Source organism: Amphiura filiformis, chromosome 15 (assembly GCF_039555335.1).
Source record: "Amphiura filiformis chromosome 15, Afil_fr2py, whole genome shotgun sequence".
In the NCBI taxonomy this organism is placed as follows: domain Eukaryota; kingdom Metazoa; phylum Echinodermata; class Ophiuroidea; order Amphilepidida; family Amphiuridae; genus Amphiura; species Amphiura filiformis.
In genome coordinates, this window is record NC_092642.1 from 57,649,224 (window position 1) to 57,721,312 (window position 72,089).

Genomic DNA, 72,089 nt, shown 5'->3' on the forward strand with positions numbered 1-72,089 from the left:
ATTCTTTTGTTTTATATTGTTTTCAGCGATTGATATATTGACGTAACTTTGCAAAGAAAGGTCGTATCAACATGGGGTTTTCAGTTTCTGGAAGCTCTAAATGTCCTCTTTAGAAACATATGTAAAACTCATTTTCGACCAGGGTCGACAGGTGTCTCATTCCCCTTGATCATGTCACATATGATATGCCTATTAAGCAGGTGTGAGCAATAAACCCTGATGGCTTCCCTCACTGTCCATTTGACCCTAGTAAATTATTACACATGCACAGCCATTCATAAATCATCAAATCAAGCCCCCCCCCTCCCCATGCAGGCACAGGTTAGGAAATAAAAGTTTGATGACATTTCATTCAAAGTCTGCTCTTTAGGAGGCTGACTCCTTTCTGAAATGTAAGTGTGAAATGTTGACATTTCCAACCTGTATTTGTAGGATATTGATCACATTTAGACTACAATATGTTAAAGGCTCTTGTACCCTATTTTACCAATTTCAGGAATTTCAAGGGTAGGGAAAAGTGAATTTTCAGGATTTTTCCATGTTTTTCAGGAAAGTTTGCCACCACCAAGTGGCATCACTGCATACTTACTGTACTTACGCTCCCCTTCTATTAAACACCCCCATCAATTTTCCAGCAAAAAGCTTTGACCCATACTTTTACAAACATTTTGAACTTTTTGACCCCTCCCCCCTAATGAACAGACTTTTGCTTATATGACATCATCAAACTTTCGGTTTGTTCCCTTAGGTTGAAGGGAGGATTGGCCCTACCAGGCGGTGGATGACATGATCGAACCGGCAACTCGTGAAACCGCCCGCCCGTATGGCATTTTCCATATACTCAGTTAGTTTTGTGGGGTTCATTATCGAACCCCAACGGTTTTAGCTTGTATTTATATTATTTATCAACATAGGCCTATTTGTTTGTGATATTTCAAGCGTTTTAAAATTTCAAAATAATCCCATTCAATTACACGGTTGTGATGAAAATTTACTGAATTTAGGGAATGCACGTCATACACCACCTGGGCCCTACATTGTAACTTATCACTGACCAGACTGTATAATTATACAAACAGGAATACAGAGTCAGAATGGGTTGTGGCACACAATTAAAAATCACATAAACAGACACAGTCAAGCTACAAACTTTCTAAACTACCACACAATTTTTCATACAATGTCCGCACTAATAATATACTTATAATGAAACAATATGAAGGCATACAGTTTTTGTATATTGGTATTCAGAAACTAATACTTAGTAAACTACAATCAAATTATTAGGCACTGTGACATCAAAATTTCAAACTGCATAAATCCGTCATACAGAGATGTCACTACACTGTCAATGATAGATTATAACCAGCACCCAGGCTAACCAATCAGCACTCGCAGGAATTATGTGGACTTGTCGGATTATTACTTTTTACCCTTTACAGAGTTGGAAAATGATCCATGAGAGTAGCATGTATACCATCAGTTGCTGGAAGAAACAATGCACTATTATAGAGATGAGAATAGAGGATACCATAAAACCTCGTCTGCAAGTATATATGTGATCAATCACATCAAAACCGACCACTTCGCGGCTGGCTTCAATATCAGATAACAATGAAAGAAGATGAGAAAATATTAAGAAAATAAAAAGAAATTTGAACTTGATTTGCCTCATAAAACATTTTTACTGTATGTGATTTCAACAAGGTGTCATTTTAATGCTAAAAAACAGCAGTTTATCCTAGTGTTTAAATCTCCATTTTCATTTCTGCCACGAAGTGATTGGTTTTGATGTGATGGGTCACATTCACATATTTAAGTGTTTTTGATGAAAGCTAATTATGCCACTACAATAGAATGTCTTATCTGCTTAAACTCACTAATGTTATACATCTGTCGATCGACTTATACAGCTAATCATTATACCGTATTTCGTCAAATAAACGCCCCCGGGGGGCGTTACATTTTCCCAACGGGGGGGGGGGCGTTTATTAGAGGTCATTTTTAGCACGACAATTCCCGTTAAGCTTAAGGTAAGCTTAAAAAACACGCTAAAATGACGAACTATGAACTTTTGACACTGACTTTTGGTTCACTTCCGGGTTTCTGATGCAGATTTTCGCCATTTATTGCTGCTATTACCGACCATGTGAGCAACTTGGTAAGCTTACTACACAAGATAGCATGGAAATATCGGAATTTTTGAAACATCTTGGTTGAAAAAAGTGGTGGGGGCGTTTATCTGAGGGGGGGGGCGACTATTTGACGAAATACGGTAGGCTATACAGCCATTGAAACAGCACCCATATTTTGTGGGAAAAGGTCATTGAAGAACTTTAACCCGCTGATCAAGTTCAAAAATGCTTGGACTTTGTTAAAAACAACAATAATGTGTTCCTCTAGTGACAAGGATTCACTGGGATTGCAGTGCACATGAAATGAAATCTCTTGAACTATTAAAGGGAAGAAATTGATGAATGTTTTCAGTCATCCAGTTGTAGTATATGAAGTTTGGAATTAAATCAAAATACTGGACTTACTATTTTTAGCAAAGCTACGTTGCGTGTGATACCATCACACTTCATCAGGCAACTGACCCGCTGGACTGGTCATGAGACAGACGGCTAAGGATCGGCTTGATGGCTCTGTCCCATGCTCTGTCCCATGCCATCACATGACCAGTCCAGCGGGTCAGTTGCCTGATGAAGTGTGATGGTATCACACGCAACGTAGCTTTGCTAAAAATAGTAAGTCCAGTATTTTGATTTAATTCCAAACTTCATATTAAAGGGAAGCTGTACAAATGCAAAAGGAGCATCATTTGATGAAATGAGGTGATGTATCATGTTGCAAAGGATTCTGGGAAGGGTAAGATATCTCTCAACTGGTGGGGTGATGTATCAAAGGGTATAATAAAGTACACTTTGCAGGCATTTTTAAACAAGACAGTTCCATACGGTATTCGTAATACTCAAATGTTCAAATGCTGAGCTTTAAAAATGTGTGTTGTGAAGCTGTATTTATCCTTGCATATCACCCCACAAGTATGACATTGGAATGGATGCTTCTCTCCATGCCATAACATATGAATCATATGCATGGTGGGCTCAAGAAAGATGATCCGCAATGCTCGCATTTGTTTTGATTAGGCTTCTGAGCCAAACAGCTAGTGCACATGTTATCTGCTTGCACATTTGCTCCGCTGCTTGGCATCGCTGCAAGTGGTTGCCAACCAGTCGATGGCGACGATCCCGACATCACGTTGAAGCCAGTATTTCCTTTTTCAGTAGCCGTGGAGTAATCTGACCCCACGCTTGCTGGCCTGTCATGGTCATCGTTGCCGTTGTACAACACTGTGGTGGAAGTAGTGGATTTGGAATCATCAAATCCATTGGTCAGCGGTTCCGTATTAGTAGTGGGTGTCATGGAAAACACATTAGAGATAACTGGCATGTTGGAAACCTCACTAGGGTCTAGCGGTTCTTGTTTGATTCTTACAGGTGGGGGGTTAGCTTTTAACTTAGCCTGCTTACAGGCTAAACAGTCATCATGCTCATCATGGTCTTCATCATGGTGCTGTGTAGTACTCTGTGCGGTGCCACTGCTTGCCACTGATGAGCCTGCAGAATTAGTTCAGAAACAAATGAAATCCAATGCAATTTTAGTCATGAACAATAAATTAGTAGTAGAGTATGTAGGCTTAAGTGAATTGGGAGTATTTCATACGGAACAGGTTGAGATCTTGTCTCGGTCCCAGCCGGTTTGTGTTCCTCCGTCACTAAACAAACCGTCTGGCGACAACCTCTTTGTACGACTTTTCTGATTGGCTGAACCTCACCTCGCAAAAAAGTTATGACCGTCACAATTGACCGTCAATCAGCGCTGGGCTTCAGTGCATCGTTGCGGTTACATAAATCCACACAATGTATGCGAGTATGCACTGCGAGCCGCTGACATGAAAGGCGATATCAGACGATTGGCGACTCAGTGTCTGCTCAGCTAGCGTACAATTTGCGTTTAGTATCACTTACACAAGTCACATCCTATAGCCAATTGAAAAGAGTTTTATTTGAAAATTCATTAACCAATCAGTGAACACTATTTCACAGGTTGTCGCCAGATGGTTTGTTTAGTGACGAAGGAGCACAAATCAGCTGGGATCAAGACTAGTTGAGATCCTGACATATAATGAACAGAAGAGGCACTAGTGACAGGAAATCACTCCTTTTTTGGTCAATTCAAAGTGTCTGGGTCAATATACAATGTAGCCTTGGGTGAAACAACTGGAAAGAGGTGTTAAATTAAATACTTGCTCCCGGTTTGAAATTAGTAACCTTGCACGTAACATGTAAAATTGCCCATTGCGTACATGCACACGTACAAGGGCATCTTGTCAGCAAGCTTGCGGGGGAACTGGTCAACATCACTACTGAACTTAAGGTGAACCTAAGTACAAGTATATGGCTGGGGCATTAATATAGTGAAAAATTGGTGCTCGTACTTTGTACTCACCCTGTGTGGCTTCGTTATTCATTCCCGAGGTGTCACTACCAGCTTCAGTCATGCTTCCACCAGATGCATTCCTCCCCTTAACCTTTCCTCCACTTGCATTGTCTCCATTAGCAGGCGGTTTCTTTGAAGCCCTTGTTACGCGAGAAGATCGTTTGGTGCGAGTGTTACTAGGTGCCCAATCACTGTCCTCGCTATCAGCGTCATCAGACGATGTGTCTGAATCATCATCTCGTCGTCGCTTCTTTGCTGGTTTACAAGAACTTACATACTTCTCTTTGTGGAATACAAGCATGTGATTGTTATAACTTGTTTGCGATTTGTGAGTTTTTTGCAAATCTTACAAGTAAGATCTGGATCTGGCTCCTCCTTGTTGACAGAGGGCGCTGCTGGAGGTGGACTAGGTGGATCAGGTGCTGTCCATGCACTGCTGGCTGCAGCGGTGCTATCACTCCCACTTCCACCACCTGGTAATGATACTCCGGTCATCGGGGTGCCCTTGATGTTATTCAGCAACTCAAATGGTTTGGTGACTTTATGGTTCTGCCTCAGATGGGCCTGCAGCATGCTTGCTGTGCTGAAGCAATTCTTGCAGTGAGAGAAACCACATCTAGCGATCTTCTGCGCCTGAGGATGATCCTGAAGGATGTGATTGTGCAACTCAAGACATTTCTCAAATCCGACGTTACATTTCATACACTCGTACTGCTTCTGTAAAGAAACTGTATTATGTGCCGTCTGAATATGACTCAAGCATTTGCACAACAGGAACACTTGGTAGGAGCAGACAATGCACTTAAACACCTTCACGTCTTTGTCGCCATCTTTCAGATCCACCTCTTCTACCAACTTGGATGAATCGTGGCGGCGCTTTCCCGTGCAGTGAGCGCACTGACAATTAAACCGGGGGCCATGCTCATCGTTGACGTGGGTTTCAACTTGGTTCTCTGACTTCAATTTCATTTTACAAATGAAACATTTTAGAGATGCTGCTTCATTTCCTGATGCACCACTGTCAGTCTTTTTCTTCTTTGGAGGCATGATGTCAATCTGTAATACAGAGGAACAATAAAACATATAATGCACAGTGTCAACACCCTGTATTATAAATATTTTTTTCCATACAGCGCCATACTCCGTTGAAATCAATATTCTATTATTGACACAGATAAAGAAAGTTTACATATGCATTGTGTTATAGGACATGCACCTGGAACTTAATTGAATGGGCTAAACGTGTTCCTTTATACCTAGATAAAGTATAATTGTAATTCTCAAAATTAAATATATCACAATTTTTACTTTCGATTTCAAAATCTTAACTTTTAAAATGCAGTAAAAGATATCCACAGCAAGCTGCAAAACCCCGCTAATTAGTGTATTGCTTTTCGAGTTAGTGTACTGGAAACAAAACCCTGGTTTTACCTGAAAACAAATCAATTTTTCTTGTAATGGAAACATCATATGGGGTACTAGAGCATGCACAGATCGTAATAATGTGTAGAATATAGAAACTCTTTGGTATCTCATATGATAGTCATGGTATGCTTAGCCTGAGTCGCTCGGCCTATCTCGAACAAAATCGCCATGCGTAGCTGTTGAAAAACGAGAGGATTCGCTGTACTATCATGGCAATTTTTGACACAAAGATATAGGGATGATGACAATGTGTAATGTTCATAATGAAACCAATTTCCCTGAGAGATCATACACTGGAAATTCAGCCCAAATACAGAATTGCAGATTAAATAAGCCAAAAGTTACCTAATTATTTTTCTCGGAACCACTGGTTTCTATGGGACAAGAAACTACTGGAAGTCACAGAAGCCAATGTTGAAAAGTAACCTATTTTTTCTTAACCATTGGATGGTTTCTATATATGGGAGAAATCAACTGGGCTACCAAGTCAAGGTGTGACAACCCTGATGCAAATTACAATGTGATGCCAGGGGTCAAAGGTTTCTACAGGAACTTTTGAAAATAAACCGAAAATTAAACTAAATTCACATTTCTTTCTACTCTGCTTTTTGTATTTCTTCATACTTGTCTCTCACTTCCTTCCCCTGGATCCCCATTGTTATACTCCAGGAACCACTTCCTTCCCCTGGATCTCCATTGTTATACTCCAGGAACCACTTCCTTCCCCTGGATCCCCATTGTTATACTCCAGGAACCACTTCCTTCCCCTGGATCTCCATTGTTATACTCCAGGAACCACTTCCTTCCCCTGGATCCCCATTGTTATACTCCAGGAACCACTTCCTTCCCCTGGATCCCCATTGTCATACTCCAGGAACCACTTCCTTCCCCTGGATCCCCATTGTTATACTCCAGGAACCACTTCCTTCCCCTGGATCCCCATTGTTATACTCCAGGAACCACTTCCTTCCCCTGGATCCCCATTGTTATACTCCAGGAACCATTTCCTTCCCCTGGATCCCCATTGTTTTACTCCAGGAACCACTTCCTTCCCCTGGATCCCCATTGTTATACTCCAGGAACCACTTCCTTCCCCTGGATCCCCATTGTTATACTCCAGGAACCACTTCCTTCCCTGGATCCCCATTGTTATACTCCAGGAACCACTTCCTTCCCCTGGATCTCCATTGTTATACTCCGGGAACCACTTCCTTCCCCTGGATCCCCATTGTTATACTCCAGGAACCACTTCCTTCCCCTCGATCCCCATTGTTATACTCCAGGAACCACTTCCTTCCCCTGGATCCCCATTGTTATACTCCAGGAACCACTTCCTTCCCCTGGATCCCCATTGTTATACTCCAGGAACCACTTCCTTTTCCGTCCTAATTTAGCCATCCATTTATATTCAACTAGAGCTGACTTTTCTTTTGCCTGCCACTATTTGGGCCCCCGCCACCCTAGTGCAAGGAAAAAAGAGAAAGGAGGGAGGAAAAAGAGGGGGGGGGGAGAAGGGAAAGAGAAAGAGGGAATCCATAGGCCTACGATCATGATGATATGTAGTGCCATACGATTATTAGGCCCTTCACAATTGATTCCGAGTTTACTGTTCAAGATTTTTAAAATAGGACGAGGTGACTTTTAATTATTATTAAAAACAGGAAAAATATGACACAACATCCAATCACACAAAACTTTATTTATATGTTTTGTGTGACTCCCCCACTTATTACAGGATCAACATGGTCCCTAATTCTATTCAGTAGGATCCTATGTTATGCTGTTTGTTTATTCATCATTATTGTTGATATGATTCATGTTAGAAAGTACATGTAGCAAGTAAAAGTCATTTATAAAAGTTATTTTAAAAGGAGAAAATGCAAAATAAAAACAAAATAATTAAATATTTTGCAATTTTCAATTTTGGACGCGGGCGGTGAACAGTAAACTAAGAATTTAGTGTGAAGGGCCTTATCAATATACTCGACAATATGCTTCACTGCTTGAAGACAAAGAAATAGAAATCTTTTGAAATGCTAATTGCACAAAAGCACCTACATGTATAGGAGCAGTATATTGACTAAAACAAATAAAACAATAAAATGGCCAAATCAAAAATAAAAGTCGCAAAAGGTGGTCAAAAAGGCTGTGTTCGACATGTTTCTTGTATTGCATGCCCCAACCGAAAATTTTCAGTATCAACACAAAATTGGCCAATTAAGTCACTTACCATTGAGCTATTTCAAACTTAGGGCCGGATTTACCATTAGAACAGATGGGTACGGATCCTGGCCCCTAAAATATCTTAAGGTATGTTCTCCAAAACACCATGTTTTGGACCGAAATATGGTAACATTGCAAAATTTTGTGCGCCTCGCGCGCACTGGCCTTTACGTAAAATTTACCTTAATTTTGGGCTAAAATTGTCTGAAATTGGAAATTTTTAGCACGCTTCGAAATTAGTAATAAAAAAGCAAATTTTTCTTGTGGAGCTCACAATTTCTTTCACGGTCAATAGTTGATTCCAAAATCAGAAATGTTCAGTATTAAAGTGAGCCATTATTATGCAATTGCAAGATATGTTGCATCCGGGCAAGAACCGGCTGACAATAGCAATGGAGTGAAAACAACATTCGCATTCACTGAACTCTGGAGTGTATCACAAGCTATCACACTATTGTGCCAGGTTCAACTCTCTGCAAATAGAAATATGCGATAAGTTGTTTTCACTCCAATGGCATGCATGAATGTAGGTATGCCAGGTGAATTCAAATTTGCCATCAAACTGCATCATTTTATATATCAAATTAAAGCCCTTGAGTAAAGAAAGCCAACACTGAAAACCTTTTTGTCATAGCACTTTCCGTATCAAAGTTACATCTAGTCAAAGATTGACTTTCATCAAAAAGATTCAGCTAGCAAAATTCCCAAAAAAAAGCATTTCGGGGGTGTTTCTAGATCTTAGTCTCATGACGATAGCAGCTTTTTTTTTTTTTTTTTCTATCAAAAACCCTCTAAAATTCCATGTGTGAGTCTCTCATCACCAAAAAAAATCATATATTTGGGTCAAGTGAAGTATAGACAACATATTTATGTAGGTTTCCTTGAGCAAGCGGTTCTTTTAAATTTCAATGTAAATTTGTATTGCCGGTTTAGGCCATTTTGGCTGACTAGCAAATGTGTTAACTGCATGACTGACATGTCGTTTCCCTCTTATACCTAATGGATGGATCATGTGACGTGCACAATCAAACTTTCACCATTGGCACTGTACAAATAATTAAGAGAACACACCAGGTATGGCGATCCTGACTTTTAGACCACCCGCGCTATATAGGGCTAAAATATTACTATTTCATCAAGGTTTAATATATTCTAACAAGCTTAAACTAAAAGTTTCATCTAAGGAGTCAAGCTTTAAACTATTTAGCAAAAATATCCAACAAGCTAAAACGATTTTTTACCCGGTTTTAACAAGCTAAAACCAATTTTTGAAAAGAAGCTTAAAAGCGTCAATTTTTCATCGTAAAATCATCTAAAAATCTTTAAAAATACAGTGACCTACCTAATATTACTAATCTATGTTTCCGATGATATCCAAGAAGCTAAAATATTGTGAAACGGGCAGGGCTTTGAGTAATGAGGGAAATTTCGGGTAAAATGTATCACGCCGAGAAATTCGCCATTTTGAATAAACAATGTCAATGCAGAATTGCGCCACGAGTAAAAGCGATGTCAAAGCGCGCTTGAAAATGCATGATACGCTAGCGTAAATTACCGTCAAAACGAGCGTACATCAAGCGCTTGTGCTACGCGAAAACTTCGGAGCTGGCATCACCGGTTTTGTTACCAGCTCTTTTACGTCAAAAATAGCTATAAAAACATGAATTTTGGAACAAAATAAAGCTTGTTCGATGGAATAAAAGGTATGTTTGTACAGTTGAGAACATGTTTAACCTTGTTGCAAAAGTTTAATATGATAAATTTGCAATTTGCACCTTATATAGCTCGGGTGGTCTAAAGGTCAGGATCGCCACTATGATGATCAATTGCACAGTTGGGAAACCACCAACCAATAGTACACACACAGCTGCTCACATTACAACCCCATGCACTGAACTGACCAATCAGGTGCATGGATTTTCAAGAAAATTTGTTCTGGACTATGAAAAATGCTCATGCATATTACTTTTGTCCATCAAGATTTGACTGTCTCCACTTGTACTTCCTACACGAGTAGCTTGAATAAACCTTAAACTAGAGTTGGGCGACTATCACTTTTTTTCCTAGTCGAGCAGCAAATAGTCGCGACTACGACTATAGTCGCGACTATCTGTGGTTAAAATTGGACTGAAAAATCGGGTGAAAGATTGGTGGCAATTTAGTATTTATAATGCATGATTACAGGACCCGTGATTGCCGGCATCGCATCACAGTTTGCTACACAAACCAGCACTGTTGCGATACAAATTGCTACACTGTCTCGCACGTTTGCGATGCAAATATTTGACTGTAAAATGCTGTAATATAGGCCTAACTTTTCTGTTCAATTAAATTCACTTGCCACTTTCCAGCAACAGCACAAGAAACTTCATATAATTTCTCAAACCTTCAATATTCCAATAGCGATCTTCATTCGTTTCCATGTTTTGCTGTGCATGAAAATATGTAAACATGCCGGTACGGCAGTGCATATTTTCCATGGTACGTATGCTCATGAACGTGTTGCATCGTGCATGTACGATTAACTTTCACCTCCGACCTACGTCACCTGACCTCATCTAGACTACTGCATTTGTCGCTACAGTGGTGGCATTGCAACATTACGACTGTTTGTCAGCTAACTTGTTTATTTTCCTGTTGCTTTCTAAATATTCTGTTACCACAATAATCATAGCTTTTTGAAATTATGTGAAAAGTACTTCTAATCGAATAATATTTTCCTAAATTGTCCCTTTTGGAAAACACTTCTCGGAAGTTCTTGCTGTTTCTTTCCAAAGTTAAAATAATCTCATACCTTCAGTAGTTGGTACAAACACCCAACCTGGGTCTGTACATGCACGCTATGACGCTGCTACACCTGTTATCGCTGCATAAATTATAATCATAATGAGATGTTCGACAGTTCTAAGTAATTTGAGTTTTTGACGGCTTTTATCTTGTGGGAAAGTAGTTCGACAACAAGTCAATAACACCAATTTAATGATGATTTATGGACTTTATGATTACTTGTTGGTTAGTGTTACTATTGGTAAGACAATGACTAACATTTTTCACATTTTTTTCAGTTTATATGTTAGTATTTGGTTGGTTTTGGTGCGAATAACTGGCACTTTTAAAGTAATTTTTTTACACAAAAATATACTTGCATTAGTCGACTTTTGGTTTTCAATAGTCATAGTCGCGACTATCAGTACCGTAACCACTCGGGTATAAGCTCACCCCCCTAGATGGCAGATTTCACTTCAAAAAATGGGGGTGGGCTTATAACCGGGGAAGGGCTAGTGCTTGAATTTAAAAATAAGAACAACCACAAATGTATATATGCCCAATGTACCAGTAATTTTCTATGTCAATTTTTTTAAATTATAAGTGTGGAATGTTAATTATCAACTGATATTTTTTATATTTGTTCTTAAATATGAGAGCAAAACATTGATTTGATTTAAGAACTTAGCCAAAATTTAGTGCTGGGCTTATACCTGAGTGCACCCTTGTTCCCAGAGTGTTTTGAAAAATAGGGGGTGGGCTTATAGCCGAAGGTGGGCTTATACCCGGGTGGTTACGGTAATAGTCGCGACTAACGACTATTGGCGACTTAGTCGCCCAACTCTACCTTAAACCTCCGTAGAAAAACTTTGAAAACCTCAGAAAAACTTTTAATTTTTTACAAAAGCCCTTGACATTTGAGTAATGTTGGTTCCACTTACATCAGTTACATGTATTTCAATGGGATGTAATTTGAGCTGGTGATGTCATTGGGTTATAATGAGCTGTGGTTGATTCATTTGCATAACTTAAAGCTGAATTTGTACAGAAGTTTGCTTGTGACGTGGCGAGAATACAAAATTGTACAAACTCTTCATGACCATTTTACTATTTACCGTAGAATACACATGATCAGTATAATTTTGAGTTCCAACAGGATGCATTCATCATATAAGTTTATATCAAAATTCGACTATGGCATAGTCTACCCCCCCCCCCAACAAGTGTTTGTGAACGGTCCCTGACTTCTCGTTCATACATACGCGTTATATAACAGCATGCGTGATTGGTCGATAGGCGGGCATAAACAACGTTTATGCCCTGCTTTCTGGTCGTAAACAAGCCGCGTCAGAACCGATGGACTTTCGCGAGTAGGATATACTCGCCTATATATGCTCGCGAGCTATTTACGCAAAGCGCGAATGATGAACGCGATGTTCGCGCGCGTCCAAACACGGTGGACTGAGCAAGTAAACGTTTTCTTACAATTAGCAATGGAAAAACTTTTCAAAAGGATAAGAAATTGGTAGTTTTTAGTCAAAAATGACGATATTTTTTAGTTATGGAGGAAAATAACAGCACGCAGAATGTTACGTATGTATGACGGGGTTCATTCATATATTTTCATGACTAAACGTTGTTTATGCCCTCGGGCTAAAGCCCTCGGGCATAAACAATCGTTTAGTCATGAAAATATATGAATGAACCCCTAAATCACGATCAAATTGTGCAAAGTGCCCGGCAAAAGTGTGCTAGTTTTTTTAGCATGAAAACAAAAGTAGAAGCGTACAAACCTTATTTTATCAGGCAGGATCGAACTGTGGACATGGATAAAATGAACCTTCGGTCCAAATCAAACTTTTAGCATGCTAAACTTCAAGCTGTAGCTGGTATGTATTTGGCTGTGTAGGGACTGAGCGGACACCAATTAGCAAATAGGGTAACAGGTGTCCCGAATATATACGTAGCAAACTACGTATTCAACGTATTGTACCACTGTGTCATCAAGTTCGTAATTTATGGACAATTAACAGGTCGATGAGTAGGCTGGTACCCGTTTATAACACATGTATGATTTCGTCCTGAGACTGAAGCGAAGCTCCATGATACACGGTACCAAATATCAGGGTCACTTTGGTTTAAATTGTTCCACATAGCAGGATAAATATAACATTATTTGACAATTTATTTTACATATAAAACAAATAAATATTTTGTTGCATTTTGTATTATTTTATTTTTGGTATCTATATATTTTTAGTAAAATAAGTAGCTTTTAATGATAAAGTAAGCATTATTTTAACTGGTCTATAAATATTGAACAATGTCTCCGTGCCTGTGGCGCGGTACCAAAGCCAATGCATGCAAAGCCAATGTCCCAATTACACCATGCAGTGCATGTCCGTGCAGCTGTGAAACTCAAAGTGCAATCAAGTACACGATGAACTTGAACTTCCAGGTGAATGGGTAGATCTGCTACATGCTGCTGACTTCCTGGTGGAAGTGTCTATATTTCTGCCTGCAAGCATCGATCTTATTCATGTATTCATCTATATCGTGCATTTTTCCAGGAAGGTAGGCCTAATTTATTATAATTATTTTAATGTAGGGCCTATTGATCCATTTTAATAACAATAATCATGCAGTGATATACAGATTTTTAAAGCCCTACCATGCACTATACCATGGGCATGCCTGCACATCCATGACATTCATGCATTTGCAAAAATAATGTTAACATAAATATGTACAGGTGACATGGGTGATGTGCACACAAAATTACATGAACAAGTTGCACAATCATGACAATAGCCATAGCACAGCCGGTGGGGGTAGTCAACCCGGGTAGTCAAGTTGTACTTGTACTAGAGAAACAAGATTATTTCAATAATTTCGAAACTTAAACTCAGAAACGGAGCTCAGACAAAAAAATCAGAACCGTTCGGATTCGAACCAGCGTGCACTAATGATTACATGTCGTATACATGTACATGATGTAGCTCACCACCACACGCCACAACAGCTCGTCATTGAACATGTAAATGATTTTATTCTCTCGAAAATGTCTCACAGCCAATGTAATTTTAATTATAATTAGAGAGGGCAGCCTATCTCTAGCTGTGTCCTGGCAGAACATCAGTCAATATGAGACATTTAAATATTAAATGCGAGGATCCAGAGGATGGTCCTCTCTAATTATAATTTTGAAACTTTAATAGTATTTATACCCGGTGGGTTCAGTTTGTATTTAAAGGTAGGACTTATGACCGTTCCAGGATTTGAAAATGACCCCTATTTCTTCTTCTTCTTCTTCTTCCTTATAAGTGCCTCCCTCATATGTATGAGTATTGTCGCACTGCGTACAGACAAGCTGTACTTATTTTTTTACTCTGGAACCTTGCGTAGCTGAGTGTATTTTGAAGTACAGTCAACATGACCGGGATGATCCCCTGCTCTTTTGAATAGCCTGTGGCGTTCTTAAGCGTGCACACTACATTAATGTGAGAAAATATGCATGTACACGGGACCGACAGCTTAAAGTGCCCTCCAAGCACTAAGCAAGTAGAGTGAAGTGTCTTGCTCAAGGACACAAAGAGCCGGACCTGGGATTCGAACCCTTAACCCTTGGGTTCACAGTCCTATGCCTTAACCGCTAGGCCACGCTCTTCTCTTTCACGGGGAATCAAGGACATTTGCAGCAATTTTACCCCCTATTTTGCGCGAAATCAAGGAAAATTTGCCCCCAAACACCTCCCCTATTTTTATCATTTTAAGGACGCATTTTCATTTCACCCCTTATCACCAGGAATCAAGGACATTTTTCCAAAATAAATACCCCTATTTTTACCATTTCAAGGACGCTTTTGAATTTTCCACCTATTGCACGGGGAAATGAGGACAATAACGAAAACTGTAGAAAGGCGGACGAAAGTCCAGGAAATGCACCCTATTTTTCATTTCAAGGACAATTTTGCTCCAAAACACCCCTAATTTGGACAATCGCGAACAATTTATTTTGTCCTTGAAAATTCCGTGGACATTTCTTGAAAAGTACCCCTACATGTAATTGAAACCATCATGTGTACACATTGTCAGTGAAGATTGAACCCACCGGGTATTTATACGGTACTCATCAAGAAAAACATCTCTTTTTTGGATCCACATGCGACATGTCATGCATGTGGCAACGTTTGATATAGAGCCGGTCCGTCGCCGGCCTGTAACTTTTTTAGCCAGCCGGTAACTTTCCTGACTAGCAGCTGTTATGTTGTACATGTAACCGGTAAATTAAAAAAAAAAAAGTCATGAAAGTATTGGTTTTTAAATACCGATATTCACATGATTCATGAATGCATTGCCATCATCAATTTGTCATTATATAATACGAAGCATGATTATTAGTAGTAAGAAATAAGTGGGTTTTTTTTAATTCATACTTGTGTGATTTCATGTGAATTATGGGAAAATAAAATATCTTGTACATGTATCTTGTAGACCTGGCATTTTCGGGTAATTTTGTACCGGGTACCCGCCCATAATTTTGGCGGGTAACGGTACCTAAATTGCACAAAAAAAAAGTTTTTTATTTTTTCGGTTTTGTAGTGTCTCTGGACCTAGACCTAAATGCCAGGATCATTCATATCATGGTTGACCTAAAAAAAAAATTTTAAAAAAAAAAAAAATTCAAGAAATTTTGTTATTTTTTATATGAAAATTGATAATTTGTATTCATGTCATAGTCTATTAATGATTTCAAAATGTATTGAATTTGAATGCATTTTGAAAATATCTTGAATTTTTTTTTTTTTTAGGTCAACCATGAATGATCCTAGCATTTAGGTTTTTTTTTTTAATTTGGTACCGGGGAGGTATTTCCTACCCGGTAATGTAATCTCGGCGGTACCCGTTTACCCGACCGAAAATGCCAGCCTTAGTATCTTGTATACAAAAATGTATATCTTGTATCTGAAAAAATCCCTGGTTTGCAAGAAACATTTCATTCAATGGTACAACCGCCGCTTCAAAAGTTCTATTTTGTGCATTATGAATTCATACATGTAGTACGGTACCAACATCTTTAATTTAGCATATAAATTATGATTTGTAGTACGGTACTGTGAGATTTTCAACAGCCTATATGCTTTGGTCAATGGTTCTCCATAATTCAGGCTTCAATTGTAGTTGACCAGCAGGGGACACTTTTCTCATAAAACTGGCCCCCTGGATAGTGAACAAAGAGTATCAAATTCAAAGCAACTACCGTATTCGTCCGAGTATAGTCCCACGTTCGAGTATAATCCCACCCCCATTTTTCGAAAAATTTCAGAAATTGTAAAAAAAAAAAAAAAAATTTTTTTTTTCATAAGTTTTTTTTTCGGTTTTGGAGTGTCCCTGGACCTAGACCTATATGCTAGGATCATTCCTGGTTGACCTAAAAAAAAAAATTCAAGATATTTTGTATTTTTAATATGAAAATTGATAATTTGTATTCATGTCATACTCTATTGGTAATGATTTCAAAATGCATTGAATTTGAATGCATTTTGAAATCATTAATAGAGTATGACATGAAAACAAAGTATCAATTTTCATATTAAAAATACAAAATATCTTGAATTTTTTTTTTTTTTTTTTTTTTTTAGGTCAACCATGAATGATCCTAGCATCTAGGTCTAGGTCCAGGACACTCAACACCGAAAAAATAAACAAAAAAAAAAAAAAACGTTTTTTTTGTTTGAAATTCGAGTATAATCCCACCCCCCAATTGTGAAAAATTTTCACATAAAAAACGGGTGGGACTATACTCGGACCAATACGGTAGTGCTTATTTACATTGTGTAACTCATCCAGCACATCTTTATTTTTATTGGCCCTTGGTAATTGGAAATGGCCCTGGTTCCTCCAAATTTTGGTGACCAAGTGGCCCCTGGTTCAAGCTCTCTTATTTTCACCCTTGGTTGGGAAGCTCTCGGCCCCACCATTTATTGCGAACTCCATTGTAAAAAAACATCACCATTGTGAACTTGTGTGATGGAAATATATGTTGTTGATATACATGTGTCCCAGCTCAATTTCCGAAAGCTCGTATTAAAATGTTTGGGCCAGTAACTTTTCACCCGGGCCTGTAACTTTACAGAGTTACGTACAGGCTCAGTTGAGCTATAACTTTTTGAGGAATATTTCTAACACTGACATGTACATGTATGTGGGGGGGGTATGCACTCTAGTTAAAACACTTTGAATCTTAAAGACCCATGTAGACAGGGTTGCCAAACCTGCGATTTGGTAGCCCAATTGGGCGACTTTTGAAGATTTTTCCTGCGACTTTTGACAATTTCCGGTCCCATAGAAACCAATGGTTAAGAAAAAAATTGGGCGACTTTTCAACATTGGCTCCCGCGACTTCCGCTAGTTTCCTGCCCCATAGAAACCAATGGTTAAGAGAAAAATTGGGCGACTTTTCGATTTTTTGACCCGCGATTCGGGCTGAAATCTTTTGGCAACCCTGCAAAGGCCTGCATGTAGACTTCACTTTGATTACTGCACACTTGAGTCAAGTACTTTGTTTCTATTGAGCCTTCCAGAAGACAGGAAATTGCCCTCTAGGTAATTGAAGTAGAATATTGTTTTAGAGGACTGTGAGTTTGGGGGCTCCAAATTTTGGCCTGGCCCAGGTAAATCCCGCCCTGGTTAAAAGGGCCTGTACTGCTCCTTGTCCATGGGCCCCTGATGCTCTTGCTTTGGCAAATTGATATTTATAAAGAATAACTGCACAGTGTGTACTTGCATATATGAATAAAGTAATTGGCAATATATTAAAAATACCATATTTCACCAAGTAGCTGGCTCATATAATTAAAGTTTGAAAATAAAATGATAAAAAAGTCGCCTTCTCAATCTTGGAAAAAAATGCAATTTAAACTGGGAATTGACTTTCAAAACAGTGAACATGTGAAGTTTTAACTTCACATGTTCATTTAAAAATGCTGTATTTCTGGACCATATTAAACTTCATTTGAGAAAATGGTGATTAAATTTTTATGTCACTTAAACATGTTATTGAAAGCATGCACTGCACATAGCAGGAATATTGCCGCATTTAATCATAAAGAGCCGAATAGAACTTGCTTGCTGGTCCCAATTTCATCACAGTGAAATTCCAGGCTACCCACAATTCCCAGGGGCTTGTGAATTAAATTTTGCAGTGATTGGGGGCTGTGCAATAATTATGAGCCCCCCTCCCGTTCGGGCGGGTAAAATTGCCCAACGACTCGGACTCGCCAAAATTGCTCTCCCCCCTCGGCCTGCAAAAAGTGTTTGGTCCCCTCTCGGCCTGTAAAAAACCCCTTCCCCCCCCCCCTTTGGACATTCCCAATTTGCAAACCTTGGCTTCAATGGTCTAGATAAATGTTGTGATCGCAGTGAGCAGGAAAATGTGCATATTCAAGCTTTCTGTACTGTTTTCGTACGCCTTTTAAGAGCATTTTATTTAAAAGGCCAAGTGGAGACAAGGGTGGGTTTTTTTTTTTGGCATGCTGGGAGAAAGAGCAAATTTTGCATAGCCCCAAATAGGGAGCTTAGAGATAGGAAGGAGATTCACATTGCTCCTTTGATGCCAATTTGATTTGTCGACAGGCTATTCATAAAAGTGGTACCATTGTTTCGAACAAAAAAGTTCTGCCATTAAATTGGTCACCGACCTGAAAGCATGTTAAAGTCTTTTCCAGGTGACTGTCAAAAAGAAAGCTATGCGTAAGCGTACCACTTGAGAAAGCGGTCCCATTGTTCTCACACAGCCGAAGCCCCAAGGGTGTGCTGACTTGTCCCAATTTTGATGCAAGCACACAAACCTTTAAAAAGCGGATAAAATGAAAATGGGGGAAATTTTCAAAAACTGGCGCGCAGCATTTTACTCTCAAAAATAGCGCATTTTCCCTATGCTTACCTAACTGGAAGAAAGTGTTAAAATGATAACCAAGAACTTCTAAACATCATAACATGTCTTTTCGTCACAACAATTTTGGAAATAAAGTAAGGAAGCAAGTTAATATCGAAAAATAACAAAAATATTTGAAAATCTCCAAAAATCGTGAGGGCGGGGACGATATACATGTTATTTATTTTACTTGGCCTTATACGACCTTTTCCATGCTCTACTAAACACTGTAAAAAGTATTGTCATGACTGTTCCATCTGGCACTTAAAACATCTTGAAAGATAATTTTGTTTTTTGAAAAATATGGAATGTCAAAATTTTATGATCCTTTACTTTGAGGAGTGTATGAATAAAAACGGCTAATAATAAAGTCGCCTAATTGTACAGCTGTGGGTGTTGATCGCACGATTTCATGAATATTGATTGGCAACATTTACCAATAAGTCAGGGCTCTAATCGGACACAATAGATTGAACAATAAACCCTGCAGTGCCTTGGCCCCAAAGACAAATGGGAGAGGAGGAGGATTTTCTGGCAATATATCAAAGCTAATCTCTAAATTGAGAAGTTGTCATACATGCATAGTGCCACCTCTGGTACAAAGTATATAGCTAAACACCTGCTCCTTCTACACAATACTGGGGAACCAAGGCGTTATGCTTGAATGCATGCAGGATGGGATTTAATAAAGAGTTGAAATTAAGATAAAACTGATAAAAAAATTATTGTTACAATAAAAGTAATCCAACTGAATGAACATACATACAGCTGTATACAATATATAGGCCTATTGGTTATCTGTACATGACCATGTAAAAGAGACCATACATTGAGGTTGATCGTTGACCTGTAACCTTTGGAATATATACAAACATGGAATTGTGAAATTTGTGATCAGGTAGCAATGTTTGCACCATTTTTTTTGTGGGACATGAGATTATGAGAACACATTATCCATCTGATATTAAATAATTTTAATTTTTTATTTTTTGTGGGACATGAGATTATGAGAACACATCAGACATGGAATTGCATTCTAAATATGAGGAATATCCTTCTGATATAAAATAATTTTGATTTTTTATTAAAAATTTGAAATTTGTGATAAATAATACAAATTTCACAGGAAATAATTAAAAAAATTTGTTTTTTGATATTCTGCACTGCAGTCCTCATTCAAAGTTTATCAATCTATTGATATGTACTTCTTTTAGTTCTAAAAGTGTATGTAGCTGGGAGGAAAAGCCATCCATCATTTGAAAATGTTGACCTTTCGTATTGAAGATAGGCCTACACTTTTTTTTTCCAGAAAGTTTATTTATATTAGGTCTTTTGGTGTGTATGTGTGTGTTGACTATTCTTTGAGGAAGCTTGTTCCAATCTTTGGAAGTTTTATAGGAAATATGAATATATATACCCAACAGTACTTCTTTCCTGTTGGTCTTTGGAAAGCTTTGTTGTGGAGATTTCTGGTGTGACGTTTGACAGGTTGCAGTTCTAACGTTTTCCCACATCTTTTTAGGCTGCAAAATATAGAATCGGTGCCCAAAACATCTGTGCAAAAAATCCCCCCCCCCTTCGACCTGCTACAAATTGCTTACCCTACCTTTCGACCTGCCAAAAATGATTGCCCCTTTTGGCTTTTCCCCAATAATTCTCCACCCCAGGGGTACACATGATTATTGCACCACCCCTAGCACATTGAGCATTTTATAATTTCAAAAGTAAATTTTAAGAAACTTGCATGATATGATGGCTTTTGATAAGGCCAAATAAAAAAATAAAACATGTTTCACGTCCCCTCCCGCTTCCTTTTTTGAGGTTTCTTCAATTTTATTTTTATTTTTGAAATTCAGTTATAACTTTTCAAAAAATATGTCTAGGAAGTAGAGGTGCTTTCTATAGCCTTGTTAATATACAAGAAACACTTTTATAAGGTTTTGTGATAGTTAGAGGGGGCCTATCTCTCAGAACAACAAATAAAAAGAGGCCTCCTCCTCTTTCCAGGCATTATTGCATACGCTAAAATAGCTCTACATGTAATTATGGGTATTACACCGATTTTGCGATAAAAAATAAAAAATAAAAAGCCCCCTCTTCCTCCTTTTTTTCAAAAACCCGGATGTGAAACATGTTTTTTATTTTATTTGGCCTAAGACCCTGTGGGCAGGATCTGTGATGTGGGTCAACATGAAGATTTTCTTTGTGCATACATGATTGATACCAGTAGTGTGTTTTATCACCAACATCTGTGGTTTTATAAATCCATCTGGTCACCATTTTCAAGAGATACAGTGTCAAGGTTTATTGTGCAGCTTGATGGTCACAGACCATTGAGGTCCAAGATATGCCTTTGTTCTAATCTAAGGCCCTTCACATTAAATTACTGTTTGAGATTTTAAAAAAGGGACAAGGTATTAACTTTTAATTATTAATTACCGTACTGACGCAAGTATAGTCCCACCTTCGAGTAAAGTCCCACCCCCAAATTTTCAAACTTTGGAGTGTCCCAGGACCTAGACCTAAATACTAGGATCATTCATGATTGACCTAAAAAAAAAAAAAAATTCAAGATGTTTTGTATTTTTTAATATGAAAATTGATAATTTGTATTCATGTCATACTCTATTTCAAAATGCATTCAAATTCAATGCATTTTGAAATCATTAATAGAGTATGACATGAAAACAAATTATCAATTTTCATATTAAAAATACAAAACATCTTGAAATTTTTTTAGGTCAACCATGATTGACCCTAGCATTTAGGTCTAGGTCCAGGGACACTACAAAACCGAAAAAAAAAAAAACTTTTAAAAAAAAAAAAAAATGTTCACCCAAAAGCGGGGTGGGACTATACTCAGGCGTCAGTACGGTACTTATGATTTTCTTTACTTTGAAACGAGTGGTCAGAGGTCGATTACCCCCAATATCATTTTTGGCACTGCGGATATTGCAATTATGGTTGATTTTATGCATTGACAGTAATGCAGCCTGTGTGTTCTATGTTTGATCAGCATCTCAGTTAGGATGATCATAGTAATTAAGAAAGTGTCATTTTAAAACAAAGAAAATGTCAAATAAAAATCACTAATAAAAATATTTTGCAGTTCTCAAGTTTGGATGCGGGAACAGCAAACTCAAAATCAATAGGCCTACATCAGGCGGCGATTGACATGATAGAGCCGGCAACTTGTAAAACCGCCCGGCCGTATGGCATTTTCCATATATCGTTAGTTTTGTGGGGTTCATTATCGAACCCCAACGGTTTTAGCTTGTATTTATATTATTTATTAACATAGGCCTATTTGTTTGTGATATTTCAAGCGTTTTAAATTTTCAAAATAATCCCATTCAATTACACGGTTGACGATGGAAATTTACTGAATTTAGAGAATGCACTGCGACCACCACCTAGCCTATAGGGCCTATGTATGTATTTTAATGATGTATTGAGCAGTGCCAAGGTGAAAATACACAATCCCAAGTACTAGTAGGCCCTATTTGCCTGTTGCAGAGCACCAAGATGCATCATGTACGTATGTATTTTGGATTTTCAAGATGAAATTGATATTTGATACCTTGAGCAATGAGCAAAAAAGGAGAGACATGTTCCTAGGGACATGTTCTACTTTCTATGATGTAGCATGCAATCCAATGCTAAAGCCATAATATACGATCTTATATTAGGCCAAGTAAAAAATAAAACATGTTTCACGTCCGGGTTTTTGAAAAAAAGGAGGAAGAGGGGACTTTTTATTTTCTATTTTTTATCGCAAAATTGGTGTAAATACCCATACTTAGAGCTGTTTTAGCGTATACAATAATCCCTAGAAAAAGGAGGAGGCCCTTTTTTTATTTGTTGTTCTGGGAGTTACACCCACTCTAATGATCACAAAACCTTCCTAAAGTGTTTCTTGTATCTTAACAAGGCTATAGAAAGCATCCCAACTTCCTAGACATATTTTTGAAAAGTTATAGCTGAATTTCAAAAATAAAAATATATTGAGGAAACCTCAAAAAGGAAGCGGGAGGGGACGTGAAACATGTTTATTTTTTTATTTGGCCTTAAATATTTCAAACCTGATTTTTTTTTGCATATTTGTAACCCGGGGTGGGGTACTCAAGTTTGGTTTTGGTAGGGATGTGCCGCTGAGATTTTGGAATTAGACCCATAAATATACCAATTTTTCAAGAAATTTTGACCCATTGATATACCAAAAGTCAAAATTTTTAGCCGAATTTAACCAAAATTGTCTTAGTTTTTAAAAATTTTCCCAAAATTTTCCCAAAATTTTAAAAATTTTGGCTAGATTATGGCAAAATTGGGCTGTTTTCCGAAAAAAAATTGAAAAAAGGACCCATTCATATACCAAAATAGGCTTTGAAAAAGGGGTCATTGATATACCAGAAGGCCGAAAATGCTACCCATGTTTATGCACGTCCCCGTATGGTCATTTGTACTGAGTACCCCCCCAGATTTGTAATGTTTACACATGTTCCAACTTGCACCTAAATGGAATCAGCAAAATTTGTTGTCTTTGTAGGTCAACAGAGCAAAGTTCAACATAAAGTCATAATTAAAAAAAATTATGACTTTATGTCCTCCCATAGAACTGCATGTTAAATGGCCAAAATATATAAACCAGTGGGGTTTCTTTCACTTTAGGCCCTTCGCATTATAAAATTCTTTATTTTACTCTTTAAAAGATTTTTTTTAAAAGCACAAGGTAACTTTTCATTATTACTTACCTATTATTTTGTTTATTTTGAAACGAGTGATCACAGGCCAATATCAACAGTAAAGTCAGTCCATGGAAACAGTAAATCACTCACTTATTGATAATAGCCCCTCCTGGTCAGATACACAGCTGGGTATAATCCCTTTGTACAATGTAAATCAAATATCACTAATCCCCCTCTCACTGGTCACTTGCCTTGTATGCCCAGAGGGCTGTTATAATTGGCCAGTGTTTCAAAAGGGATTTGTGGTAAGCCATATCAGTTTTATCACAGCAATATTCACACCTCTGTAATTAGGCAGAATTATTTCTCTGATTAGATAGACTGACTTGATACATTTTGGCACTGCGTATTTAATTACTGAAGTATATATATTGCAGTTGTGGTTGATTTTATGCATTGATAATAATGCAGGGGTGTTCTTTGTTTGTTCAGCATCATTCATTACAGCATCAGAGGATGATTTAAGCACTTCCCACCACGCCACTGTGTTGACTTGCGGTTAGCACAGCTGTGTGAGTGAACATGACACCCTGCTCGCACATTGCATTGACGGGCATGGTTAAATTTGAATTTGGACTGATATATTTATAATAAAAATGCATTCAAAATGCTAGTCGATTTCACATTTTATGTTACCTACAGAAGGTGTGAATTATCCTTTATGCATACATCACTTTTGTTCTGAAATCGACCAAGTAATAATGACACATGCACAATTCTTAAACAACATCTTTTGCACAGAATTCAATGGGATTTGAAAAGTAAAGTGGCAGTTGAAACTAGTGATAACATGTTTGCAGTGCATGATGGGGCTTCCTTAAATCATCCTCTGTTACAGCATGCAGGATGATAGAAAGTAGCAAAATGTCAGTGTTGGAGGACTCAGACTCGAGTCCGGACTCAAGTCCTTTTTTCAAGGACTCGGACTTGGACTCGGAAGCTAAGGACTTGGACTCGGACTCGGACCCCATGGACTCGGGGACTCGGCTTCGAGTCCTCCTCGAGTCCGCAAAATAGGGTCTTTTTAGGTCTTTTATTTTCGTTCATTGTAAACTTCTTCTTATGCTTGATCAATGATCACATCATGTGATTAATTTAAGTACTTTTGCATGCAAATAAATTCAGTTTGTAAATAAAAGTACAACCAAAAAGCAAGATTGCTTTCAGTTAGCCTATATCTTTAATTGGTTAAATGGATTTTAATCATAATCGTTTGTTTTGACATGACTGCTTTGTTAGACGCAAGTCTAAAATGTACATGAATAATATATCCTGGGACACTCAAGTTCAATTTTGGTAGGGGTGTGCGGTGCCGAACTTCGGGAACTAAGAACTGATTTGGGGGCAAAATAGGGGTTGGGAATAGGGGCTTGATGAACTGAAATTGCAACATTTTTGTGGAGGTCCAGTATGAACTGAAATTGGGCCAAATTATAGACTTTGGAGCTAACAAATTCAAAATGTTTCCAAATTTGAGCTAAAGAGCTGCAAGTTAGTGTTAGGCTCAATGAACTGGAACATGATGCAAATGTGGGTCTTAAGGAACTGCCATAGAGCCTGAAAAATGGACCCTTGACCGCCGCGACATACCCGCACGACCTTTACATAGTGACCCCCACCCCGAATAATACTGCATAGGCCTACAGCCAGATCCAACACCCCTAAGTTTGGTAGTGACGTCATATTTTGATTGTCATATTGCATAAGCCTGATAAGTTACAGTGAGCCTGTGATTGTCTGTTTCCAAGGTATGCTACCTAAGAGGCTGAGCAAAAATTATGAGCATGGGGGGAAGCGAGGGTGGAAGCAATTTTTGGTCAAACGAGAGGGGGGAAATTTTTGGCACATATGTGGGACACCTTTAGAAAACAATACGGAAACACTTAATTACATTTATATGCAAATTTCCCTGCTCGCTACGCTCGCAACATAGACCTACATGTATATCTAAACCCTAAACCATTTAAGGTTTGTAAATTGGGATCCCCAAAAAAGGCATGTACAAAGGGGGGGTGCAAATATTTTTAGCAGGCCGGGAGGGGAAGTGATTTTTAGCAGGCCGAGAAGGGATAAGGGGCTGTGCAATAATTATCAGCCCCGACTCGGGGTAAAATTTCGAACGGCTCGCCAAAAAATCGCTTGCCCCCCTCTTGGCCCGCCAAATATTGCTTGCCTCCCCCCCTCTCGGCCCGCCAAAAATTCTTTGCCCCCCCCTTGAACATGCCAAATTTTTGGGATCCCAAATTCCAAACTTTAAATGGTCTAGATGTATGTTGCGAGATATTTAAGTGTTTCCGTACCGTTTTCCTTCATTTTATTAAAAAGGCGCCCTGTGAATGCGTGCCAAAAATCGCCCCCCCCTCTCGACTTGCCAAAATTGCTTGCCCCCCCCCTTCGTCTCGCCAAAATTTCTTGCCCCCCATTTTACCCTCCCCAGGGCTCATAATTATTGCACAGCCCCTAAGCATTTTTTGCAATTTCACCCCTCCTTGGGCTTCGCATAATTATTACAAAGCCCCCAAAACAACAATACTAGACATGCTAGGTGGGACTAGCAAATTATGTATTTACAAGAAAATATTATAGAACTAAAATTCTGGTTAAGTATAGGCCTACGTTGATAAAGTATTGGTGAAAACCCCGGGGCTTGAATTTGATACATAAGGACTCGGACGCGAACATTGAGGACTCGGACTCGGACTCGGACATCAAAAATTGGCTCGGACTTGGACTCGGACACCAAGGACTCGGACTCCGATGACGAGGACTCGACTACAAAATGTAATATAGGGTGGTAGGCCTACCGCTATGCGGTCCACCAAAAATGTGATGCAAAAAAATCAAGTTTCATTGCAAAATCATGATTACACACCTTATTATTTTAGGTATTCCAAATTTATCATGTCTACATGTCCGCATATCTACACGTCCGCATATCTCTCTAAGATTTCCCCTAAATTGTTACAAAAAATGCTATGCAAAATTTGGGAATTGCTGCATAAAAACAAATACTGCTACTCCAAATAAATGCTGCCAATCCAAAATTCAAGATAGGCAAATAATCTCCTACGCACAGGGCTGTTCCGACCAATAGGCCAGGTAAGGCGGTTGCCTAGGGCAGCAAACACAGAGGGGCGCAAAAAAAGAAGAAGAAAAAGGCGAAAAAAGAAAAAAAAAACGGGAATGGAGAAAGAAAAGGGAAGAAAAAATGAGGGCGGATAAAAAGAAAAAAATGGGAGGAAAAATAAAAGGGGGCGAAAAGTTTTTAAGAGGGTAACCCCCACCCCCTTAACACTTTCTTGGTATGCTTTGGTGGGGCGGCAGGGAGAGGCTTTGCCTTCGGGCGGCAAAATCCCTAGGAACGGCCCTGCCTACGCAGCCAGTTTGGTTTAATGGTTTTGCTCCCTCCACACAAACAGTCTGCCAATGACCACATACACATGTACGCCGTTTCTGATTAGCTAAGAGGGTGACAATGCAAATTGCAAAGTCTATGAGAACCTGATCAGAAGCGATACATCCGGGAACTTTATTGTTAGTAGGTTGAACGCCTGGCTGAATAATCAGATACGTGAGCAGCAAGTACTGGATGACATCATGGGAAAAGTGCTGGCCAATCAAAAAGAACATGTTCTTTATCATTGGCAGACTGTTTGTGTGGAAGGAGCTGAACCAAACTGGCTGCTGTGGAGACTATAGACAAATATATAGGAACTGTGTTGTAAATGTTGCAGTCATTGAATCATGATACCACTGGTTTCCTGTCAGCAATTTGGACCCAATTCCTCTCTGAAAGACCTATCGATCGGTTATTTTCCCATAAACAACATTGTATTAGTATATAACCAGTATTTTGAAAGGCACCTCCACAGTAGTTAGTCCTCGCTCGGCCTTGCACTCATTTACAGTGTACACACTTGTTTCCACACACTCGATATTTTGCCTCGGCATGCTTACGTTGATATATTTGTATACTTGTGCGTTGGTGCTAATTGTTGGCGTCTAGTGGCGTCTTTGTCAAAGACTACCAATTTCATACAAACAAAGTACACTGAAATTATATTTCATATTTCAGGTATATTTTATTAAAACACTCAAATAACAGCCAAAATGGCTGAATTGCATGGTGAATTACAATAATTACAATCAAATTTATATAAAGAAAGGCAGATAATAATAAAATACATACAAAAAAATTGAATTATTGCACAATACATACTCAATGAAAATTTGAAAAGGTACAATCAAAGAATTAATAAATAGCTGTAGCTCATACTCAACCGAACTCACCCCAACACCATATCTCAAACACACCCCTGCACCCCCCCCCCCCCTCCCATACCCATACACACCCACCAACATCCACTGATGCACTCCTACACTTACCATTGCACAAAAACTCAACCTAATAGAATGTCAATGTGACGGCATAATAAAAAGATATAATAATATGACAAATAGAATGCTAAAAACATACTGGATAAGTTAAAGTGTGTTTGGCTTAGAATTGGCAAAAATTATTTTTTTTTGTTACTGTACACACTATACAATATAAAGTTCCAACATACGTCCGAGTAAATTCTCATAAGAGCGTGCCAGTCACGCCTCCTGCAGCACAAAACTAGCATTAAGTGCTGCATCCAATTGTGCGCGCACGCCATTCTATGATGTTATTAGCCTTTTTGAAAAATGGTAGACACAATAGGAGGTTGCTGTTCAGCTTGGATAAAGCTTTTCAAAAGGCTTTACCCAAACTGGACAGCACCCTCCTATTTTGTCTGCCAATATTCTGCCCTTTCACTGTTTGTACTTTAAACAAGAATAGTCTTTAAAAAGACAATCGTCGCTAAGGCAGTTGTAATGTGAAGCTGTGGAGTGAGAAGTCATGAAGGTCGTCACAAGTCTGACGAGAATGATGCAGCCTAATGAGATGGTGTTATGAAATCATGTGAATAGGATGTATAGAGGTGGAGGACACAGTAAATCAATAAAGACATAAAGACTATTAATATATGATTTCATAACAGTAACAGTCATCTTCATACATTCTTGTCACACTTGCGACAAAGATTGATGAAGATCTATAATTGTACTGTTTCGTTTTTCGGCTGACTCCGTCCAGAAATGTACTTAATCATGATTATCATGAAATGTTGACAATTTGTGGTCGGCGCACTCATTCACAGTGTAGCCTTGTACTCTGTGTCTTTAGCCTACCAAACCGTGTGGTTTTATACCTCATACTAGGGATGACCATCATAATTTCTGGAAAGAACTCATCAACAGAAGTATTTTGGTGGTTAAATGGTCAAAATCGGTCAAAAACTTTTCGAATTATGAATTTTCAAAGTTTCCCATTCTGACCGGTCATTGGAGCGAAATAAATTGACAAAGTCTATTAAAATATAGCAATGTGAGCAAAATTGGTATAAGCATATATTTACCTTTTTATATTTCTTTATTTTAATATATATGCAAACATGAAACAAGCATATTGTGAAAGTATCAAAGGGGTTTCTTATGAAATGCCACTTTACTAGTCAATAGCTGAAATCATGCTTTTAGAAAACATTTGCCAAAAATCATCCATAATGGCCAAAGTGGCACAAAATCAAAAGTCCAGGTGAACTTTTTTCCACAACAATATACACTACACATAAGAAAAATACTAATGTACTACAAGGGATTTTCAACATAGGAATCCAAACAATCAAGTACCAACATGCACAGCTTAGTCCTGATATCACTTCTGGGGTTTTAACAAAATGTTTAACCTCTATTGTGATTGGCAGCAGCATAAGGTATCTCTTTGATAGCTGATAATGCCCAGCCATTCAGCAAGTGGCTAATAACAGACCTTGATAGGCTTGAATGAATACTGTCATGTGCTACAAAACCATCACACTCCAGGGCCTGGTCAGTCCATATGCTACAGGGAGCACAGTACTCATTATTGATTAGGCGCGTATTTTAAAAGTACAGCTCCTGTGCGTGTATAGCAGCAAGTCAGTGCAGATGGTATAAATATAAGAAAATGTTTAGGGTTGAGATCAGGTGAATAATACAACAAATGAGCATGAAACTTCACATTTATGTTCAGAAAGGTGTCTATTTAACATGATTCGAAAGGTGTTTGGAAATTCCAAAGGGAAGCTGGTGATTTAATTTTTAACTCGAGATCTACTTGTCCGGTTTTTTTCCTTTTTACAGAGGGTATGATAGAGGTAATAACAACAACTCTGCCAAATTACAGCTCAGTAGGTCAAGGTGTTCACCTGATCTTATTCATCTGAATATTTTGTGCCATTCTGAGCAGTGCTGCACTGGGCCACTGGCAATTAAGCGCACTGTGGCGATGGACCAATTTTGACTCGCACTTACAGAAAAACCAAATAAGTTATGATGCTGTAATTTGCAGGATAGTTACAAAACATAATTGGCATTAACATCTCCAATTTTTACAGAAAAATTATGAAAAATAAAAGAATGAGCTCAATTTAGAAATGTCTATGCAAGCGGTGCACAGTTGGGCTGCCTGCATGTCTATGGGAGTGTTCTAATCAAGTTGATGGTTCATTGGTCATCCCTACTCATACCTTCCGTTCACACCAATCAATTACAAAAAGCCCTGTTAAATCAAAGGTAAGATCGATGGTAAATCTTCATGAAACAGGCCCAGCCCATTTAAAAAAAAATCCATTAACAGTTAATTTATCATTCGCATACATGTACAACCTTAGGAATTTAAAATCATGTATTTGTACATGGACCCTCTACGTAGGCTATATCTAGAGGGTCTATGATTTAGAATACGATTTATTGCAATGAATGGTGCTGTGGATGTCAAAAATTGTGCCATTTCAACAAAACAAAAATGTATGCGATTATTGAATGTTTACGAGTAGGCCTACAATGGCAAATTATTTTCATGACGCGAAATATGAACTGTTCCAGTTAAAATTTTAACTTCTATGATTTTTTAAATATGAAATTGGTTAATTTTTGCCATTTTTACGCATGTCCCACCTTCACTTATATGATTAAATATGGCACTTCCAACACTCACTTGAATCCCCTGATATGATGCTCTCCACCTGGGTTTTGACAGAAATGTATACATGATGTTTGTTGTCATTTACTTATCAGGGAGGAGCGACTCTTCTGCAGATGCACCACCTATAATTTTTACCTCACAAGTACAAAACAAGTGATTTAGCTAAGTTCACAAGAAAGCGTGTGATATTCAGTAAAAGTTGCATTATATTTACACATTGGGTGGGCCATGTCGTGCCACACCTGATGCCAGACTTTCCTTACTAAAATACCAAATATTTGTGTCCGCGTATCATATTTCCAAACATCTAAATAAGCTGAATAATTAGGACACATGATGCTACAAGACTGTATTCTCTAGAGTAGGCCTACAAAAAATATTGGCCGGTTATAGTTTTCACACAGCGAAGGCAACGCTTAGTTATACAGGCACGACAACCAATGGTGAGAGCTGTGTAAACATAGGAAAACGGACAGTAAATGCATCATGCATGATGAACGACCAATATGGCAATGACCATAGATTTGATTAGACACATGTATACACACCCCGATTTGCAGGTTACACAATGTAAACACGTAGTTCATATCAATACGCATTGCGCAAACATGTATACAAATCATACATTGTACAGAATGGTCAACTGCAGATCCATCGGTTAACGCTTTTCCAATGCAAACGAAAACCGAATTACGATTTACTGCGCTAAAAAGTAATTAATCCCAGGTTTGAAATACCGATTGGTACAAAATACTTACTAGCATTTATTTACGTTATTAACATTTAATGATAATGATCATGTTTGTAACAAATTGTTAGCACATGATATCCAAACTAAAAAACTTGTTAAAACAGAATTTGGTAAACAAACCGGTCCACACGTATCTCTCACCTTTGACCACTCAGTGGAAAATTTGCTCCTTGGAACATGGCAAATACATTAAATTATACATTCTAACAGCCAAACAAGCAAAACAATTCACATTTTAATAATAATTATGACTTTCAATGGAAAATTTGTGCTCCAAGAAGAAATAATTTAATAAACTCACGACAAATTGACCAATCACAGTTGTCGATATTAGTTGCTCAGTTCGGCGACTTCTTATTCGCCTCATCGTGCAGTCTAAGCACGTTATCGCACACGACAGATTTCTGCTGACCTGAATCACGATGCCTGTGCCCGAGAAATTTTCTCCAAAGCAGGAGACTCTGTAATAGATCACGAGTCATCACTACAATGTAACATGACGGTAAACAGGGCAGTGTCGTTTACGCACCGTTCATGTCATTCAATTGATCTCAGTACATCTTGCGACGAAAAAAATATTATTTTAAGTGGTTGTAGATTGTCAAAACCAATTACATTTTACTGGCCTGACAGTTTCAACTTTCTTGGGCGTTGGCCATCTTCAGAGTGATGTTTTTCGAACCAACTTCTGGACCAACAGAGGGCGCACCTGTGCCCAGAAGTGGACCGTTGGTGTACAGAAGTTAGATCGAAAAACATCACTCTGGAGATGGCCAACGCTAGCCAAGATGGTATAAAGACTCAAAACTGTCAGGTCACAGTAAAACATAATTGGTTTTTGACAAGATGAAATATGTATATTATGAATATTAAATGCATTTTAAATAATTTTGATCAGCTATTTTATTTTATCTTTCATTCTGTTGCAGGTGAACTGCTGTAAGAATTCAATCTGACTGATGACATCAGCAAGATTATGTTTATATAGAGAAAGGTATGGTGTACAGACTGTATTTAAATGATGGTAACATGGCAGAAATACATCACATGATCAAGGGGAATGAGTCACATGTCGACCCTGGTCGAAAATGAGTTTTACTTAATAGACAAATCCAACGAGCCAAATGATGGTCAGAATTCAGTCGGCCTTTACTGGGTCCCGTCTGCACCAAACTGGTTTTGTTACTGCCCAATTGGGTGGATTAAATCTGCCTAAAAAAATTGATGTTGAATTGTATCATGCAAGAAAGAGATAAGATGTGTTTATCATTCTTTTGTCTATGTGTAACACATGTGATGGAATGCAGTTTAATATCCCCACCAAAGCCACATCATTTCACATTTTAGGTGGAAAAGACCTAAGCGGGGATCCAGTAATGGCTGACATTGAGGTGTACGGATGCATGAAAATGGATTCGTCTATATTTCTAAAGAGGACATTTAGAGCTTTCAGAAACTGAAAACCCCATGTTGATACAAATGTTGATTGCGAAGTTACGTCAATTTATCAATCATTGAAAACAATATAAAACTAAGGAATTTTAACACTTTCTTTACCAATATCTCAAAATCAATATAAGCGACATCCGACTCATTTCCCTTGATCGTGTCACATATTTTGTTCCATTAACCGCCGATTCACATCACAACCCAGCTAAAGACGGGAGGTTTCAGTCGCAACTTCTGTTCGTTTGTCAAAATAAGTACACATCTGGTTGACCAGATTTAAATCAAATCTTAATTTCCACATACACAGATGAATGAAGTCTACCACAGATATTGTTCTGTAAGTCTATACAGTTTAGCCCAAAATATGGATTTATGGCTAGATGATTCCATCTTTGATACATGTGTAGTTGGATTCTGCACATAATAATGGATCAGTAAACTGGTTAATTATGCTAGCCGAATCCAATAAATATTACTCACAGAACTGAGCTTTCAGAAAAGGGCAAGAACTCACTCAACCACGACGAGGGTACATACTTTCTAGATGATTTATATGACCCACTGCTTAAATCTGCATCACTTCCGGGTAACTAGGATGCGTCAATAGCAACCAAGTTTCACGGGAAAAGCAATTCATCTGTGATCAAGCCATCGGCCAAGATGGCGAAAGCTCAGTTCCGTGAGTAATATTTATTGGATTCAGCTAGCATAATTAACCAGTTTATGATCTCAACAATCCTACCAAATGAATCTCTTTGCTGATGATGGATCAGTGTTTCTAAATTGGCATAGGGACATTATAGCCATTAACAGTAGATGCTGATATAGCATCAGTCCTCACATGGTCCATGGTACGGCGAAAAAATTCCAACCTGTGTGTACCTATTTAGATACGGTGGTAAAAACTCAACAGGGTGGGCTGACATCCTCAGTTTCCTGTATACACTTATTACATGTGTGCTTGTGCATCACATACTTCCCTTAGGATTTATGGTGGTTCAGTCTTCAGGAAATGTTATTTTGGGACATTTTGGTGAGATAATCTGTACATTTTCAAGATTTTCTGACAACAAGGACTATTCCAGTTGAAATCCATACACCCCCCTGTGGAAGACATGATCGTAATCTCCCATACAGGGGGTGTAGATTTCAAATAGTCTATTTAGAAATTTTTGCCTATTTAGGTAATCTTATCTGAAATTCACACTCCCTGTGTAGAAGATAAAGGTCATGTCTTCCATAGAAGGTGAGTGGATTTCAACTTGAAAATACCATAAACTAGCATCTCTGATTGTCCTCAATTTTTAGGGGGGAAGCCCGTTGCACAAACCCAAGACCTTCAAATTAAGGGTAGACGAGGTATTGTTGGTCGAAGCAACCTAAAAATCGATATTCATTATCTAGATCAATATATTATTGAAAATTAGCACCTTGATGTTTTGCAAAAGTTCATTCTACAAGTCGTATACTTTGCAAACTTGCTTAATTTATTGTTGTTAATGAGTTATGTACGTTTTACAAAAGTGTTGTTGTTTCAGCCCTCTTTACAATGTAACTCAAGAACCGCAGCACCTATAAAATTATATCTGTGATATTTTAATTCATCTACACGCGCGCTATGAATTGAGCAAAGCAGTTTTTGCCAAAGCTCACTACCATTCGTAAGATGCTGTGAACTACCAAATCACAACAGTTTAAAATAATGAATAACCTTAAATTTGTCACTTTTCTTTCATCTTTTTCAGATACACTGGTGGTCAAGATCTTATTTGTAAAAAGGTATGAAGCAATGTATGGTCTGATAAGTATCCAGCAGGCTTGCTGCTATAACACCCATTAACATTTATGACCTGCCTCCAAACTATCAAATCATTAAGCACCAACTCTTTAGATCGCCGGATCAAATCAAATCTTTTAATGCGCAAAACATCAGTAGTTGTTGTCACCAAATCATTTCAGTGTCCATATCAACAGTGCACCTTTATAGCAAGATAGCAGAGCAAATTAATGCACACATGGAGACTACACATAAGAATCAGCCGGATTCCTCCAGCAAAACGTCCAACACAAATGATAAGCCAAAGTGTAGTAAGTGTAACGAGACTTTTTCTGGTCTAATCAAAATGTATGATCACTACAAAGTAGCCCATGGACGAGAAACCCATGGATCTTCAGATTGCAGGTGTGTTGCATGTGTCAGCAAAAAAACACACATACTACTAGTTAAACTTGAAATTGCAGAGGGTGGCGAGAAGAGAACTATTTACAAGTGTAAAATGTGTCAACAGCCGTTTCTGGCGCTATGTAAAGGTTTGGACCACTGTCACACGTCTCATCTGCAGAAGCCACTTGAGTGTGGAGCATGTGATCAAACTTTCAGCGTTTACAAAGAGTTGCATCAACACATCAGGACACATAAACCTGGAAGCAAAGTAATCTGTGGCTACTGCAAGAGAACGTCCGACCCAGGGAGGAAGATCTTCCAGAGTCCGCACACACTCAACAGGCATCTGATCAGTGCTCACAATTTTGAGAAAGAGTCGGCTATATGGAGCCGAATTACACAACAAAAACAGTGCATGAAACAGACCAAAAGGATTGAAAATATCGGAAAACATCCTGCGAAGAGGAAAGAGATGGTTACAAGAAGTAATGAAGACAGCAACTATGGTAATAATAGTGCAGAAAACAGTGAAGGGCTTCCTCCTCCGGTGAAAGGCAAAGAAGCTCCTGAAAAAGAAGACAGTAATCATAGTACAAACAAAGAAGGGCTTCCTCCTCCGGTGGAAGGAAAAGAAGCTCCTGCAAAAGAAGACAATAAATATAATAATAATGAAGAAAACAATGAAGGACTTCCTCCTCCTCCTAAGGAACAAAGAACTGAAGAAGTGCATCCTCCTCCTACTCCAGAGGGAGAAAGAAATGGTACTGCTGGACAAACTGCTCGCAATACTAAGGGTAACCAAGGTGTCAAAAGACACCACCATCAAGAGAAACAAAATAAAGTTGCTGCCAGCAACATTAGTGGCAGTAATGCGGACAGTAAAAAAGTAGGCGTTGTGACGAAAAAGTCAGGTAGACCCGGCAGGCCAACTAGAACAAGTGGAACAGAATCAGTGCAGAAAAAAAATGATCAGGGTGTGGAAGAAGATCTAGGTATTAAAAGTGCCAGTGACAAAAAACATCACCATAAAGAGAAACAAAATAAAGTTGCTGCTGGCAACATCAGTGGCAGTAATAAGGACAACAGAAAAGATGGCAGTCTGACAAAAAAACCAGAAAGACTCCCGGGTAGACCCGTCAAATCAAAGAAAACTAGTGGAACAGAATCAGTACATAACAAAAATGATCAGGGTGTGGAAGAAGATTTAGGTATTAAAAGTGCCAGTGACAAAAAACATCACCATAAAGAGAAACAAAATAAAGTTGCTGCTGGCACCATCAGTGGCAGTAATAAGGACAACAGAAAAGATGGCAGTCTGACAAAAAAAACAGAAAGACCCCCGGGTAGACCCGTCAAATCAAAGAAAACTAGTGGAACAGAATCAGTACAGAAAAAAAATGATCAGGGTGTGGAAGAAGATCTAGATATTAAAAGTGCCAGAGACAATCTACAAGCCAATAAAGACACTAGTGAAAGTCGTCATGATGCTAGGAAACCAGCTGTAAATAAGCAACAAGGAGGGAGACTGCCAACAAATGCTGGGCCTAGTAGTTATCACTGCGTGGAGTGTGTAAGGGACTTCAGAACAGAAGCTGCCTATGACAGTCACATGGAAGTGTACCATCAACAAAAAGCAGCAAAGAGAAAAGTTACTGCTAAAGATAGCAGACAATCAAGAGCAGACGACAGTAGACAATCAAGAGCAGACGACAGTAGACAATCAAGAGCAGACGACAGCAGACAATCAAGAGCAGACGACGAGGAAGAGATGGAGACAACAGAAGATGGAGATGATGATTATAATTGTAGTACTGATAGTCTGGGTGCTTCTTCCTCGTCAGATTCTGAGTGGAATTCTACCCTAGACCCATTTAAAATCACAAATGCTTCAACACGCCAGTCATCAAGACTGAGTAAGACACATGAAGAACCAAAGAGACGCTCTACTCGCGCCAACAAATCGGGTTCCGAAAGAGCAGAGCGAAAGATGTCAAGGAAACGAATAGTGATGAATGAAAGTGCACAGTCATCTGGAGAGGAAACGGAGTCGACCTCCCCTCAAATTACCAACCCTCCAAAAAAGCGAAGAAAAAGACCAACATCAAATGAAAGTTATTCAGCAACATCTGTGGAAGGCAGGAAATCTAATGTGAAAATAACTCCTGCGCGGAAAACGACAAGAAAACGAGCTGCATCAGACGCGAGTATTCCATCTTCCGAGGAATTTAATAACATTCCTGATTTATCACTTCATGACATCAATGACGTTGGAAATCAGTCTGAAAACCCCATGTCTCCTCAAGCTGAACCAGCTGTGCTATCACCGATTTTAAATATGACCAGTTCACCAGTAGGCCCTCAAAATGAAAATACGCGCCAACGTAGCATCATCCACCCGAATGAAGATTCCTCACAAAGTAATGCCTCTACTCCCTTCCTTGATTCAGAGGTCATATTGCCAACCACGCAAGTTGCTAGCCCTCACCTATTGATCAGCAATGTACACAGTATCACCCAGCCTAGTGAGCCTACTACTTTTAGCAATAATGTCGGTAGTGTTAGGCGTGCTGGTAGAATAGTCCGACACAATCCCGACACTGATCGTCATCATGTATCGATAGTCCCTGCACCAGTCCCTGCAGCACCTAGTATACATCTACATGGAACGCCATTGGAACCGACTACAGACACCCCAATGTGTATCAGGTGTTGGCAGACTTCAAGCGCCACCAACATTTGCGAATTTTGCGGGATTATATTTCTAGATGTTGACATATACACATTGCATAAATTGTTGCACGATAGAGAAAACCCGTATAAGTGTACAGGATGTGGTAAAGTGTGTGGTAGCAAGTACCAGTTTACTTCGCATGTATTCAGGGATCCTCATCCATGAATTTATGAAAAGAATGAAATGCATTTTGTGAAGTCTTCCAAAGATTGTTTGTCCATTTTTAAATGACAATATTATTGAGGAATTAGAACTAAAACTGGCTGCATATCCATATTTTGAGTTTTAAAAAGCTCTGAAAAATCAAAAACCTGGGAGCAAAAACAGTGATTATCCATGATATAAACAAAGGAAACTGTATTGTTTTTAATACATGCCCCAGGGTGTTTATTACAGGCAATATGGTATACACACCTGCAGGGTTCGCAGGTTTTTGCCGCAGGTGGAAAAAAACGCGGTTTTAACCGCGGATAAAACCGCTTGGCAAAAAACAGTTTTTGCCGGCAAAAATGGCAAAAACTAAAAAAGTGATTTATAGTTCAGTTTTTTTCATCTTAAAACAAATTGATAAGTTACAAAAATTATTTCCTGAGAGTAACAAGGCCAGATTTTGTAATTATAATTAACATATTAAGAAATTAAAGGCATGCGTTTTCATTGCTCAAGTGCATTTAACGAAATGTGGCAAAAATCAAATTCAAAACTTTTTTTTGTTTTAAGGGCTTGATGAGACAAAAAATTATTGAATGATTCATTAAAATTTTGTGTTACTGTTTATGAGCTTTTTGACATTACTTTTTAATATTTGAGTGACTATGTGAGTTTTTGCCATTTTTGCCGGTTTAAACCAGGCAAAAACAGGTTTTTGCCAGTTTTTGCCACTTTGCTGGCAAAAACAGGTTTTTGCCGGCAAAAACCGAACCCTGCACACCTGTATGCTAATATAGTGGACTGCACTTCCCTGAATGTGGACATTACATGTATAACAAATTAAATTCTGGCTGAGTAACCTTGATTTATACAATATAACTATTTGATGGCATTTGTCAAGAAAAAACAATGATGATTTTTTGCTGAACCATCATTAACTTGTCCAAAATGTATAAGTATTGAGCTGGTAGATTATTTTTTTTAAGTTCACTGTAAATGTTTTTCATTGTCACTTTTAGAATTTTTCTGCTTATGCACTTTTGTATTTTGTAAGACGTGTGAATTTGTAGCTTCAGCAGGTATTTAGTATATTCAATGTACTGTATCAATTTTACATGTATACTATATTTCCTCTATTAAACACCCTGGCAGCATTGCATTTTCCAAAAGAGGGCATTTATTAGAGGTCATTTTACAGCGCCAAATCCTGAAAAAAATTGTTAGGTAAGCATAATAATCTCAGCGAAATGACGAACTATGAACTTAGGATTGGTAACTTCTGAGTGAACCGGTTTTGCAATGTCATTTTTTACCATTACCGATCATGTGGGGACCGTGGTAAGTTTACTAAACACAAGATAACATTGGAATTTCAGTATTTTTTAAACATCTTGAAAAATGGTGGGGGCGTATATAGAAGAGGGCAACTAATAGAGGAAATACGGTAATAATTTTCTCGGAAAGATTACTGATATATGTCTTTCCTTAACTATGCAATCTTTGTGCCTTTGTTTGATTGGTAAATTTTCATATTTTTCTACCTTTTATGATATTAATTTGTTCACTTTTGTCTTCATGATTTTGTGATTTTGGGATGTATGTATTTTATATATAAAAGATTTGAAATAAAGTGGTGCTGTGAGATGAGTTTTCATATCAATGCAGGATTTCAGGCATATTGATGATGTTTCAGGCAATGTTGTGTGCCTATCTCACCTGTAGATGGACTAAATTGACTTTTTTCAGTTTTCCTGATTTTGGTAATTCCCCAAAATCCTTTGAATTTGAAACAAACTATGTCATCATCATATTGACTAGCAACCAAGCAAACTATTGCTGAAATCCCTGCATCCCTACTAGCATATGTACTTGCCAATTTTAATTTATTTTATTGTTTGTTGCTTTCTTATTTTGCTTATATCTCAATTTTTGCCACCTCTGTCCTACAATCTAATTGGTTTAGGCCAATGAAAGTCAATTCCGAGTTTATCGTCCCTTTTTTTCCCCAGGTTGGTGAGGTGACTTTTTCATTTTTCATTTTTCATTATTTCATCAGATTTCATTATTGACCTTTAGTGCGTGTTGATTTAAAGCCACACTCATACATGTTATTTAAAAACATGTTTTTATATGGGTAGGGACTAGAAAAGTTGGAAAAAGAGCCTGGTTTTGGTTCCAAGTTATAAATTTATATGTTTTACAAACAAAAATATATGTTTCAATTGCTAAAACTGGTGAAAACACTGATACTTTGAAAATAATGAATTATTTTGGCATTTTGAAAATTTGACGCTGGTGTTTTTGGTGTCCAAAAAGTGACGCGGGCGGGGGACGATAAACTCGGAATCGACTTTCATTCGCCTTATATCATGCCCCATATCTTGTAATTAAGTTCGCGCATGAATTATGGAAACTTTGTAGTGTGAAGGTGCTAGTACTATAGCCCCGATCTCATCTCAAGTTGAAAGTAACACCATGTTGGATTTTGAAATGACAGATTTGAATGGTGCCCACTAACCTAATCTTGCGAAGCATAGGGCTATTCCATTTAAAATCCACATTCCCCCTGTGGAAGATTTTAGAAATATCTTCTACAGGGGGCGTATAAATTTCAAATGGAATTAACACATTAGCAGCTCAATTTGTATAATATTCAGGTTGAATCTTTCTCAGAGGGTGTATGAAATTTAAATGGAGCTGCCTAATGTGCTCCTTCCATTTGAAATTCATACTCCCCCTGTGGAAGATATTTCCAAAATCTTCCACAGGGATAGTGTGGATTTTAAATGGAATAGCCCATATACGCACGTGAACAAAGGTGATTTATCCATACGCTGGCGACACAATAGCATAAACGCACTAAATACGCCACTGCAAAATCCAACATGTTGCGTTACTAGACAAGACAGGCTATCGTACATTTGTGGTCTATGCATTGTAATACCAGTAGGTTTGCAAAAATAGAGATGCTTTAATTTGAGAGAAATTTAACATTTTATGAAAAGTGATGATTGTATTAAGATAAGTAGAGGTCTGCCAGTTTCTTTTCATGATACTTCTGTTATAAAGAATGCATGGGGTAATAGTAGTTGAATTGACTAAAACTATGTTTATAATATACATTTTATTTTTCACTCTCAGTCACTCTCTTCTCATGAAGTTGCTTTTGTAATGACTTGGGAGTAATCACTGTCCATCCCATAATATTGAGCTATCAGCTAACCCAACATAGGTTATTTATAATAGGTAGTATCTGAATATATAACCCATTCATACACTCTTAGATTGCAAAAACCAATCAGAGCAAATGATAGAAATATGCAAACCATGCATCGATTGTGTATAATGCACCGGCTTGCACTCTGCTTAGCGCAGTGCTGTTGGATGGGCTCATTTTTCTTAGAGTTTGATGCTGCTACAGATGTTGATGCATCTAATGCAATCAGCATATCAGTATGTGTAAAATTTTGTTGCCAACAAGTGATACACATTTATTAACCCTAACCCCTAAGGGCTTTTCGGCGACGGGAAGGGAAAGAAGGACAGAATAAACAGAGAAAAGAAGAAAAGAAGTTGTTTGCTCTGGGTGTGATTCGAACCCGAGACCCCTCGCATGCCAAGCACTCGGTCGGCGACACTTTGCCACAGGTCTTGGGCTTCGCTGGCCAGCAAAACCGTGCCTATATATCACTTAGGGCGATTGCGTCATCACACCCGTGGGATGCATGCACGAACAGCGCATATATCAAGTAGTATTTTGTAGTATTCAGGCGGGTTAGGGTTAAGCTACACGTTATTGTCACAGGTCAGTTACTTTGAATCAGTTTATACATTTGTATGGCCTGTTTACTAAACGTTGACCCAAATATTATCACTATTGTTATTGTGTGCAGGCTTAAAGAGCAATGTTGCCAGTGTTTATTTGTTAAGTTTGCATTAAGTCCAAGAAACCAAGTCGGCTGTGACAGATAAACAGATTATGCATTGATGAGCAACTGTTCAACGGTTATTCCTTTACCAAGTAGCACAATTTAAAATTTAGCTGAATGTATTTGAGTTGTGTCTAGATAAAACCATATAATAGAAAGAAACAAAGTTAGAGAAACAACAAAACATGAAATTGAAATCGCACTGAACCATTTCTACTGAGTTTTGCAAGTGAGGATCCATTTGCTGAGTTTTTTCATTCTTTTATAATGATGGAAACAACACTTTTTTGCATAGATGCACAATAGCTGCCATTTGCATTTGCCAAGTTTGCAATGAGGTATTGGTCACAAGGAACATGCCTACATTGCAAATCTTACAATATGCTGCACAATATTCTTGCACACAAGTAAACTATGCCATTGTAGATGATCCTATATTTGTCTCATATCTCTAGGGCACTCATCTCTCTGTTGTAAACCCCTGTGGTCCTATTTATTTGGTTTTGTGCATCCGTTCATCCATCATATGGTTGCATGTTTTTGTCTCTCCTTGCGACTCCAATGAAGTTTATCTCCATTGATTTTTTTTGCAACTCTCAGAGCTTTGTTACCAGTTTCTGTAATGTGCTGTGCATGTACAAGTGAATGCGGGTGTGCGAATCGTGCAAAGGGAGATGAGGCTGTCTTGGCTGCCATGTTAAGTCTTCCACAAATCAACTGTATGAAACTGACGATCTTTCTTCTGTGTCTTCCACAGGCCTCAAAGCGAGAACTGAATGAACCAATAGGAGAAGCAGATAAACAAGTGATTTGGTAAGGAACCAGTTTGATACCGCTCGTTAACCCGGAAAAATAACATGGCTGCCAAAGGCACCTCATCCCGAGTAACATGCCCGCATGACGGTTGCAAGTTTGTCACAAACTCAGCAGACAGTATGTTCCACCACATCAAGGACAAACATGTGATTCCCGTAGCACCACCACCTCCATCCCCACCAGCACCTGCTATTCAAATCCGCAGAGATCAGAAGAAATGTTTCATCTGCAAAAAGGTGTTTCCAGCAGCTAAGGAGTGTTTTGAGCATATTTCAAGATCGCACGGTCCGTTGGAGTGTTCCTGCACTAGATGTAGTAGAAAAAATGACAATCACAGATTCATGACCAGATCAACAGCTATGGATGGTGATAAGAAATTTGATGTATTTAGATGTATTCTGTGCACTTCTGCATTCTTGGGCATGTGCCGGTGTTTAGTGCATTGTGAAGAAGAACATATAGAAGACCCATTTGAGTGTGCACTGTGTAATCTAACGTTCAAATCTCACATGGATTTGTCTAAGCATATGACAGATCACCTGGAAGAAGGCCAGAACATGGTGATCCAGGCTAGGTGCAGCTATTGTAAGAGCGGTGGTGGTCATACTGGCACTAAGTTTTTTAGAAGACCTGTAGATCTCTACAAACATATGGTAGAGGTTCATAACTTTGAGCAGGAATTGGAGGCCAGGAAAAAATATGAAGCAAGCAATAAACCTGGCGGATTCCCTCGAATACCATCGCTTGTCAGTCAGGAATCAAAGCCGCCATCAAGCACCTCAAGGGAATTTCAACCCTTCGTAAAATTGAAGAAGCAACCAGAGGTAGCACTGGGATCCAAGGAAAAAGAGAAGAATGAGAAGGAACCATCCAGAAAACGAGCAATGACAGCTGAAGATAACCAATCACAAGTCGCAGAGAAGAGAAGGTCAGGGCGAAACAAGTCCAATAATGAAGAAACCGTCAAATTCAAAGCAAAGGGCAGGCGAAGCAAAAAACCAAAGACGGTTACCACATCCGCAGAAACAGAGGTGAAGATACCTTGTAGCAAAACCTGCACTGTAAGTTTCAGAAGTTTTACGTCATACAAGAACCACATGATCACGTTTCACAAATGGAAGGCCGACAATGAAACGATTCGTGAGATTGGAAAAAAATATGGGTATGATGAAGATAAAAAGGATGCAGATAAGGAGGCCTCAGATGATGAGAATTCAAACAGAGAGAGCAGTGACGATGAATGGGCACCTGGAAACAGATCAAAGAGAAGAAAGATCACCAGAGCTTCCAGGAGAACAAATTTAGTTTCAACTTCAGTTCCATCTCCTGCAAGTTCTGCATCATCTGATATAAGTAGCTTAACCTCAGGGGCCACATCAACGACCAGCTCTGTTGATAAAATTCAACAACAGCAGGTTGCACAACCTGGAGATGGAGACCAATCGGCAATTGATGAAATCCAAGCTGACAGCATGAAACAAAGTGGTGTTGAAAGGACTCAACCTGCAGATGACAAACGCACGGCCGTGTCGTCTAATGTTAGTCAGCACATCCAACAACAACCAAACACCCAAAATGTAAGTGCAGGGCACGAGATATGTACCCAGGCCAACTGCGAGGGATGCCTCTATGAGCAGAACAGGAGACCAAACATTGTTATTAAAACAGAACCGGAAGATTCTCCTTCAACTTCTACTAACATGAACAATAATGCCCCGAGTCCTGGTTACGGTACTCAGTCTTACACCCAAGAAAATCAGTCAGGCTTTATGTCTGACTCGAATACCTCGCACGTATCCTACGCGTCGGGATACGCTGCCTCGCCGTACTCCGCCTCTCTACCAGTTGCAAGCAGAATGCCTAGTAGCTCATTCCCAATGACAATGGCTCAAGCAGACAGTCAATGTACTGGCGCTGTTTGACTGAATCAACTGCCAAGAATATATGCCATCCATGTGCCATGATTTTTCTCGACCCAGATGTATACACGTTGCACAAACTTTGGCACGACCGCGAGGATCCTTATAAATGCAGCTACTGCGGTAAAAGCTGTGGAAGCCGATATCTGTTCACAACTCACATATTCAGAGATCCACATCCTTGAAACCTGTTCTCAATATAAGATGGACAATTGACATGGAAATTCACCATAATCTGTTCATTTTCAATGAAACATAAATAGTGTATTATTGTGTACATAATTACTCCGCTATGTGTTGCACTAATTGCTAGGCTGTTCCATTTGGAATCCATGTACCCCCATCCATACATCCGAACATGTCCTTGATCTCCAACACAGGGAGTGTAGATTTCAATTGGAGTTGCTCGTTTACATAAGCCATTTGAGATTCACACCCCCTGCTTGGAAAATTTAGGCCATGTCTTCCATAGGGGATGTATGGGTATCAACTGGAATAGCCTGATGCACCAGAACTTGTTGACATGCCTTTCAGCTGATGGATTAGTGCATGCACCTTGCAACTTTTCATCTTTCACTTGTAATCTATAGGCTGATAAATGAAAATGGGATTATCAAGTCTGAAATAATTCATTTTCACATTAGCATAGTTCAGTTGGTGACTTGGTGAATGTACAAACATATTAGGGTAGGGTTAATGAGGTGTGTGTGTGGTGATAAATTGAGTTATTTCAAATCCTATGAGCTGAAGGAATGATCCAAAATCAGGGGTGTGATTCTTCAGGATTTTTTCCTGTGGCCAAAATTTAATGCAATTCTATTGATTTTTAACCCATTTTGTGGTATTTTAGCCCAATTTCAGTTTTTTAAGATTTTCGACTACTTACTATTTGAATCACAGCGCTGCAAAATGCACATGGCACTGTAGCACAATGTATGTAAATTGCTGAATGAATGTAAAAAGCACATTGCTGCATGGCCATGTGTACATGTATTCCATTTCTTTCAAGTTGAATAGACTGTGATTCTTGTGCCAGAAGTAAAAGTTTGCACATACAGCTTCAATTCATCTGCCAGTTTTGCCAATTGTATACATTTTTCAAGTTTTTTGAGTTTTGTATTCACATTCTGAGGAATCTCCTGCTCGTATTCGTCACCACACTAAAAGTATAATTGTTTTCTTGATTTTTGCACAAGTTGTACATGTAATCATGTGCACTGTAGCTTTTCATTGTGTGACAAGAATGACCAACCATACAACCATGTATCATTGGAATGGCCAACTGAAAAAGCATTCAGACTGGTCTTAGGACTTGTATCATAGGAATGACCACCTATGCAACTTAGGCATTCAAAGTGGTTTTAGGACAAAAGTATTGCATTTGTAACTAGCTGAAATGAATAAACCAGATTGACAACATCAGCAAGCATTTCCAGTTGACACAACTTAAACGATCGTCATAGAGATAAGAGATGAATAAGATGATATGATGTTTCCAATTTTTATAACCATCTATGGAACTCCAGGTTGGAGGATGGACAACTTTGTCATTGGTGATCTGACAATTTTGAATCATTAAAAAGCGACACAATAATCTGCTCTAAATGACCTTCAGGGTGGTTGATGTGTAAGCATGCCATTGGCGAACTAAAGATTGCAGCAAGATTTTGGTGATATCTGCAGCATAAATTATGGACACCACAATCAGCTTGACATATCACAGTTACAAAATTGGTACTAGACAATTTGTAACCATGGCAACAATAATTTGATGAACAAAAAGAATTGTACAAAACTAACAAGAGAAATATTATACAAAGCACTGGTGGTATGGACACATCCAAACATGAAAAGTGACTCATCGTGATCCTGCAAAAAGAATATGCATTTGTTTTTTCAAACTTGATGAAAACATGATATGACTGAATTGGTAATGGTCTGCTAACTGTGGTTTCTAGCATAACACTTTTACGTATGAATATACTGCATGCACCAAAATGTTATTAACTTCATCCATTGCCATGAGCATTGCCAAATTGACCACAACCAATCAAATCATGCCAGCTAAATTCCGCTGACTTTGTGTAAGTAACACAATGTGCAAGGGTGGACTCTGCCCATCAGGTCTGTGTCCGGGAAGCCAGTATGCATGTGCCGCCAGTTCTGCAAGTTGTGACATTCTGAAAACTGAACTGAAAGACTAATATCAAACACTTAAAACATTACATAACTCTCTGTCAGAGTGTCATCAGGCCTGTATTCATTAACCAGGATTATATTTTTTTAAACTAGGATTAAAGAATCACTAACAAGATTTAAACATCCATTGGCTGTTGTATGCATGTCTTGGAACTACCTGCCACTAATCAAGTTGTGAAAAGTGAGGTGACTTGCAATAATTAGAGGTCAATATCTTGTAACTAGAATTTTAACCAGTGTTAACCATGCAATAACCAGGGTTGAACATATAGTTTTGTTGCCTGCTTTATCTGCTCATCCACTTGCCTGCTTACCTGCCTGCCTGCCTTCCTGCTTGCCTTCCTTTTCGTCATTTCAGTTTGCATTAACCGTAGTTATGATTTTGCACCATGCAGTTAACCAGAGTTAATTCATCACTGATCAACATCAACAAAGGGTCATGCATGCAGTAACCAGAGTTCATCATGCAGAAACAAGGATTAAAGAAAATTGAGCAGCCTGACTAAACCTCTGCCTGCATGATGGACAGTTGCATAAACCAGACTTAAAAGATCATTTCATGTGCAGAGTAACCAAAGTTAAATCAACTGTTGAAAGCAAGTGTTTCATCAAGTAATCTCCGTTTTTGTGACTATTTTGCAGGCACAACCCTGCAATCCTGCATGTGCTACCTGTTGTAATAAAACCTTGCATCAAAACTGAATTGACTTCAACAACTTATAACCACCATGATAAGAAAGAAGTCCACCAGAGGTCCCAGTTGGAGACAGCGCTCTCCCGTTGAGCCTGAGAGACAGCGCCCTCTTGCGACTGAAAAGCAGACAAAGGGGCTTGCACCAAGTGACGATTTAAAGTGCAAAGTATGTGGTAGAACCTTTCACAAACGGGCGATGTTAAAATTCCATCTTCTTACCCATAACATGACAACCAAGAAGTTGATGTCGTCTGCGCAAGTAGAAAGTTCAGATGAAAAGCTTGAGAGAGAACTGATGGAGGCTGATGGGTCGGGAGGCAGTAAAATGGCATCTGAAAAATCACAGATTAACGAGGCAGAGAAAACAATGGAAGCAAGTGGTAGTAGCGTCGTGGTGACAAGACAAGCGTCGTCAAGTTCTCGGGATGAGGTTGATGACGAAGATATCTCTGATGAGATGTATAAATGTATCGCTTGCGGGAAATTGTGCCATGATCAAGAGATTCTCGATACCCATATTGTACAAAAGCATGGAGCGAGGCTGAAATGCCAGTGTCAGGTCTGTCATGGCAACAAACGAAGTGATATTGCCTCCCTGATGGAGAAATATCACATTCAAGATGGTGAGGAGGATGTGCGGGTCTTTCGTTGCTTGATATGCAGAAGTGTCTTTTTCCTGGGATGCAAATGCGTTTATCATATTGAGCAAAGTCACAACTCTATCATTCTGAAATACCCATTTGAATGTGCAAATTGTGGGAAAATGTTCGAAATGGTGTCGCTTCTGTACGAACATCAGAAACAGGAACATGAACAGCTGGAGAAGTTATCCCGGTGTGGATATTGCAAAGATTCCTTTAAGTTTACTTCGTTGTTGGAATCTCATATTCGACAAATGCACCAAATAACCAAAGATCCTATCATAAGCTCAGTGAAGGAAAGTACAAAACTACCTGTTACTGATGTTGTATCAAGTAGTTCTTCCACGGCACATGTGAATCTTCCAATGCAAACAGCAATAGCAAAGAAATGTACAAGAAGCCCACTACCAGGACCTTCGGTGTCTAGCACCTCGAGCGACATCGTGAATGCCGATGAATTTACCTGCGAGATCTGCAATCGGAAATCACAAAGTAGAATAGGTTATACGAACCATATGGTGGTGTATCACAAAATCAAACCAGATGATCTTCCTCTGGTTAGGGCATCTGGTTTTGGAAAGCAGATGTCACAGAAGAAAGCATCTGGTGATAGCAATAATGACAGCGATGATGACAACTGGAGGCCATCAAGAGCGAAGGCCACCTGCACTCCAATGAGATCCTCCACAAGACTAGCACTGGCAGCATCACGTAGAGAGGTGGAACCCACTCTTGCTCAACTCCAAGATGAGTTTAATCGTGAGAGTGATGAGGATACACATCAAGTGGTCAGTGAAGCAATAGGTCCTACTTCAGAAGCAGAAAGCAGTCATTCTGAAGCATCTTATAAACCTGCAGGTGATGATGACGATCCTGAAGATGATGATGATGGTCCTGAGGATGATGATGATGGTCCAGAGGGTGATGATGAAGCGGAAGATGATGATGATGTCAAGACAGAAGATGAGGAAGAAGACACAGTCCTGCCCCACTCTCCAAAAGACATTCCTCATACTAAATCACCTGGCTCCCATGAAGGAGACTCTAAAGATAACGAGGTTGATAAATGCAAGAACTGCCCAGCCTGTAAACAAGAAGCAGCGCAGGCAGCTGCAGCAAAAGTCTTGGCCGAAGAACTGGCGATTAAAAGAGAGCTACAAGAAGAGGAAACTGAAAACGAAGATGGGATACCATTGAAACTGTTATCTAATAGGCAACCTCAGCTGGTTATTAAAGATGTGTACAGCCTTCACCCATCTGGCAGTAGTGCTTCATCGATACAATCTCAGTATAGTGAAGACACAGTAAGGAGCTACACATCAATCTCGGAAAGAGACCATACATCTCCGCCACCACCAACAAGGCAAAGACAACCTCAACAGCAACCTACCCCAATGTTGTCAACGTCGTCCATCCCAGTGCTTGTGCTACACATGCCACCATCCGGTGAGCCTATCTGTCAAAGTTGTAGCGGGCGGACGATTTACACGACCAGTCGATGTGTCCACTGTGATCTGGTGTTTCTTGATGAGGTCATGCATACAATTCACATGGGATGGCATGGAAGGACCAACCCGTTTGATTGTCATGCTTGCGGGAGACAGTGCACGGACAAGTATGCCTTCATAACCCATATATTTAGAGACCCGCACTTGTGAGCACAGTATACATCATATATCAAAATTGAACTAGGTCTGGTAATAATGCGACAGGTGTATTTGTTAGTTAGAAGACTCACTTGCAAAAGCAGTGTCAAAATCAAAACTTATGCAATATTTAAGATTTAAAGTCCCTTGTTATTGTCATATTATCAAAACAGAATGCAATTTTACCCATTTATTGTATACATGTAGATGGTCACTGATGAAAGCATTGGGCTATTCCATGTAAAAATCCACACTACCCCTGTGGAAGATTTTGGAAATATCTGCCACAGGGGGAGTATGAATATCAAATGGAATGAACACATTAGGCAGCTCCATTTGAATTTCATACACCCTCTGAGAAAGATTCAAACTGAATCTTCCACTTGAGGGAAAGTGAGTTTCAAATGGAGTTGTTATGTGTTAGTTCCATTTGAAATTATACTCCCCTGTGTAAGATATTTCCAAAATCTTCCACAGGGGTGGTGTGGATTTTAAATGGAATAGCCCAATATCACAACTAAAGTAAACTGGATCAGATCTGTTCTGTGTAATGTGGGCAATTTCTGCTTATTACCATTGTACAGAGAATATACAAGTTGGTATGACACCCTTAGTTACCCGCTATGATATAAAATTGGATCGGTTGAGCCCATATTTATTGGTCGAGCTATGAGATTTAAAATATTGGACGAGACGTAGTCGAGTCCAATATTTTACAACTCATAGCGAGACCAATAAATATTGGGCGAAAGCATCCAATGTTATCATTATTATGTTTTGGATCCAATATTATCACAACTTGGATCCATCAAAACATAATAATGGTTTAATATTGAGAGAAGTCTTAATTTTACAATTTGGTGTGAAGCACATACATAAGATTTCCAACAGTTCGTGCAAACCATGACCTATCAGAAATTGATGGGTTTGGGTTTTGTTTTTTTACAAACACACTAAATGAGAAGAGAGATTGAACTAGAGAATGGACAGGATACAGAATTCAACAAAAAGGCAAAACAATAACGTACTCAGTTTTGTGAGCTTTCAATGACAGGCTATATCATCACAGATGGTCCAGGCTTACGGCACTTGCCATGAGATTTGGTTGTATCATTTCCCCAGATTGGTGTTTTCGTTTTGTTTTTTTCTTTTTGAGCAGCGATAAACATGAATGCATTGCTGTGGATCAGGTTTATGACTTGCTGCCCCAAAACAGCAAACTGGCAGGACAAAATTAGCCAATCCTGTGTGAAGTGCAGTGAGCCTGGACATCAGTGGTCTAGATGACAGCCTGTCATCAATAGCCCAGAAAAGTGAGTAAAATATTGGATTCGTCTGCCCAAAAAAATTGTCATTTATCTGTAACAATCATACAAATGAAACTTGATGTGATTATGAGTGCCTTGAAAGTGTAAGAAAATGACTAACTTCCAAGGGTGCTTTTATAATTAAGCATATAATATTCTTTTGATGCGAGAAAAAACTTTGTATATGCTTGTAATAGTTCAAGAAGGTAATGTACTGTATACAGTGTGTAATGATATTACTATGTAGTTGTAAAATGTTGGGATATGTGAAGTGTTTTATGTTATTGTTTTAAAATTTGACTATAAGATGTAAAATAGTTTGTGACAAATATGTAAACTACTTTTTGTTTCGCTTGGAGTTTGGTAGTGATGTAAGGGATTTTTTACGCAGTTGCGCCGCCAGTGTCCCACAAACCACACTTGTGCGTATGTGTTGGCGCACCGTACATGATTTGATACTGCAACCAGCAAAATAAGCACCTATACCACTCCCAAACTTAAGGTAAAATGAAAGTGGTATGTCTCCCAAAGTAGGGACAGTATGTGACCTAGGTTGTTTCATCATGTGCCTGGTAAACTCTGTAGTACATGCAGGTTATGAATACATTAATTTATCAAGGGCTTCAAACCAGCATGAAACGGTGATGACCGCAGGAATTTTTGGGCTATTTATGAGCTTATTTGCATATTTTACTTTTCATTAATCCACTCTGCAGCTTAAATGCTATAACCGATCAACTTCTAACTTGGTATGGTGATTGGATATGATGGTATGATGTGTTGTATAGTTATTTGCATATATGCATATTAATGAGCTTATTTGTATACTGCATTATTTGTACCAACCTTGTTATTTACACACCTTTGTGTGGGGGGGCCACCTTAATTACGAACCGCATAATTCTAGTTGTTATTTTACTGGGGGTTCTGACTGCTTGTTAGGGCATATATAGATTCTTTGACTGATCTCACTTCTTGAAATTGTAAAAGAGAAGAAAAGAAAGAAGGTAAACGTGGTGCTCATATTGACCCACCAGTAACTCAACAAAATTGTGTCTTGAAAAAGTGACAGTAAAATAATTTAGTGCAAACAAGACCACATTAACTATAATCATACCCCCTTGGTGTTCACTCTGTGTTCAAAGGCGCAACACATGATCATTTTGGTATTTCAACATACCCATATTTTGCGTAAAACAAGGACATTTATGTACATTTGTACATGTAAATAAAGGAACAATTTTGATGACAAATCTGCCATTTTTAGCATTTCAAGAATGCTTTACTTTAATCAAATACCTCTATTTTGGCATTTCAAGGATTTGTTTATCAAAATACATCAAATTGTTTCCAGTGCTGACAGCATGTTTAATAATACATCTTATTTTTATTTTGCTGATCCTATGTACTAAAACACCCTAATTTTGATTACTGCAGTCTGTGATATGCTCGCATCAGATAGCCTGTAGTCCATGTGAGTGAACACCTTGCGGGAAGCATGCATGATCTGTTTGTGAGTCCATGCATTTTGATAAAAGTTTTGTTCTTGAATTTTGTATAGATGGTACTATGTGTAAGTTTACAAACAGTAGTGCAGTAACCATGACAGTCGGTAAAAGTGAAATCAGCTGAAGATTCCAGTAGCTAGATGAACAGTATTTTCACAATCTTTATTTGCAATCCAAAGTAATCATGTGTATATATGGGTAACAGTCAGGAATGATGTTAGATTAGTTTTGGGGTATAGTTATTATAATATTCTTTATACTCATGCTCATGTACAGGATCAAGTGTTTTATTTAATAGACATAAAGTACAGCATGTGATGTGACATATCAACAGATACCTTAATGCTCTGCGTGCTAGCCATGCGCTTCAATGGAAAAAGTTCAAGTGTTGAAATATTTTCTCAAAATATCAAGAGCTATCTTAAGAACTGCTGAATCAATACTAGGTTTGTTTGTACTCATTTTAATGCATTTTTCATGCTGATTCCAAATATGGTCATGAAAATTTACATTTCTGAAATTTTTCTGAATTTTTTTTTTGTTGAAACTTGTCGTCTGCAATTGACACCCGCGTGAAGAGAGTTAAGGGGTGACAAAATCCTTACAGAGGGTGACAAGATTGTAACCAAATTTAAACCTGATGAAACCATGAGTGATTTAATTGCATCTCCAACAGTATTGCTTCCGAACTACCATTTATTTATTCAAAAGGGTCTAGTCTTTTGATATGATACATCACATTTTGTATTTTGATATGATACATCACATTTTGTATTTTCCTGATAATGTTGATTTCATCTTATTATCAAGTTAATATTAATAGCTGTAGTAAGTTAGTGGATATGTTGTTGATGTAGAATAGATTTGCCTATATTGAGCTATATCGTTCATAAATATTACAATTCTACAAATTTGGTATATTGCTGATAGCAATTGTTAGGCAAACTTGATGCATGTTCAGCATTCTGACTGGCATCTAGTTGCCGGCCCAGCTGGCCGGTAACTTTTTAAGGTCAAGCCCGGCTGGCCTGTAACTTTTTGAGGCATATTTCGAACACTGTGCATGTTGGGAATTGCTCAAAAGCTATCAAATTCATCACCCGCGATGGCTAATTTGAGCCATTTTCATTCCCAGCATGTATCATTATTGCCCATCAATCGCTATCAGTAATATACCTTGTGAGATAAAAGAAACTGATATCCACCTGGATCTGGTGTGCCCGTTATATACTGTAAAAGTAGACATTTTCGCGAGGTTTTTATTTTCGCGAATTTCCTGAGTGGGAGTGGACATAAAATCGCGAAAATAAAAACTTGATAAAATAAACTTTTGCATTAGGTTTCTATTGTATCAATATCAAAACCGCGAAATTTAATTCTCGTGCAATTGACAAAATCGCGAAAATATTGACTTTTACAGTAATTAGCGGTAGCGTGTGTTTAAGGTTAGGCTAATGAAAGTTGATCCCCAGTTTCCCGTTACATAGTTTTTCATGACTGGGTAGGTGACTGTTTCATTATTCATTATTCATTATTTTCAAACTTTCATTATCGGTGCAAAGTTAATTACGGAATGCTATGTTTTGAGGCCCAAATAAAATAATAAAGTATAGTAATGACCATACCTCCTCAACATCTAAAGAAACTTGCACGATGGACTGTGACAACTTGCTTTCCCCAACACTGCATCTCACTATCTCGAGATCAGACAGCGACAGTCCGGCAAATAAAACATTAAATGATTGACCAATGTCGGTTGTAATAATTCTCCACGGCAGTCGGACCTTGCCCTCCTCCTCCACCTTCACAGAAATTAACATATTTATCAAAAACACCAGTAGGGGAAAGTAAATTGTCACAGTCAAAATGAACAAATAAACAAAATTGAAAGCAGAAATAAACTAAATTTGACAATTCGAACGTTCACATGGAGGTTGCTGGTAAAAATCATCACAGGGTGCACGTGTTAATAATAAAACAACCATGCAAGAAATTGACAAATAAATCATTTTATTTATAAGTTTATTTTATTAAATACATATATTTGTAAGAAAAGCAGAATAAATTTGACTTCAAATTTTATTTATTTTATTTATTTTGATGTTGTCTATATATAGCGCTACATAGTGCACGGTAGAAATGCTTTCATATTTGTTCATACGCTGGTTCCCGCGAACTTGGCTGCCTCTCTTTGTGTTCGGTCTATCCATTTAGTGGTAGGAGAAACTTAGATGCAGGGAATTGCTAGTCTCCAGTAAATGCGCCTCTACGATATCGCCATTTTACCACGTAGTTTAACCCAGCGTTTGCAAAGACTATTCGGGCCGGTCAGGGTCGGCGTAAAAGTGCTTAAAATACGTGTCGGACGTGAAATTAAAACTATCCTTTTTTTCTTAAAAACTTGAAAAATGTGAAATAATGAAATAATGGAAAATAATGAAATATTTGATCGGCATTTTTTTCTGACCGGAGTCGGGTAACGGGAAACTGGGAGTCAACTTTCATTAGCCTTAGGCATCGTACTTGTATCTTTGTAGCATTCCATATTTTGTAAAGTACCTGCATAGCAGGGTGAGGGATGAGTTTGTCAGTGATGGGTGTCATTACAAGCCATATTGTAACATTTCCATAACAAATGTGACTCCTCGCCACAACTGAGCCCGGATGTCGCCAGTGCCACTATTGAGATATGCTCCATCGAACTTAACAATAAACAATAGGAAAGAAAGGATTTATTGACTGTTTTATTGATTTTTCACTACTTAAATGTCAAGTACTATAGACATGATATACATCATTTTAAAGCTAATTTCAAGCAGAATATTTTGGTTGAATATCTCAAAAATGATGATTGGCGACATCCGGGCTCAGTTGTGGCGAGGAGTCACAAATAGAATTGTATTTCTTTTTGACAAAATGTTAGTTTTCATTGTCAGATAATTTGGCCAAGAAAAAAAATGTTTGCTTGCCCTCCAGTGCAGTGGGATTTTTGGGGTTGTGTGTGGGTCGGTCGGTCAGATTTTCTTTTTAATGACTCACTACTGTATAGGCCTGTAGGCAATGAACATTGGCCGTGTGGAAAGATACATTAATACTTCACTTCAGACATTCAATACGCAAGATACACCATAGAAATTGATCAGCTGAATACTCCGGCATAAGACGCCAAGTTTATTGATGCACGAATGGATAATTATAAATGTTATGAGTTTACAGTATTGAGTTTCTTCTTAAGAAAAATGTTGTTGGCCAAATTTAGCTTTGAAATGAAATTTAGACACAGAAAAAGTATCAAAAAACCATTAAATTTGATAAACTATAAACTAAACTAGAGATAATTTGCGCTCACAGAGCGCAGACAATCGCCAGGCATGTAACCCTTTAATGACCTTTTGATCTGACCTTTGACCTTAATGTTTCCCAGGTCACGAGGTTTGTTGTCATCAAAATTGAGCCTCGTACCCATTACAGATGTCCAAAAAATGCATTTCTAAAATTTGACCTCTGCATGACCTTTGACCTGACCCCTGCAAAATGTTCCCCTGGTCATGAGATCTGTTATCACTGAGTTTGAGCCCCATACCCCTTACAGATGTCCAGAAAAAGAAATTATAAGATTTGACCCCAGATAACCTTTAACCTGACCCCTGCAAAGTGTTCCAATATATTCCCCTGGTCATCAAGTTTGTTGTCACAGAGTGTGAGTCCCTACCCTTACAGATGTACAGAAAATGCATTTCTAAAATATGACCTCTGCATGACCTTTGACCTGACCCCTGTAAAATGTTCCCTGGTCATGAGATTTGTTGTTAACGAGTTTGAGCCCCATACCCTTATGGATGTCGAGATAATGCAATTGTAAGATTTTACCCCTTAATGACCTTTGACCCCAATTCTTTGTACAACTTTTAGACACTGGCTAAAGGCGATGCAGGTATGCAAGGGACGTCATTGTATTATGTAATTTGTGGAAGAAGAAGCATTTTAGTGAAAATCACATTTTGGCCATAATGACCTTTGGATGACCTTTGACCTCGAGTTGGTCATGTAACATTTGTGCCCCTACCCAATGGTCCTTGTGGCCAAATATGGTTACATTGGCCTAAAGCATATGGCTACAATGGCTTGTTAAAAGTTTGACAGAAGAAAGAAAGAAAGAAAGAAAGAAAGAAAGAAGAACTGACCAAAAACAGAACACTCGCAAATTGGAAATTTGCGATTGTAAAAACTAACATTTTTAAAAGGACCAACCCTGATTTGGCCAATTTTGGGTCGGTCGGTGGAGGGCAAGCAAACAATTTTTTTGGGCCTAATGGGGTCTACATGTCTGTGCTGTACAGGTCAGTTGGATACAAAAAATGATGTGTATATAGCAACATAGAAACTGATCAGAAAATGGGCTATTCCAGTTGAAATCCATACACCCCCTGTGGAAGACATGACCTTAATCCCTCACACAGGGGGTGTTAATTACAAATGGGATAACCCCATTGTAGAAGATTAAGGTGAATGTTGTCACAGGGGGTGTATGGATTTCAACTGGAATAGCCCAACAATTGTGCCATAGCATTCAAGACATCTCAAGTGAACTTTAAAAATGTCTGCGTATTAACATTATTGCAACTGACAGATATTTTTAAAGTGATTGTGCCAAATCATTCCAGGCTATTTTGCGAGTAGTTTTATGATATTGTTGCCATTTCTTGCATAATTGATTGAAGTAATTTTACAGGGAATAATTTTTATAAACTTAAGAGGCCACATGCTGCTATGACTGAGAAGATTGTATACCTTAGCCCTACTATACGGCCTTTTGACCATGTCAATCTCTAAAAAAAATCCTGTTATACTCCGAGCGAAAACCCAGTGAACACTCGCCCACCCCACCCCCTCCCCCTACTTATATTCTTTTGGTTGAGCAGTCACTGGGTTTTGGCTGTTCTCAGGGTAGTGTGTTTAAAGGCCCTATAGTAGGCTAGTGTACCTAGGACTATTTTGCCATGCTCCTCTCCTGGCAAACTTATATACCGTATTTCGTCAAATAAACGCCCCCGGGGGCGTTACATTTTCCCAATGGGGGGCGTTTATTCAAGGTCAATTTTAGAATGATAATTCCCGTTAAAATCATTAGGTAAAGTAAAAACACACGCTAAAATGACAAACTATGAACTAGAAACACTGACTTCTGGCTCACTTCCGGGTTTCTGATCCAGATTTTCGCCAATTATTGACGCTATTATCGACCATGTGCGCAACTTGGTAAGCTTACTACACAAGATAGCATGGAAATATCTGCATTTTTGAAACATCTTGGTTGAAAAAATGGTGGAGGCGTTTATTTGAGGGGGGGCGACTATGTGACGAAATACGGTATTCATAATGTTCTATATTGCATGTTTGTTAGTGGGTGATTCTGAAATGTACTTTGTTTAAGAAATACGGTGATTCTCAAAATTCATGAATGAAACAAAATGTAATAAACTCATTGTTGTCAACATGCAATGTAAGAACATTAAGTTTCTTGAAACTTATTTTCTTGAAATAAGTAATTTATTTCCCAAATTGAAATCCCTAATTGAAGAAAACCACATTTTAGATCACAGATCCTGGAAAGATTCCACACCTGTGTTGAGATTCAATGGTGGGCTCTCACTATATGCAAAATATATTTGTCTCTTGTAATAAAATATCATGTAAGTAGGTTATTAAAGGAGGATTTCGTGATCCTAGCGCCCCCCCTATTTATGACATTTTTCAGTAGATATCCACGAAAAAAGCTTATTCCCAAAATTTCAATTGATTCCGATTTTGCGTTTGCGAGTTATGCATGATTATGTGTATTACACTGCTCCATAGGCCACTGTTGTAATTTCGTTCTGGTACCAGAACAAAATTCAAATTTGACGACATTTTTGCTAAACAAATTAATCTGCAAGAAATTTTTGGTACATAAACATTATGTAGCCAGATGTTTCCAGTGGTATAAAAATCGCAACTTTTTTTGAAGCAGTGGATCACGAAATGCCCTTTTAAAAAGCACCATGTGAAATCCTACATACATACTCGTCTCAGCTGTATATAAGGAGCAATATTAAGAGGTACATTTGTATAAGATTTAGGTAGCTATGTAGAGATATGTGTAAATAATTGTGTAGGGACTCTAGGTACAGTACTATTCTACTTTTTGTTAGGTTTCTTTTTTCAACCAGCTTTACCCGATGTACAATTACTGGGAATACATTGATGTATGGACATTCAGAAGGGATATATCAAAGAATTTCTTACAAAACAGTTTCCCCCATCCAGTAAGAATCCTCCAATCAGCACATACATAGGAGGAGGAAAAGTTTTCAGTAAAAGATATACCCAGGTTGTATAACATTTTGAAACTTGCTGCAAAATACTCGAAAATAATGTTATTTGAGTGTTGACAAAAATGTTTGCCAAAAAATATTTAATACTTTTGAAATGTATTGTTATTTCATAAAAACTGTTTTGTGACCTTTATATAACCAGACATTTTGTTATGAAAACATTTTAACCAAAGCCAAAACATGGTTTTTTTTGCATTTGCTGGGCAGCAGCATATTTTAAAAAAAAAATCCAGGTGTTAATTCAAAGTGCTATTGATATCTCAACATAGAAGGACAAATACTCAAGACTATGACCTTTGTCTCATTACCACTTAAGTTATGGGACATTTTTTGTTTTGGCTATAACCAAAGTATTTTAGTTTTATTCCTACTTGCTCAAGCAGCATTCAATGTGAATTTCAACTAAGAGGCCACATGCTGCTATGACTGGGGCTATTACAAAATATTTTGTTATGTATTGCAAGTCATAGGTATGGTCTTTTCAAAAATAAAATGTCCATCTGAAAGTCGTGAAACATAAGTGCCTAGTGTATTAGGGAAACACCCTGATGTAAGAGAAGATACCATTCCATAAAATGACTGGTCATTTCACCAGGTCTGATCTTAATTGTTTTATCTACATGTGTATGTATCACACTTATTTTATCCTTGTTTCTATGTATTTGTTCTTGAGAATAAAAGAAGATGATTGCATATAAAAATGTGTCATGCTTGTTTTGTAGCTATGTTCTGGCATAAATCTGAACTTTCAAATCCCCTCCCATGCTTTCAAAGGGTTTATCGCCATAATGTATGATACCCAGGTATGATATCTGTCAAATTTTAATTTGATTATTCTTTACCCAAACTGACTGACAGGAAGGAGTTCTCTCAAATAACATGAAAGGAACCCACTGCTATCTTGGCCATCTATAAACATTGAGTTCTATGGGGGAACTATTGAATTTGCTATGTTGACCTACAAACACAACAAATTTAGCTGCTTACAAGCTGGGACATAACAAATGTAGCAAAAGATCAGGTTAAAAGAAATACTTTATGGGTGTATCCTTAATATGTATGATAATGAACAAAATATGACAGCATAAAGCTCAAAATCCTTCAGTGTAATCATCAAATTTAGGCTCTATTTGTAGTCCCAGACTTCGCCCTTTTTGAAATTCATATTCTCAACTCAACTTGCAATGAAAACAGACTGGTTCCATAGGTGTAGACCCCCCATATTTTCCAAGGGGGTGATCCATACAATCATCCGCCCCCCCCCAATGTTGACACCTGAATATGGGTTTCTGACCAAATTAACCTCATATTTATCCATTTTAGCCCCAAAAGTGCAAATTTTCGTGTGCTTTTATTCCATTTTGCACCAAATTTCATTAGTTTAGCTTCAAAATAGCAAGAAATTTTCGCACGTATTTGTACCATAGACTTATTCTCTCACAAAAAGGTGCTGGGTTCAATATACATTGTACTTCAAGATTTTTTTCCTAACCCCCCCCCCCCCACCCCCCAATGTCAAAAAAGAAATCTATGCCACTGACTGGTTCTATTTTGGAAAAATTGTGTTTCTAGCAGCAAGTTGCGTAAAAGTTGGCAACCAGCTCATTTTTGTTAATTTGGGCCTGCTGAATTCAAATCTGTTGTCTGCCAAGCAATATTTTGAGACCGTGACCCTCAAAAAGACCCCAATTTCAAACATGTCAAAATAATAACGCGTCTGGACCCATGTATCCCAGAAATGTAGGCCTAATGTAATGAATGTGTGCATGTATGACATTTCGTTAAGAAGTTATGGGGTACATAAGGTCACATGTCAATTCGCTTATTGTAGGTATGCCAGGCAAACACATTTGCTACATGTAGTCAGCCAAATTCGCCGAAAATGTCAATGCATTTTTACATAGAAATTTAAAACAACTGGCCGAAGAAGGAAACCTACATAAATATGTTTTCTATACTTCACTTGACCCAAATATATGATTTTTTATGGTGATAAGACACTCGCTCATGGAATGTTAGAGGATTTTGATAGCAGTTCCATTTAAAAACCCTGCTATCATAATGAGACAAAAGATCTAGAAACACCCCGAAATGCCGTTTTGGGGAATTTTGCTAGCTGAATCTTTTTGACATTGTTTGATGAAAGTCAATCTTTGACAAGATGTAACTTTGCTACGGAAAGTGCTATGAAAAAAAGGGTTTTCAGTTTTGGCTTTGTTTACTCAAGGGCTTTAATTTGATATATAAAATGATGCAGTTTGATGGCAAATTTGAATTCACCTAGCATACCTACTTATTGTGTATGGGTCAAAAGTCAAAGTTGCTCACATTTTTGTAAAAGTTGTGGCAAATTATTCGCCAAGATTTCAGAAAAAGAATAGTTTGCACTATCTGCGATATCTAGTTAGCATATCGCATGTTACACAGCAAAGAATCAAAAAATATGTATGATTCAATGGAATTTGTAATTATTTATAATTTATCTTCTGAACTTGACATCGCAGATAATAATAAAAAATGTCAGAATTGTTATGAAACTTTAAAATTGATGGAGTGAAGACCTTAGTTCAGGTTTTACAGTTCTGATTTGCTATTTTGCTGGAAGCCTAATTGACCATTAAACCCTTTATATACGGTATAGGCCTACCTTTATATACAGTGCCGCAGACAAGGGGTGCGTTACCCAGTGGCAGCCCCCCAAATTTTTTTTTTTTTTTTTTTCTTGTCCCCTCCCTCCCCACTTTTGAGGCATTACCCCCAAAATTACGTAAATTTCCACTTTTTGCGGCAATTTTGCGAAAAGAAATTTTCCCTCTTTCCCCTACTTCCCTGCGCCCCCCCCCCCCCGAAAAAAATTCTGGTGCTGCCATTGGCGTTACCCCGGGGCCCGTAAAAAAGTGAAGAAAACATGCTTTACTATGTGCATGTAAAAGCAAAGAAAAGGGACTTCAGGGGCCCGTCAAAAGTTTTTAAAAAAAGGATATCTTGTAATATAAAGGCATCTTTTCTTTGTTTTACTATATGTGACCGTACACCACGAATGAGCCTTAAAGTCCGCCCGGTCAATTTTGTTTTATTTCATGTTTAGAAAATATATATCGTAAGCTTTAAAATGATGAGCATAATTGCTTACCTATTAATAGATGCTGTATTTATTGAGTTATCGTGTAGGCCTACCTAAATCGAGAAGACCGAGAAAATGAACATTGAAATTATGGCCGTTGAAGCAGTGGCGTAACTAGGGTACGGTTGGTAGCGCCCGGGGCAAGAAACAAAATTGGTGCCCCTACCCCACCCGAGAATATCTTAGACGCGGGCAGTGGCGTAGCTAGGGCTTGTGGTGCCCAGAGCTAAGGATACATAATGCCCCCCCATTTTTGAAACAATTTTGGACAAATAAGGCCTACCACTAATTAATTTTGGTTATAGAAGTTGAATATCGGTCTTAAAATGTTCTTTCAATTGATTTGTGCTGAAATGCGCGAAAATGTTGACTTCCATCACTTGGAGGGGCGCCGAATCGGTCAATTTGTTACGCCAGAAGTGGTCAGCGGAATCACATTTTGCACTTTGATTTGATAGAAGCTCACAGGAGAATACGGCAGTTCATACTTGATCATTAACTTCTAATTAGCATTGAAATTGGCACATTTTCTGCACTTCGCCTGGAAGTTGTTCAGAGAAAAATGCCACTTTCAAATTTGTAAGCACTTCGCTCGCATTTGTCTCCCCTTCCATGCGCGTAATTTTTGGGGGTGGCTTGGGTGCGCGAGCCTGAATGAAAGGGGCGTCAAATTATTGAACTAATGTAGGGATAACTAGACCTTTTTGGTCGGGAACAGGGGGACAGCTCGCTCGCGAGGCGGTGAAGGTAAGGATTATGGGGGTGTAATACCTCTTATTATTTAATTAAAAAAATTGGTGAAAAAAATTGCTCCTGATAGGCCTATTAAAAATAAAAACGTGTTTCCAATGGCCCATAGAACATGTATAAAATTAATATGTTACTTGGGACCCAAACAACATGCTAGGATAGGTGGCACATTGTCTTCATCAAAAGGCCACAGGCCTTAAAAACTGGGTAGTTTGCTGCCCGACTATTTAGAACATGTTACAAAACTATATTTTCTAGAATTTTAGAGTACTTTTAATATTGGCCGGTTATTTTTCACACAGCGATGTTAACTAGGCAAATCCCCATACTTTTAACTTACGCTTTTTGTAGAGGTCACGCGTCAATGGTAATCAATCAATCAATCAATCAGATTTATTTTATTTCCATCAAAAATTACAACAAAATACAATAATTATAAAAAGTACAACACGATGGAGGAGGTACAACGATAAGCAAAGCCTGTAAATGCTGCACCCCCTATATAATTAAATTACACAAATTAAAACAGAACAAAAACAAAACGAGGATCTGTAGCCAAAAAATTTAAACACAAATATAATGAATCAATCAATTTAAATATAATATTGTACTATAATCATGAGTATTTAACATTAACATATAGCAAATTACAAACACTGATATAAAGCATAAAAGCAATGATAAACAACTTTGAGATGACATATTAAGTGGAGGCAATGATTTAACAGAATGATTAACAGAAATATTACACTATAACAATGAAGCAAAACATGCTTGGATCTACTTGTCATTCAGTAAGGCATGTACTCCTCTCTTAAAGAGAGAAATGTTGGTAGCCTGTCTAATCTCATAAGGTATTTGATTCCAAATTTTTGGACCATTTGAGACAACAGTACTTGTTTTGTGCAGTTGGTAATTATGCTTATTTCTAGTATTATAACTGTGAATATCCTTAAGACTCTTAAACATAGCATCAAATGATTTTGGTAACATACCTTGGGTATACTTATACATAAAAATAGACAACTCTTTCTTGTACATATCAAATATATCAAGAACATTGTATTTATCAAAAAGTGGTCTTGAGCACTGTGTATTGTGTATAGGAAAACGGACAGTAACTGCAGTATATGTTCAATTGATTTGTGCTGAAATGCGCGAAAATTTTGACTTTCATCACTTGGAGGGGCGCCGAATCGGTCAATTTGGTGCCACCTAAGGGTGGCGCCCGGGGCACGTTGCCCCGCCCCCCTAGTTAACGCCACTGCGTTGAAGTTTGAAGTGGTCAGCGGAATCACATTTTGCACTTTGATTTGATAGAAGCTCACAGGAGAATACGGCAGTTCATACTTGATCATTTTAGCTTCTAATTAGCATTGAAATTGGCACATTTTCTGCACTTCGCCTGGAAGTTGTTCAGAGCAAAATGCCACTTTCAAATTTGTAAGCGCTTCGCTCGCATTTGTCTCCCCTTCCATGCGCGTATTTTGGGGGTGGCTTGGGTGCGCGAGCCTGAATGAAAGGGGCGTCAAATTATTGAACTAATGTAGGGATAACTAGACCTTTTTGGTCGGGAACAGGGGGACAGCTTGCTCGCAAGGCGGTGAAGGTAAGGATTATGGGGGTGTAATACCTCTTATTCTTGGTAATTGGTGAAAAAACATTGCTCCTGATAGGCCTATTAAAAGTAAAAACGTGTTTCCAATGGCCCATAGAACGGTATGTGCATGTGGTATTATACCACAAATGGGGAGAAGCGATCACTTTTTCGTTCATAACCATGATAACAACTGAACAGAATATATTTGAGGCCTAAAATTTCATTGCGGTTATGAGAAAATTATGAGCATGATTCTTCCAATGTCTAAATGATTTATACATTCACTTTTTCAAACCTTAGGCCTATTGACAAAACAGGATATTATTTTTTAATCCCAAAAGTTGATACTACACTTGCTAGCAGATGTTATGTGCGATAGTGCTATCTAGTATCTACTGAAGACAGCAGGTGCTATAGGTGCATGATATGATACTGTGCTCGTGTGCTATCTACTGAAGACAGCAGGTGCTATGCACAATATGATAGCGCTATCTACTGAAGACAGCCGATGTTATGTACAATATGTTAGCTTATCTACTGAAGACAGCAGATGCTATACGCAATATGATAGCGAGTGTTATCTACCGAAGACAGCAGATGATATGCACAATATACGATAGCCTGAATGAAAGGGGGCGTCAAATTATTGAACTAATGTAGGACTAACTAGACCTTTTTTTGGTCGGGAACAGGGCGACAGCTCGCTCGCGAGGCGGTGAAGGTAAGGATTATGGGGGTGTAATACCTCTTATTCTTTATTGGTGAAAAAAATTGCTTCTGATAGGCCTATTAAAAGTAAAAACGTGTTTCCAATGGCCCATAGAACGGTATGTTCACGTGGTATTATACCACAAATGGGGAGAAGCGATCACTTTTTCGTTCATAACCATGATAACAACTGAACAGAATATATTTGAGGCCTAAAATTTCACTGCGGTTATGAGAAAATTATGAGCATGATTCTTCCAATGTCTAAATGATTTATAAATTCACTTTTTCAAACCTTAGGCCTATTGACAAAACAGGATATTATTTTTTAATCCCAAAAGTTGATACTACACTTGCTAGCAAATGTTATGTGCGATAGTGCTATCTAGTATCTACTGAAGACAGCAGGTGCTATAGGTGCATGATATGATACTGTGCTCGTGTGCTATCTACTGAAGACAGCAGGTGCTTTTATATATGTGCGATAGGTTAGTGTTTATCTACTGAAGACAGGCGCTACGCACAATATGATAGTGCTATCTACTGAAGACAGCAGGTGCTATGCACAATATGATAGCGCTATCTACTCAAGACAGCCGATGCTATGCACAATACGATAGCACTATCTACTGAAGACAAGCAGGGCGCTATGCACAATATGATAGCACTATCTACTGAAGACAGCAGGTGTTATGCACAATATGATAGCGCTATCGGCAGGTGTTGTGCACATATGATAGCACAATCTACTGAAGACAGCAGGTGATATGCACAATATGATAGCGCTATCTACTAGCTTCTACTGAAGACAGCATGTGTTATGCACAATATACGATAGCGCTATCTACTGAAGACAGCAGGTGTTATGCACATGATAGCGCTATCTACTGAAGACAGCAGATGCTATGCACAATATGATAGCACTATCTACTGAAGACAAGCAGGCGCTATGCACAATATGATAGCGCTATCGGCAGGTGTTGTGCACATATGATAGCACAATCTACTGAAGACAGCAGGTGATATGCACAATATGATAGCGCTATCTACTAGCTTCTACTGAAGACAGCATGTGTTATACACAATACGATTGCGCTATCTACCGAAGACAGCAGGTGTTATGCACATGATAGCGCTATCTACTGAAGACAGCAGGTGTTATGCACAATACGATTGCGCTATCTACTGAAGACAGCAGGTGTTATGCACAATATGATAGCGCTATCTACTAGCTTCTACTGAAGACAGCATGTGTTATGCACAATACGATTGCGCTATCTACTGAAGACAGCAGGTGTTATGCACATGATAGCGCTATCTACTGAAGACAGCAGGTGTTATGCACAATACGATTGCGCTATCTACTGAAGACAGCAGGTGTTATGCACAATATGATAGCACTATCTACTGAAGACAGCAGGTGTTATGCACAATACGATAGCGCTATCGGCAGGTGTTGTGCACAATATGATAGCACAATCTACTGAAGACAGCAGGTGTTATGCACAATATGATAACACTATACTGAAGACAGCAGGTGTTATGCACAATATGATATAGCGAGTGCTATCTACTGAAGACAGCAGGTGTTATGCATACTATGATAGCGAGTGCTATCTACTGAAGACAGCAGATGTTATGCACAATATCTTAGCTTATCTACTGAAGACAGCAGATGCTATGCACAATATGATAGCGCTATCTACTGAAGACAGCAGGTGCTATGCATAATATGATAGCACTATCTACCGAAGACAGCAGATGATATGCACAATACGATAGCGCTATCTACTGAAGACAGCATGTGTTATGCACATGATAGCGAGTGCTATCTACTGAAGACAGCAGATGCTATGCACAATATGATTGCACTATCTACTGAAGACAGCACGGTGCTATGCACAATACGATAGCGCTATCTACTGAAGACAGCATGTGTTATGCACATGATAGCGAGTGCTATCTACTGAAGACAGCAGATGCTCTGCACAATATGATAGCGCTATCTACTGAAGACAGCATGTGTTATGCACATGATAGCGAGTGCTATCTACTGAAGACAGCAGATGCTATGCACAATATGGTAGCGCTCTCTACTGAAGACAGCATGTGTTATGCACATGATAGCGAGTGCTATCTACTGAAGACAGCAGATGCTATGCACAATATGATTGCACTATCTACTGAAGACAGCATGTGCTATGCACAATACGATAGCGCTATCTACTGAAGACATCATGTGTTATGCACATGATAGCGAGTGCTATCTACTGAAGACAGCAGATGCTATGCACAATACGATAGCGCTATCTACTGAAGACAGCAGATGTTATACACAATATGATAGCGCTGTCTACTGAAGACAGCAGATGCTATGCACAATATGATAGCGCTATCTACTGAAGACAGCAGATGCTATGCACAATACGATAACGCCATCTACTGAAGACAGCAGATGATATGCACAATACGATAGCGTTATCTACTGAAGTACATGCCCCTATGACGCTACACTGGTAAGATCAGTTGTTAAATATTGACATTAATAATGTCTTAAAACATCAAAATATTGGAAGAAATTCTATGATTTTCCGAGAAAATAACAACAAAATAACAACCCCCAAAATCCCATGTTCCGCGATCATCAAAACTTTTAAAGCTGATATCTTTTAGTGGATAATTTCATCAGCGTAAAACCACCGGGAATTACAAATTATTTGTTGTCTGTTGTGGAAAAACTTATTGTAACACATTTTTCATAGCAAGGAAGGAGTAAAACTAATTATATATGTCTAAAATAAATTTCCTGTCCCGAAATTTGCGTCATTAACCGTCACGAAAATTGAAAGCGCTCTGAGAAGAAGACCAATCTGCGGTCAATGCATTTAGACATCCTCGTGTTGGCGTAAGAAATTCATCAAAACTAATCATTTCTTCACTTATAGGCCTACAGGTGGGTAGGTCTACCTTTATTAGTCGAAAATTCCATCCCGTATTCATGACTGTCGATGGTGCAACAATGCTAGGATATTGATCACGTTTATGAACGAAACAAATCACCGGTAGGCATATTCTTATTTTATTTTAAAATATGTTTTTTCATACCTTTTTTTAGGACTTCAAAGAAAAAAATCAAGAAAAAAGAAAAGAATCAAAATGCGGTACAGCTGCTAATTACTAGTTGCGTGTACTGCATGCACTCTATTTGAAATCATTTTGAAGCAACCACTCAGTGTTAAAAATATCAATATCGTATTTCAGAAAATAATAAATAAAACTTATGTATCAGGCCTAAATCCTTAAAAAAGATCAACTTTGACCGATGTATGTTTTAACTATTTTTTTACAAACGTAATCGGACTTTTTAACTCCCTCCTCCCTAACGAAAGGATTTTCGTTTATTCGCTACTTGCACGGTTCCGCCATTATGCACTATGTGCGGGGAGAGCCTCGAACTGGCAGCATACATGAAAGGAAGAATTATGTAACCTTACACAGAACGTTATGACTAGTTCAATTCCCATTCATGTATGCTGCCAGTTCGAGGCTCTCCCGCACATAGTGCATAATGGCGGAACCGTGCAAGTAGCGAATAGGACTTCATCGAACAAGTTTGTGTAAAGTTGATATGTGTGCGTGATATTCAGGCGGCATAGGACACGCAACACGGACGTACGAGGCTGGCGAAGATACAGGGCTGACAGCCCCATTCACAATACACGGTTAGCGATTATAAATGGACAATTAACATACTTGCAGTGGGGTACTTTGCAGAACCCCAACGGTTTTTAGAGTAAGATAATTTTGCTTTGACACCACATAACAAATTTAGAATTGTTTGTGAAGATTTCATGATTATGTGTTAATCCAATGGCGACGTCAAAAATAGCGATATCGCATCCACCATCATCTGTGATATTCTTTTTTCCACATATGTCGCCCTCTTCCGCCACAACAAGAAGTATACAGACGTCTATTACAGGTGGACAAACGGTGGCGATTTGGCAACCGGCCCCACCACCGATCACAACTATAACATTGGGGGCGGGGGGGGCGTAAGATCAATCGTAAGTCTTTGTGAAATGGGCCCAGGCTGGGGTACGACCGCTGCGCCGTGGGCAACCATTTGCTCCAACAAGATAGCATGTTTATCAATAAAATCCATATGAAAGCAGATCAACACTTTAAAAAAATGCAAATTAGAACAAACTCCCGTATAGGGGGCCTACAGCACCGTAAGCAATAGGTTCTATAAAGAACCTTGAACAGTTCTATAAAGAACCTTAAATATTTAGATAGGCCTAGGCCTATAACTTTCTGAGCTTTTCTGATTAATTTATTCGGGGGACTCATCGCAAAGTTAAGAAAGTGAGAAGAAGTGTTAACCCTTCTTGAGTCTAATTTTTTGTTTGTTTTTTGGCTAGCCTACTGAGAACCCTTGAAGGGTTAACCCATTGACCACCTTTTTGTTTCTAGAACCCTACTGGTTTTCATGGGGTTCTTTGTATAACCAAAAACAGGATCCGAAGCCCGAAGGAAAATGGTTCTCTGTAGAACCTTAAGCGAGTTGGCGCAGCAGTTGTTCGCCTTGCACCACTGAGGTCCCTCGGGTTCAATTAAGCCCTGATGCCGGGCCCAGGGACTCACATGAGTTTGTTTATCCCAATTCCATGCCCGCTCTCGCAGGTTTTCTCCGGGGTCACCAGCTTTCAAAAATCGGTGATTAGTTGTTTGGTTATCAAAAACTTCCTTCACCTAATGGAATTTGGGGAGCTGAACAGATAATTGGAGGATGTTACACTAAGTGCGGATAGGTTTGCGCCAAGTTCGGCTGCAACTGACCAGCCTAGTTGATGCGATCTGATTGTGATGATTCACAATGACAGCGAAATGTACAGCGCTTTGATCCCTGAGATCTGGGGAAAGGCGCTATATAAAACACCAAAATTTATTTATTTATTTATTTATTTATTTATTTATTTAAAGACTACCTTTAATGAACCTTCAAGAAAAAAGAAACAAATCTTTTATAGCCAAATGGTTTTACAGAACCAAAAACGGTTCACGCTACATTTCACTTTAGTAGAAGGTCTCTAGGCCGTGATCAGATTCTTTATAGAACTTTTAAAGGTTCTTTGTATGTAGAACCTTATTGCTTAGGGTGCTGCCTTACGGGAAAAAGGTTCACCGGTACAAAAGTCAAAGTGGAACTTAGTTCGCTCGCGTGACTAATAGTAGGGATGACCAATGAACCATCAACTTGATTAGAACACTCCCATAGACATGCAGGGAGCTCAACTGTGCACTGCTTGCACAGACATTTCTAAATTGATCTCATTCTTTTAATTTTCAATATTTTTCTGTAAAAATTGGGGAAGTTACTGCCAATTATATTTTGTAACTATCTTGCAAATTACAGCAACATAACTTATTTCGTTTTTCTGTAAGTGCGAGTCAAAATTGGTCCATCGCCACAGTGCGCTTAATTGCCAGTGGCTGAGTTCAGCACTGCTCAAGAATGGCACAAAATATTCATGTCAATAATTTCAGGTGAAAAACGTGGCCTACTGAGCTGAAATTTGGCAGAGTTGCCAGTAATACCTCTGTCATACCCTCTGTAAAAAGGTTAAAATATTGAACAAGTAGATCTTGAGTTACAAATTAAATCACCAGCTTCCCTTTGGAATTTCCATACTCCTTTCGAATCATGCTAAGAAGACACCTTTCTGAACATAAATGTGAAGTTTTGTGCTCATTTGATGTATTTTTCACCTGATTTCAACCCTAAACATTTTGTTATATTTAGGCCCATACCATCTACAACTTGCTGCTGGCTATACCTTGTTTAGGACTTTCACCTGAATGTGCAACCATAACTGTTTCAAAATAGCCCGCGATAGTCATGCAGGTAACTCCGAGGTCAAGCATTGAATTGAGTTTGAACAAAGATACTCATAATGTATTGAGTATCTTTGGTTTGAATGAGGAATACTACAGGAACCAGCGCCTTTTGTTAGAAGTCACACATGAGCATGATGAGTAAAGTGGATAATCTCTATTGTTGTGAATGAGTCAATGACCTTCAAAACTTAAGATTTTGTTTACATAGACCTACTAATTGGTCATATTAAACCCAATAACATTGAAATTCTTGGTTGTGAAAAAAAAAGTTCACCTTCTTAGTGCAATTTTGATTTTGTGCCATATCGGCTATCTTGGATGATTTTTGGCGAATGTCCTCTAAATGCATGATTTCAATGCCTCGGTTTGAAAAAATAAGTTATGCCAGTGACTAGATAAGTGCCATTTCATAAGAAACCCTTTGATACTTTCACAATATGCTTGTTTCATGTTTGCAAATATGTTAAAATAAAGAAATATATAAAGGTAAATATATGCTTATGCCAATTTTGCTCCCAATTGCTATTTTTGGACCTTGCATTTTATTTCGTTCCAATGACTGGTCAGAATGGGAAACTTTGATAATTCATAATTCGAAAAGTTTTTGACCGATTTTGACCATTTAACCCCCGGGGGGGGGGGGGGCACTTCAATTTGAAATGGATATAGGTGTAGGGCTGGCACTTTCGCACTAAGGGGCATTCGGTGAGAGCAAAGTGTAAAAAATATGGGGTCATTGGGTGAGAGCATGATTTTTGGCATTCGGTGAGAGCAAAATGTAAAAAATATGGGGTCATTGGGTGAGAACATGACTTTTTTTGAAATGGAATCTTTGGGTGAGAACCGAAAAAGCGCCACAGAAACCTCGAAAATCGAATTTTTAGTTCTAAATGGCTTCAAATTTCATTGTTTTTTCAAAATAAGTAACAAAATCAGTGATAAATGAAAGTTGCTGTTCAAATTGAACTTGTAAGGGTCTTTGGGTGACAGATCAAATGGAAAATAGGGGTCTTCGGGTGACAGAGCCGTGTGTTCGTAAAAGAATATGGGGTCTTTGGGTGACAGCGATGCTGAAA

At 38.4% G+C, this 72,089-nt stretch overlaps 2 protein-coding genes across 3 annotated transcripts; one reads left to right on the forward strand and one right to left on the reverse strand.

Moving 5' to 3' along the window:
- Positions 1 to 1,034: 1,034 nt before the first annotated feature.
- Positions 1,035 to 12,927, reverse strand: LOC140171875 (uncharacterized). Of its 2 annotated transcripts, none has more exons than XR_011861657.1 (3): positions 12,711 to 12,927; positions 4,502 to 5,559; positions 1,035 to 3,620 (listed from the first exon to the last, which is right to left on the reverse strand). XR_011861657.1 is itself a non-coding variant. In XM_072195215.1 (3 exons), exons 2-3 carry the CDS (start codon positions 4,802 to 4,804, stop codon positions 3,091 to 3,093), a joined length of 822 nt encoding a protein of 273 aa, XP_072051316.1. In that variant the 5' UTR covers positions 4,805 to 5,559; positions 12,711 to 12,916; the 3' UTR covers positions 1,035 to 3,090. The 2 variants fall into 2 exon arrangements, 1 of the variants encoding a protein (XP_072051316.1); XM_072195215.1 differs by having other exon boundaries at positions 4,513 to 5,559; positions 12,711 to 12,916.
- A 350-nt stretch (positions 12,928 to 13,277) lies between these two features.
- LOC140171876 (uncharacterized) lies at positions 13,278 to 44,564 on the forward strand. The gene is made up of 4 exons (XM_072195216.1): positions 13,278 to 13,491; positions 32,333 to 32,397; positions 34,598 to 34,631; positions 42,584 to 44,564. The coding sequence occupies exon 4, from the start codon at positions 42,684 to 42,686 to the stop codon at positions 44,562 to 44,564; it is 1,881 nt and encodes a 626-aa protein (XP_072051317.1). The 5' UTR covers positions 13,278 to 13,491; positions 32,333 to 32,397; positions 34,598 to 34,631; positions 42,584 to 42,683.
- Positions 44,565 to 72,089: the final 27,525 nt, after the last annotated feature.

What these genes read in the sequence shown, in the direction of transcription:
- LOC140171875 (XM_072195215.1), bottom strand. Translation starts at nt 4,804, where the DNA reads ATGCTTGTATTCCACAAAGAGAAGTATGTAAGTTCTTGTAAACCAGCA. An exon ending in GAATAACGAAGCCACACAGG is followed by an intron (nt 3,621 to 4,512) that starts GTGAGTACAAAG and finishes CTAATTCTGCAG; the next exon opens with GCTCATCAGTGGCAAGCAGT.
- LOC140171876 (XM_072195216.1), top strand. Translation starts at nt 42,684, where the DNA reads ATGGCTGCCAAAGGCACCTCATCCCGAGTAACATGCCCGCATGACGGT.